Source organism: Pipistrellus hanaki, assembly GCF_964339955.1.
Source record: "Pipistrellus hanaki genome assembly, chromosome: 18".
In the NCBI taxonomy this organism is placed as follows: Eukaryota; Metazoa; Chordata; class Mammalia; order Chiroptera; family Vespertilionidae; genus Pipistrellus; species Pipistrellus hanaki.
This window is the reverse complement of record NC_140520.1, coordinates 39113056-39182473: the sequence shown is the minus strand read 5'-3', so window position 1 is coordinate 39182473 and position 69418 is coordinate 39113056. Positions and strand designations below refer to the sequence as shown.

The following is a 69418-nucleotide window of genomic DNA, read 5'->3' as shown; positions in this document are numbered from 1 at the left end:
TGCCAGGACTCCACCTCACAGCCCCGTCTCCCTCTGCTTAAGTCTGGGTCCCCAGGGATTGGCCTAGAACTGGGGTTCAGAGCAGTCCGCCGGAGGCTTTGTTTCTTCCCATCAGGGCAATCCGGCATCAGAGTCAACATTCCGTCCTCTGCGCGCAATGTGCGTGACTCCGGGGCCCTGCTTTTCGCAGCTCCCCTGGGATTCTGCCTCACAGCCCCGTCTCCCCCTGCCCGAGCCTGGGTCCCCAGGGTCTGGCCCATAACTGGGGCTCAGCACTGCCGGTTGGGGGGTTCAGCCCAGGTCGGGGGTTTTATTTCCTTCCTGCTAGGGAATGCCAGGCAGGCACCCAGCCTTCTCCTCCTCTCCAGCTTCATCCTCTCCCCGCACACGTGCGCGTGCGTGCGAGCAGCATGTCTCAGTACCTTAGGCTTTTTTCAGCTCCTCTGATTTTCCTTCTGGTTTTCTCTTTCCTTCTTGTTGTAGAATTTTCAGTCAGTTGACTACCTGTAGCTCTGGGCAATGTCCATTCTACATTTTAGTTGTATTTCATTGAAATTGTTGTGTGCTGCTGCGGCTAGGTGTCTACCTGAGCAGCCATCTTGGATCCTCTCTGAACACCATCTTGTCCGAGCCACTGCTACTTCATATGCAGCAGGAATAAATCCTAATGCACACAGAGCGCCATGATTATTTATTAAAAATATATTTTTTAATTGATTTTTTATAGAGAGGAAGGGAGAGGGATAGAGAATTAGAAATACCAATGAGAGAGAAACATCCATCAGCTGCCTCCTGCACACCCCCCACTGGGGATTTTCCCACAACCAAGGTACATGCTCTTGATGGGAATAGAACCTGGAACCCTTCAGTCTGCAGACCGACACTCTATCCACTGAGCCAAACCAGCTAGGGCAATGTCTTCAGATTTTAAACATGGTTCAGGGAGAACTGTAGCATTAACAGTGCCAGCCACCCTCAGTTCTCCCAGCGATGGGGCCCGTTTTCCTCTTATAGGTGAGGACACTCAGCTCAGGGACCAGCTGTCATGAGCAAGGACGGGTTCCAGCCGGCGGAAGCCAGAGGAGTCTGGCCCTAAGCCCTCCTCTCCTGAGGGCCAGGGCAGCAGGGACATGCCCACCTTCCTCCTCCTGGGACCAAACCATCAGCACCTGCCCCCTGGCCTCCCTCCCACGTGCCTGCCGGCCAGGGCCTCCGCGGCCTCTTCAGTGTCCCACTGAGCCTGCTGTGGAGGTTCCTGTGGAGGCTCGTGTCCCTGGGTCCCTGGCGGCCACAGGTGCGTGGCCTCAAGACCTTCTCATTGTCTTAAAAATTATCAGAAGCCTCAAAGGGCTGTTGTTTTGTGGAGATAATTTATATTTATCACTTTAGAAATTAAAACAAAAAAAACCTTTAAAAATATTTAAAATAACAGTTAAAAATCCATTACTATTCATATAAATAACATTTTCAATGAAAATACTATATTTTTCAAAACATAAAGTTAGGGCCTGGCTGTGTGGCTCAGTGGTTGAGGAGATCATGGTCCGGATTGTGAGCTTGACCGGGGCGGGGGCGGGGGGGAGGGTGTCTAGGAGGCAGCCAGTCACTGATTCTCTCTCATCATTGATGTTTCTGTCTCTCCCTCTCCCTTCCTCTCTGGAATCAATAGAAAATAATTTAGGAAGTAGGAAGAAGAACAGTGTTCTTCTTGCACGGTTCCCGGTTTTTCCGTCCTGTGCTGTTGGTTTAAAAGAAGACAGCTGGCTTCTCCCATCTGCTTACAGACTTGGCAGGGTGATTGCAGACCCACCAGAGAGGAGGTTCCCCACCCCCCACCCCCGCTGTAACAGTTAAAAGGCTCCAGACATTGCCCCACGTCCCGTGGAGGGAAAGCCACCCTGGTGGGGAGTCCCTGGTCTAGGTGGACAGACAGTGGTGACAGAGCCAGCAGGAGACAGGAGTGGGCAGGGCCACGCGCGCCCTCCGCCCTGAGCCCGGGCACCTTCCCCCTGTGTCTGCGCCTCCGCCCTGTGTGGGGCGCCCTCCTGGCTTTGGCAGCCTTGTGCTCGGAGAGAGCATGGGTCGGGCTCGGGCAGCTCAGCTTTGAAATGGCTCTGACTCAGATGTGTGGCAGCCTCCGGGGGTCTCCAGGTCTCATCTGGGTGGCTGAGGGTCGAACCAGAGCAAACATCCAGAGTTCCTGATGCCAGGCCTGGCGTGGGGTTCTCCGTGAGTGACTTCTCTCACCTTTCTGTTGTGCTGGGGGAGGAGGAAGCCGGACGTGGCCCTCCCTGGCAGCCGTCCCTGGGCGGACGGGATGGTGGGAGGGGCCCGGCATTGGGGACGGGAGGCAGAGAGGGCTGGCCCGCGTGGGAAGCCACAGCCTGAGTCAGAGATGAGCAAGAGGCGCTGAGGTGCATGTGATTTAACAGGAGGGAGAGCGAGGCGGGAGCCTGTGCTCAGGGCTCTGCCAATCCCGGCGAAGGCAGCACGCCTCGCAGCCTCGCTGCTTCCCCCGCCACTTGCACGCGGGAGCCTCCCAGATGGTGCCGTCTGCTAACGGAGCTTTGGGGGCAGGCGTGTGCTTCCATTGCACCCACATACCACATACACACGTACACACTCAGACATACATACGCACACACAAACACACTACACACACCACATATACACACCACAGACTCATGCACATGCATACACTTACAAACACATTGCATATGCCACACACATGCAGACATACACACCGCACATACTACACACATGTTCACACCACATGCACACTAACAGACACACATAGCACATTCACACACATGCACACACACCTATTGGCACACCACACACACACACACACCACGCACACTTTCCCCCGGGGAGAATTGCTATATTAGGCCTCGCCTGGGAGCCTGAGACACACAAAGCGGTAATCGCTGGAAATGACTTCGTGGAGCTCCACAGACTCGGTGCTCTACTTACCTAATTACCCTGCCCTTGAGATATTTTTGTTTAAAGCCAGCAGAAGAGTGTTGCCATAGCAACCTGCTGTGGGCTGCTGCTGGGAAGCTCTGAGTGGGTTGAAGCACCATCACCATCGCCGCCAGCCCCCGGCGTTTCCCACTGGCTTCCTGGGAGGGGACAGGCTGACAGCCACAGCCGGCCCGCCTGCTGCAGAGGCCGAGGCTCGGAGCAGTGTGGTTACTGCAGGACTGGACGTGGGGCCAGATGATCTGGACCCGGCGTTGCCAGTGATTCCTTATTGGCAATGGCCTCCAGCTGCCTGGGGCAGCGGTGGGAGCAGGTGCTGGCAGCGGGGGACACAGGGCCTGTTTGACCCAGCCCAGGCCCGTCCCCACGGCTCCAACCTCGCGGGGGCCCCACAGGAGCCTCACAGGAGCCACTCCTTCCTTCCCCGGTTAACCTGAGGGAATTCTGGTCAGGAAAGTAGAGTTCCGGTAGAATAAGATGGTCCAGCTTGGATGACTAACCCAACAGTAATGAACTTCCTTTTCAAAGATTTCTAAAAGCAAACTCATCCCGTTTTCTCCAAAGGGAAAAGTACATACATTTATTTCCCCGATCAAAACAAGAACTAATCTTGGAAGCTGAGAAAACACTGTGGGTGTCTAAGAGGCGGCCTCACAGGTTGGGGCGGGACCAGGAGCTTCTCGGTCAGGGCCTGTCTGGGGCGGAGAAGGAGATGGGATCCAGGGAGCCAAGAGGAAGGGAGGCCACAGGGAAAGCGGGAGCAGGGCCATTTCTCCCACGTCCACACTTTCTCCTGAAACCCCACCTCTCATCAGCTCGACATTCAGAAAGACAAGAAGCAAAAATGTCACACACAAACCTGGAACGCATGCTCCCGCCTCCCGGCTGTGCAGACAGGGACCTCAGGGGAGACCTGGCCTGAAACTCAGGGTGGCACCAGGTCTGAGGTGAGGCCCCCACCTGCCTTCCTGCCCTCTCGTCCCCCGTCTAACCTACCGCTGGGCCCATTGGGAAGCCAAGGGAAGCCAAGCCCTGCCCCGCTGCCCTCACACCTGACACACGCTCTGCCTGCACTTTTCACTCATCGGCGGAAGTGTGGTTCACATAAACGCGCCCCACTTCCCAGTGACCTGAAATGGCTTCAGGTCACTCCTCTCCCCTCTCCTCGGCTCCACAGTCACACGTCACACTCACTACCTCCGTGGGCTCCTGCCTCCTCTGGTCAGTAGACCTCAGCCTCAGGTAGCTGACTTAGGGCCTGGTGTCTCCTCGGTAAATGGGGTCAATGCGGGCCCTTCCTTCAGGATGCACTGTGAAGCTCCAGTGCGTTATTAACGCTGAGTGCGGAAACCAGGGGCCTGCCCGCTCAGTGCAGGGACCCCTCCACCCGCGTGCCCTGCAGGCTTCTCTCCTCTGAACACACACTCCCTCCCCGCTCCCGTCAGCAGGCCTCTGTGAGCACAGCCCGCATGCCACAGGCCGGCTTTTCCCTGTCCTCTGCCTTCCTCGAGGTCTGTGTGAACGAGCTTACAGTGACGTCAGCCAGCCTAGTTCCCCGTGCGTGTGAGCTCCTGGAGGCACAGGCCATTCTGACTCACGTTTGGTCACCAGCGCCTCCTAGAATGTAGAGTACACGGTGCCTAATCGTATTTACAGATAAACATCCATCAACACAGACGCTGGGCCAGCCGCTGGCTCTGCTGACGGGCCAGCCTGCTCCAAGGCCTTCACTCACCTCCCACCAGCCTCATAGCCAGAGCCCAGCTCATGCCCAGCACCTGCTCCATCTCTTTGGTGGGTTTCCACTCCACTGAGAAGGGCCAGCCCACGTACCATGGCCTCCAGGTCCTGCAGGTCCTTTGCAGGCTGTGCTGTCTCCCCGTGCTCAGGTCTCCAGCTGCCCCACCCCTCCTGCTCTGCCCCAATTGGATCAAGGCACTTTCACTGGCTCCTGCCAATATTTGCAATATTATTTCCTACCGGAGGCCCGTTGCACGAAGAGATTCATGCAATAGGCCTTCCTTCCCTTGGCTTCCAGTGGTTTTCCTCTGGCACCTGGGACCCAGGCCTTCACTCAGGCCAGAGTCTGCCAACTTCACCTGCAGTCTTGTCTTCACTGAGGCACTCTGCTCCTGTAGATCCCTTCACCCCCCACCCTCCTCTCAGGGCAGGTGTTCTGCCCCACCTGGCCACTCCACACCTAGAGCAGCTGAGCGGCCGCCATTGTTTGTCTTCTAATTTGCATACTCATTCTGATTGGCTGTGGGTGTAGCGGAGGTACAGCCAATTTGCATGTTTGTCTATTATTCCGTAAGATGCTCCTTCCACTGCTCCTTATTGCACATCCATCCAATCACAGGTCTGACACCACCTCCTCCTCTCTGTCCGCCTCTCCTGCCACCTCAGCTCCAGGAGCCCTTGTCACCCAGTTGCCTTGTCCTATCACTTGTGGATTTCCTTGAGGGCCTGGGCAGATCTGGAATTGCTTATCTGTTTCTGGGTGACTCCTGGGGTGACCCCACCAGGGTGGGCTCTATCTGCTTGCTCTCCATACTCCCAGCACCTGCCACAGTGTAAGTGCTCCAAAGACATGTCTGAAAGGAATAAATAATAATTAGATAATGCTCTGTGTGTCAGAGAGAGGATGGGGATATTGCGTATCATGCTGGACTAGTCCCTGCCTCCTCAGCAGCCGGGTCGCAGAGTGAAAGCTAAGCCAGCATGTGGAAAGCTCCCTGGATGCTCTGGAAAGTATGAGGCTAGGGTGCTCTGGCAGGGGAGCCTTCGGTTGGAGCATTATCCCATTCACCAAAGGTTGTGGGTTCGATTCTTGGTCAGGGCACATACCTAGGTTGCGGGTTTGAGTGCATATGGAAGCCAGCTGATTGACGTTTCTCGTAGCGATGTCTCTCTCCCTTCCTCTCTCTAAAAATAAATAAATAAACCAAAGCATATCCTCGGGGAGGATTAAAAAATGCCTAATTAAAGAAGCAATTAGAGAGACAAAGGTGACACGCGTGGACGGGTGAGCAGAGGGCTGGCTTCTGTGACCCGGCAGTGAATGTGGCAGCCACTGGGCTCTCAGGGAGGAAGAGTGAGTCCTCGGTGAAGGGAGCGCACACAACTAACACTGTGTGTCGTCATCCACCATGTTCACCCGCAGCCACTCCCTGCCGGGCCCTTCAGGAAGCGCCTCTGTCAGAAGCTGTGACTTTGGCAAGTCATGTCCCTGCCTATTCCTTTCTGCTGAAATAGGATGTTCGTCTGGATCGTTTAGACCCCATTCAGTCTGTCTGTCGGAGCTATTCCTAGCTGACGTAGGACAAACCAGGCTCTCCTTTGATCTCAGTGCAAGATGTCAGTTCTTACTGGGTCTTCATCCATGTGCCTCAAATCCAATGCCTTCAATGGTCACTCTCTTGGGTGACCTTCTCTCCTTTTAATTTTTTTATCCTCACCTGAGCATGTTTATCACTAGAGAGATGGGGAGGGAAAGAGAGAAACAAAACAAACATCGATGTAGGAGAGAAACACTGGTTGTCTCCCATATGCGCTCGACTCAGAATCGAACCCCAAACTTATGCACTCTGACCAGGCATCACATCTATGGCCATTCAGTATAAAGGACGGCATTCCAGTCAATGGAGCCACCAGCCAGGGCCCTTCTCTCCCTGTAATGTCTCTCCTCTTGGATATCATTTCTGAGCGGCTGCCCTGAGCTTGGTGCTCTCTGCCATTTGGCAAGGCACCGTCGCCCTTTTGGCAAGGCCCCCAGAGAAGCCATGTGTCCTATGTGATCCCTCAGAGACAGGTTGGCCCGTAACTAACCTAATAAATGTTTTCACCTTCATGGGAGGCTTTTCCGACATTGTGAATGCATCTCCTGGCGATTATGGCCCCTCCACCTGCCTACATTTCTCAGCCGATTCCTTGCTGTGCTTGCCGTGGCGGGGATGACTCACGTTACCTTCACATTTCAAGGGCGCCTTCTGCATCCACTTCCCCTAAAGCTCCGCTTTGTTTTGTTAATCCTCCCCTGAGGAAATTTTCCCACTGGTTTTAGGGAGAGAAGAGGAGAGAGGAAAGACAGAGAGAAACATCGATGTGAGAGAAACACATGGATTGGTTGCCTCTTGCACAAGCCCCGACTAGGACCCTTGACCGGAATCTAACCCGGGACCTTCTGGCCCGCAGGCCGATGCTCTGTCCCCTGTGCCAAACCGGCCAGGGCTGTCTCTACTTCTTACTGGCAAAGCAAGCACAGCTCATGTGTCCTGTGCCCAGGAGCCTGTCTGCTTTAGAAAGCTGCCGGGGCCGACACAGGAATGAACGTGTGTTCCCCTCACAGCTCTCGGCGTGGGGCAGACCTGGCACCGGGCTGCGACTGGGGACCAGCAGTCCATCCTGCTGTAGACTGCCCAGACCGCCAGGCGCTCAGAAGAACCTGGGTCAAGTCGCCTGTGCTCACTCTGAAGACTGTGCTGTGCGAGGAAACACACACTTTTCTCTCTTCGTCTTTCTCTCCCAATATTTTGAAATTCGGTTTGGAGACAGAATGCATATACATTAGGATCTAAGCTATTTATATTTGCTAATTCAGCACCACCCCCCCACCCCCCAACCCCCCACCCCCTCCCACACACACACACACCTGGCTGCTGTGTGGCAACTCTTTGCTGGAGGCAGACAGATTGTCACTACTGGGCTGAATTCTGTTCTGAGCGAGAGTTCTAAAAGAGTATCCACAGCCAGGCGAAACAGCTGGGGTGGCCTGTCCTCCGGGCCCGCCTGCAGCTGCCCTCCCAGTCCTGGCTGGCCAGGGCCACCCTCCAGCCACCTCTGCAGACCCCAGCCTGGAAACAGGAGGGTGAGGGTTGGGACCATGCGGTCTGTTACTTCTAATCCAAAAAAATGGAAGGTGAGTCAACCCCAGCTAAACCCCAGTCCTGCTGGGACTCTCCTTGTGGGGGGCAACTGCCCTTGGCATTGTTGGAACAGAAAACGAGGGCACCCCACGGTCTGCAGCAACACGAGGTGCCCTTTTCCCTTTTCTAGAAATTCAGAGCCTCTGGCGTGGGTAGAGGCATGGAGGAACTGTTTTCTGTGTATCTGCTGTGCAGGAGGCTTTCCAGTGGGTTCGCCCTGCACGGTGGAAGCTGTGTACCGCCTCCTAATCTCCTAATCTCCTCGGAAACTGCAGAGGCCCAAGTGGGGGTGTCACAGCAACGCTGATTGGCTGCAGCGGCTTTGTTACAGCGCTGATGATTGGCTGCCTGGCGGTGGCTGGGCTTTAAATGAGACCCGCAGGCTGCGGATCCTGAAAGCATCTTCAGGACCAACAAGGCAACAGTCAGCTCTCAGGCATCCAGCCCCTCCTGCCCTCCCGTCTCCTTCCTACCTGCGAACCCCAGCCCCGCAGCGAAGATGTGCAAAGGGCTGGCAGGGCTGCCCGCTTCCTGTTTGAGGAGGTAAGACGACCACCAGCCCACCCTGTCATACGTGCTGTTACCCAGCCTGCTGAGGACCATGCTCTGGGATTAGGATCCCTGTGGTCAGTGGGACATCGCGCCCCGCTTTCCTCCAAGACCAGCTAGAAACAGTGACTGAAGAAGTGTGTGCGCCCTGGTTTGGGCACCTCGGTGTTGCTGAGCTCAGCCTTGGTTCTGAGGACTGAACCTCCGGCCAGGTCAGCTGGCGGTCAGCAGGGAGGTGGGGTCCGCTTATCTCAATCGTGAGGGTGCTGAGGAGCGCCCTGGGGCTCGCAGACTCAGGGCCGGGGCTGGGGCTCGCAGAGGGCAGACACTCTGGGTCTCCTCTGGGGGAAGGTGGCCCCTCCTGAGATGCACTGTGCAGTGTGGGCTGAGGCTCCGCACCGCCGTGTCCCATAAGCTAATGACGGTGACCTGCCCGCTCCAGACGCCCGGGAGTGCGGTGGTCACACGCCTTGGTCATTGCAGGGCTCGGTGGAAGGTCTCACCCCACAAACATGGTCTTATCAGGTAGTGTGTCTTTAAGATGTAAGGAAATGTTTCCAGAGGATGCTTCTAGACTAGCCAGCTGAAGGACAGTGAACCCGTGTTACAGGAGCTAACTCACCGTGAAGGGCAGGAAGCCGTCTGCAGACAAAGCATCCTCTTCTCCTCTCCCTGCAAACGCCAACACCTTAAGTTCAAGTTGGAAATCTCCCAGAAGCACCGTGTCTGTGCATCCCAGGCGCGGCCTTCCGGGGCTCGGCCACCCAGGGGGAAGGAGTGCCTGCTCCTGCTCCTGCTCCTGGGGTTTGACAAGAGCAGGAGGCTCTGGCAGAGAGTGAGATAGTGACCCCCCCCCCCCCCCCATGTCTGACCCCAGGGGAGCAAGACTCCAGGCTTCACCAGTTCACGGAAAATTGTACAAAGCGCTGGGTGGGAGGCGGTATGCTCACCGAGGAAAGACTGCTGAGCTCTGCCCCCAGAGCAGTGGCGGGGGGGTGGGGTGGGGGTGGGCAGCGGTGGTGGTAAACCCCCATCAGAGGGTGAGCTGCTGGTCTGTCTTCTCCGGGAGCCACAGACCAGCTAGTTCAGCCCTTCATCCCAGCTCTGTGCCTGGGCTCAAGGTCACATTGATGTGTGTGTGTGTGTGTGTGTGTGTGTGGGCAGAACAAATGCAGGTGTCCTGGCTCCAGCGAGCCACGGAGTCCTCATGGCTTTTATCCTGGTGGTGGCATGTGTTGTAGGTAAGGCGCGGCCACTCCTGCCTGAGGGGGCTGTGTGGTGATCGGTGCCTGGCAGAGCTCAGCAGGCCGTTCTGGCGAATGCCGTCCACTTGTCCAGAGGGTCCCCTTAGCCTCAGTCCCACAGCCTCCTTGACGACCTCTTCTGTCATTGCGGAGGAGCCTGCGCCGCGACCGGGGGAGGCAGAGAGGGAGCAGTCCTGCAGGGAGAGAGGACACCGCTTAGGGCAGCCCCGGACCACCTGGGGAAACGCACCTGGACACCCACTGATGGCACGGCCGTGACATGCTGCTCCTCATCCCACGGCCGTGCTTTCCGCCCTCTGATAGGAACGTCCAGCCACGCACTTCTTTCCAAATGACACTTCTCTTATAGAGCGATTGCTGGGCTTTTATAAAAAGGAGACCAAGCGAAGGACTAATCATATAACAAAAGCCTAAGCCACCATTACAGCGGAATGACCAGAGCGACCAGTTGCTCTGATGTGCACTGACCATCAGGGGACAGATGCTCAACGCAGGAGCTGCCCCCTGGTGGTCAGTGCGCTCCCACAGGGGGAGCGCCGCTCAGTCAGAAGCCGGGCTCAGGGCTGGCGAGCACAGCAGCGGTGGCGGGAGCTCTCCCACCTCCATGGCAGCGCTGAGGAGAGAGAGCTGAGCAGTAGGGGCAGTGAGCAGGCAGGGGGGTAAGGAGCGAGGGGTCCTGGATCGTGAGAGTGATGCCTGCCTGTTGGCGTAGGCAGGCCTAAGGTGGCAGGTGGCCATCCCCCAAGGGGTTCCGGACTATGAGAGGGCACAGGCCAGTCTGAGGAACCCCCTCCTCCCCCAGTGCATGAGTTTCGTGCACCGAGCTTCTAGTTAAAGAGTAAGAAGGTTGAGCTGGAAGGTCTGTCTCTGAGTCCCGTTCCTGTTGCTTCTCCGGGTTCTTTTGAAGCCCCCAGTGCCCTTAGGGAGTGAAGTGCCTGCTGTGTAGAGAGTGCACAGGGAAGCAGTGCAGCTGAGGGGCTGGGGCTCCCTGTCCAGCCCTCTGCCAACCGCACACCTGGCACAGGCGCAGGCGCAGGCACAGGCGCAGGCGCAGGGTGCGGCCCACCTCCCTGGGCTGGAATCACAGGCCACCTTCCCCAGGTGCCTGAGTCCTGGGGCCAGCAGCCAGCGGTGGCAACAGCAACTGCTGTCCAGAAGGTGGCGCCACAGGAAGGGGCCCTAACAGCCCCTGCAGCTCCCCAGTTCCTGCATCTCCAAGATGAGCCCCTTCTCAATGGGCCTCTGTGGAAGCCACACCTTGTGCTGCTGGTGGAAAGGCTGCCGGTGGCGGAGGGGCGGCCTCCCAGAACCCAGAAAGGAAGGGCTGCTACTTGGGCTCTCACTGGGCCCCAGGCAGGTAGGGCTCCTTGTCCTGGGAATTCGCACACCTCCAGCTCCGCTTCCTAAGTGCAGCCAGGTGCCTTCTAAAGGAGCCCAGGCCCGCTAACACGCCCCGCTTCTGTGCAGCGCCAAAGGCATGAAGCACCGGCTGGGGGCGCTGCTGCAGAAGTCGGACTCCTGTGAGCACGGCTCCTCCCACAGCAGGAAGGACAAGCTGGTGGTCTGTCCCAGGTAAGAGAGGTGGGGAGGGCCGCTGGGGGCAGGAGGGCCGCGGTGGGTGGAGGGGGGGGGGGAGTTGCCTGCGGACAGGGTGTGGTAGAGCTTGGGAAGCCACGGCCCCAGTTAAGTAAGAATGTGTGTGTGTGTGTGTGTGGGGGGGGGGGTGCTCTCACCAACACCAGGCCGGCTTGGGCGAGAGGGAAATACCTGCGCTGTGTTTAGGCCTTCGTTTCCTCCGGGTTTGAATGGTGGCATTGAAACTCTTCTTCTCCAGGGTGAGCCAAGAGGAAGTCAAAAAGTGGGCTGAGTCGCTGGAAAACCTGATCAGCCATGAATGTGAGTCTGACTCCCTCTGGGTTGGGGTCACGGCGCCCTGCATACACGCATCTCACACAACACAGGACAGCCTCAGGCTTGTTAGGCATGTGACCCCGAGCTCGGTCACCTGCAGTGGGTGGTTCATGCAGAAACCATGGGGAAAGCGTAGAGGAAAAAACTCCAAATACTAAGATTTCTTGCAGAATCCACTTCAGTTTCTCTTTCCCAAACCCCCGAAGCAGGGTGTGCAGCTGGGACTCAATGGAAACAAGCAGATTAGGGTTACCTGGCCCCAAGTGACCCCACAAAGGCGGGGTAGGGGGGTGGCTCAGACCCTGCCCTGTTCCCTCCGGCGCCTGGGCTTCGTCACCCGCGGGTGACAGCTCGCTCTCTCGGTCGCAGGTGGGCTGGCGGCGTTCCGGGCGTTCCTGCAGTCGGAGCACAGCGAGGAGAACCTGGAGTTCTGGCTGCGCTGCGAGGAGTACAAGCTCACCCTCCCACCCTCGCAGCTGCGCCCCAAGGCCCTGGAGGTCTACGCGGAGTTCATCTCGGCCCAGGCGGCCCAGGAGGTGGGTGCGCAGCCGTCTGGTGGCGGCAGTTCCCTGGGGTGGCATTCAGCGTCGGCCCTGCAGGCCAGAGTCCCAAAAGGAGGAGCCATGTACCCACTTGCTATCAGCTTGGCATCCCTCTTGGGCCGGCTGAGCAAGGCCTTTGTCCCAAGGCAGCGCGTGTCCAGACAGACCTCCCAGCAGGCGGGAGAGAGCAGGCCCAGGTCTGCCCCGGCCTCCAGGCGCCGTGCTCACTGCCCGCCCCCCCTCAGGTCAACCTGGACTCGGGCACCAGGGAGCAGACCCGCCGGAACCTGCTGGCGCCCACCGCCAGCTGCTTTGACGACGCCCAGAGGAAGATCTTCCACCTGATGGAGAAGGACTCCTACCGCCGCTTCCTCAAGTCCCGCTTCTACCTGGAGCTGGCCGACTCTTCTGGCCGCGGGTCCGAGAAGCAGAAAGGGGCCAAGCGCCCGGCGGACTGCCCCACACTGGCCCCCCGCTGCGCCTAACCCTCGCCCGGGGGCTGCTGGCTGGACTGCTCGGGGCCCACCCCGGGCCGGGGCCCACACTGCCCCGTGCGCGCACTACATGTAGTCTGTCCCACACATCAGAAAGCCTCCCTCGCTGCCCGTGTTCCCCCGGGGTCGTTCTCCGCTCAGCGGTTTGGCCCCAGGGTGGCGGGCGGGTGGGCGGGTCCACGTCCTGTGACATCCATGGGCTCCTGGGACTCTGAGACGGGACCTCCTCCATAGCTAGGCATTTAGATGAGGTTCATCTATTGTGTGTATACGTGTGTGTGCATGTATGTACACACATGTGCACTTGTGTGCGCTTGCACAGATACACATGTCCCTGTAGGATGGACGGAGGGGCCAGGCGCTCAACACTAGTGTGAGGCGCTACACGCCTCAGCTCTAAGCCGCCTGGGACGGCCACATGCTAAAAGGGAACTCGTTTCCATAAACCGGGAAGCCCGGCAGCTCCAGAGCCGCACCTGCTCACGGCGCTGTGCGGGGCGGCGGTCCCAGGCGCCGGAGCGGGTGAGGACAGGACGGAGGGGTTGTCGTGACCGGAACTGCTGCTGACCCTCTCCGAGGCAGGAGCGATGTAAAGGCGCTGTTTATGAGGATGTTTTGTACGAGCTTTCGCTGCTCGGCGTCATTCACGGAGGGGGGCCCCTGAGAGGTCCTGAGCGGGAAGCCTGTCCTCATCCTCCCGGTGCCCCTCCCACCGTCACACGCGTGAGCACGTGGCTGTGAAGCCAGGGGCTCCACGTGGAGCGCCGGCTGGTGCCCACGACTCCGGTGTATTAAAGCCGGCTCTCCGAGGACCTCCTTTCTCTGCAGTTTCTCTTGTGTCCTGGGTCCCCATCACGTCCCCACATTGCTCACACATGAGGGCTCTCCAGGCCCCAGGGTGTGACGTGGACTGGGCAGCGGTCAGTGGTGCCTGATTCGCGGAAAGCTCCTCCCAGCAGGTGTGCGGCCTCAAGAGAGAAGGCGACATCGAAGTGTCATTTCCCAGCGTGCTTTGCACCTGGTGTGGTTTGACTGCTGGTTTAGGCCCGGATTGGAGAGGGTGCAGGCTGGGCTGAGGGCCCTCCCCTGCACAAATTTCGTGTACTGGGCCTCTAGTATTGTAATGAGTATGGATGGTGCCAGGTGGGCACTGGAAATATCCCCAGGGTGACCACTCTGTAAAGAATATGATTGTCTAACTACAGGGCTGTGCACCTGCAACTAATATGAAATAATAGCAATGTGAACTACCTCCACGGGAAAACCCTGCATACGTCAGCCACAGTCAGACTCAGGGGCCAAAATGTCATCAGAGCAACCCCCGTCAGATGAACGCTCGCATGCCCAGCCGAACTCACACAGTCTGAAGCGACACAACTCCATTTGCTTGATTCAGAGATGATTCACAGCGGGTGTGTGCTGAGGCCATTAGCCTAGTGAGGACCAACAACATTGCTGCTTATCATCAGCGCCTGTTGTGCCAATGCCCGATGTTCTGTTTCCCCGGCATCCAGCCGTCATTCAACATCCAGCCGTCATTCAACAATATGGCATGAAAGGAGGGCCCCGGCTGCTCTTCATGGGGCCGAGAACAGAGGACACGGGGAGGGGCTCAGTGGACACAGAGGCTAACTCTGTAGACGGGCCGTGCAAAGGGCAGCGCAGGAGCTGGGTGGTGACGGCTGCATCCCAGGCTCCTCGATGGAGGTGAAAAGCGTGAGGAGGAACTGGGTTTCCAAGGACACCAGAACTTAATGGCTGCATCTGACGTTCACGCACATTGATTGCCGAGCCTACGCTGAGCGCTCTACGTTATTTATTTAACTCTGAGAACGAAGTCTGAGACAAATGCCTCAGTATCTGTCATGGTGGGCGGGAAGGAATAGGAAAGCTCAGAAATGTACCCAAGGTCACAAGGGAAAGGCGCGCAGAGCAGTCAGACCGGAGGCGGCTCCACACACAGCGGGCTCCCCGAGGAGCAGGAGGAGGAGGACCAGGAGGGGATGGGCGGCCAGGGAGAGGGAAGGGAGAAACCACGGGGGGTGAAGAGGCAGCAGGAGCAGAGGAAAGGGAGGGTGAGGGAAGGGTGAAGGCAGGAACGTGGGCACAGAGGAAGGGGCAGAAAGATGCAGCTGTGAGTAAGGACGGACTCGTGACGGGGAGCTGGCGGCAAGGGCACAGGCTGGGCCAGGCTCCTTTTCAGAATCATTTCCGTCTCCTTTCTTTCTGGGTCTAATTTGCCATATCCCAACCGTTCTCCAGAGCAAGTCCTTTGTAAATTGTTTTCAATGGGAGGGACAGCGACAGAAATAGCTCCGCTCCTCCTCGGTCCCAGGCCCCCTGCGTGGGACAGGCAGCGGCCGCTGCAGTCACACGGGGACAGGACCCCGGCTGGGGACACAGGGTCCCGGGCACGCTGCTCCGCCCTCCTCCGGGAGGGCCTGGGCGGTGACCGCGGGGCCGGGGTGAAAGGACACTGTCCCTCAGGAGTCTGGTCAGGGCAGCAGCCTGTGCAGAGGAGCAGAGAGCTCTGCCGTGGGAAGGGGAGAGCGGTGACCTTCCGGGGTTGACTGGGGACACTGCTTCTGGAGAAAGTAAAACGAGAGCTTTGTTGATGTTTTTTATGCGTGTTATCTGCCGACCCGGCTTCCTCCTCACGATCTGGCCTCCGCTGTCTTCTCAGGACAATGCACCCGCACCCCCCCCCCCCCCCCCAACGCGACCGCGAAGGCAGCGGCGCAGGACAGAAAGCCATTCCCGTTGTGTCAGAGCAGAGACAGGGCCCGGCTGCCTGCCAGCTCCATGCCCAGAGCCGCATCCTCCACCGTAGGACTCGGTGTGCTTGCTGCTGCCTTGTCACTCATCTTTCGCATCCTTGCAGTTTCAGGCCACTTTGCAAATTCCAGGTCCAAGTGTCTTCGGTCCCATCTCGGGAGCCTGAGCCGACCTGACCCCTCCGACAGGAACTGCAGACGCAGGCAGGTTCTTCCTCAGCCTCTCCACAGGCCCAGTGGTGCCCGGACTCTGGGGGGCGCCCTGCAAGCCCCGCCCCCTCCTGCGGCCTGCACCCAGCGGGCCCTCCGGAGTGGCCTTGCTCACTTCCCCGGGCCCGACTTCTGGCCGCTCAGCCTCCAGACTTGACCCTCTAACTCCCTCCCAATGACAACCTTCACTTGAAGGCACACATTGGATCCCTCCCTCTGCTGCTGGCCTCAGGCCTGGGCCAGGCTTGGAGCCTGGGGTCTGGACTCTGGTGCTGAGCTCCCAGCAGCGTAGGCCTTACCCGCCAAGTCCTCCTTCCACATGGCTCTGGGGCAACTGCCTCTGTATCCCCAGCTCCGTCTCATCTGCTCCTTCACGATCCACTGGCACCAGACCTGCCCACGCGGGAGCCTCCGCCCCGGGGCATGGCTCAGATGCTGCCCGTGTCCTGGCTCCCTGCAGCTCTTCCCATCACAGCGCAGTCCACTGACCAGTGAATACCAGACCTGTGGTCTGTTTTTTTCTTTTCTTAAATTTGCTTTTCATTTACATTTGATACAATATTATATTAGTTTCAGGAGCACAACACCATAATCAGACATTTCTATACCTTACTGGTGATCAGCCAGGTACCTGTGTCGTTTCAATCCATGTGGGCATCCACAAAGACAGAGGGCTGACTGTACTGGCTTTCTTATGCTCTAATTGTCCCATTTTTTTCCTCCAAAATTCTATCTCCCTTCCTCCTTCCCTCCCTCCCTCCCTCCTTTCCTCCCTCCCTCCTTCCCTCCCTTTTTTTTTCCTCCTTAGTCTCTTTTTCTTTCTCCCTCTCTTGCTTTGTTTCCTTTATTTTTATTTTATTTTATTTTTTTGCATCCAATGTCCTTGGATTCAGAAAGCAAACATTTATTGACCCCTTGGTCTGATGCTGTATCACTTTCCCAGAAAAGACAATCACTGAGCAGCAGGGCACACGGAGTCCTGCAGCCGGTGCTCGTGGGAAAAACATCTTCGTTGATGTCGCATTCCAAGTTCTCTGCATGTGAGCAAACATTTGACTCGAAGCACTTGCTCAGGGCCCTCGTCCGTTGCTCAATCAGCTGTGTCAAGGTTGTGGGTTCAATCCCCGGACCAGGGCACACCTACAAGAGTTAACCAATGAATGCATAAATAAGTGAAACAATAAGCGGACCCCTCTCTCTCTCCATTCCTTTCTCTAAAACCAATAAATACAAAGCATTTGCTGAGCTCTCATCTTTATGCCTATCACCCCTCCTGAGCTCAAGGGGTTCACCACTCAGGCGCTCAATTCCAGTCGGAGGCATGGTTGCCTTAAGGCAGTTTTAAGTGAGGGAGCAAGTGACGGAGATGGGGATTCATACCCAAAGCTGTCTCCGGAAGGGGGCTTAGCCATGCATTGCTTCTATCTCCTCTTGTGCCTTGATCTCTTCTTTGTAGGCGGATATACTTACCTGGGGAAGCTCGTTCCTCATAGCTGTGTCTGCAAAATATTGAGCTACATTTTAACATTTGGCAAGAATAGCATTTAGTAAGAACTCAAGCCCTTTTTCTTATCTAAGACTATGGGGTACCTAGAAGAAACTTTCTTGAGACTGCCTCAAAAGAATTTTTTTTAATAGAGAAAGTAAACAAGAAATCAGGGACAGACCAAAGATTGACACAGCGGTGTGGAACTGACTCTTACTGAAGCTGAGCATGTTGGAGATAAAGTGAATGACCGAGAACAGGAGAGGCCATGAATATTTTCCTATAAAGGCTAGGCTTGTCTTGGATTAGCTCTGAATAGCTTTATTAATCTGCACATGAGTCCATATGTGCTATGTTTAATGTTATATTGGCGATGTTCCCCAGAAATTCCTGGACAGAGGGTCCTTCCCTCATCCACAAGTACTCGGAGCAGCCTGCTCACCTGCCCAGCTGTTCACCTGCCCACCTGTTCCCCTGCCCAGCTGTTCCCCTGCCCAGCTGTTCACCTGTCCAGCTGCTCCCCTGCTCACCTGCCCACCTGCTCACCTGTTCCCCTGCCCAGCTGCTCCCCTGCCCAGCTGCTCCCCTGCCCAGCTGTTCACCTGCCCAGCTGCTCCCCTGCCCAGCTGTTCACCTGCCCACCTGTTCCCCTGCCCAGCTGCTCCCCTGCCCACCTGTTCCCCTGCCCACCTGTTCCCCTGCCCAGCTGTTCACCTGCCCAGCTGTTCACCTGTCCAGCTGCCCACCTGCTCACCTGTTCCCCTGCCCAGCTGCTCCCCTGCCCAGCTGTTCCCCTGCCCAGCTGCTCCCCTGCCCACCTGTTCCCCTGCCCAGCTGCCCACCTGCCCACCTGTTCCTCTGCCCAGCTGTTCACCTGCCCACCTGTTCCCCTGCCCAGCTGCTCACCTGCCCACCTGTTTCCCTGCCCAGCTGCTCACCTGTTCACCTGCACACCTGCCCACCTGCTCCCCTGCCCAGCTGCTCACCTGCTCACCTGCCCACCTGCCCACCTGCCCACCTGTTCCCCTGCCCAGCTGTTCACCTGCTCACCTGCTCACCTGCTCAGCTGCTCCCCTGCTCACCTGCTCACATGCCCATGTTCTTTCATTTGTGACATTTTTCTTTGTCTCCACATTTTGGCTACTTCCTTGTGTCTGTTTCTATGTATTAGGTAGAGTTTCTAAGTCTCCTGAAGTTGATAGAGTGGCCTTGTGTTGTAGGTGTCCTATAGGGCCCAGTGGCTCAGCCTTCCCAGTCACCTGAGCTGGGCACTCTAGGTGTGCCCCTCTGTGGGCTGTATGCACAGTCTTGTTGTAGTTGAGCCTTCATTGCTGTCGGCATCACTGGGAGGAATTGATCCCCAAGCTAATTGGCTGTGAGGACCTGCTGTGACTACAGTGGGAAAATGCTATTGTGCAGGAGAGGCCCCTGTGGAGCAGGACTTGCTTCGCTGGGGTTTTGCTGCTCACTGAGTCTGCCTCTTGAGTGTGTCACTTGTGGATGTGTACAGTTCTAATCTGGCCTGGTTTGATGCTGTTCACCGGGTGCACTGGCTCTGGGGCCTCCTGGGAGGTGCAAAGTCAGCCACTGCCTTGGAGCCACTTTCAGGAGCTACAGAGCAATCTGAAGATGGCTGCTACTAGTGTTGGGCTTGTATGTGCCTAGGAGAGGCCAAGCTGTGAAGCAAGGCAGCTGCTCCAATGCCAGGTCTTGGACCTCTTATTGAAAGGTATGGCACACACTGATGCCAACTGCTGCTTGTTTGAGAGATTTTAGGAAAGTCTGAGGTAGGACAGGTCATTCATATGGAAAAGCCACTGCAAACAGCTTGGGTGGGGCTGCAAACTGGATGTGGCAGGATCTCAGGGAATCACCAGGGCAGAGTGAACAGTGTGGGCCATGCTGATAGAGGCTCATATATGGCTGCCAGTAAGCTCTGTGATGGAGGAGAGGTCCCAGCACATAAACAACGACCCCTGCAAACAGCGCCATCTGGAAGAACCCCCTAACTTCTTGCCCCAATGTCAGACAATCCAGTTCCTCCCCATATGTTCCTGGATCCCCCAAAGCTGCCACCCAATGTTGGATCTCAGAGGGAGAAAGTCCAAGTTTATGTCCTGACCCTTTAAGGGGAATTGCCTGGGGCTCCAGCAACCTCCATGTCACTCAGCCACAATCCCTGCTATTTTTTATAGCCCAACGTTATGGAAACTTCTCTTCCCACCTCTGAAACCCTGGCCTGGGACCTGGTGTGGGGTTGGGGTCCCTTGCTTCTCATGGGAGGCCTCCTCAGCCATGGAATCCCTCCTGATTGAAAAAAAACACATCACACACAGGTATTGGACCAGTCTGTTCCATGCCTCCACCTCTCCTACCAGTCTCTGTATGCTTTCCTCTTTGCTTCTTTAGTTGTAGGACTTCTATTCAGCCAGATTTCAGGCAGTTCTGGATGATGGTTGTTCTGAATTTTAGTTGTAATTTTGATGTGGTTGTGGGAGGAAGTAAGTACCAGTGTTCATCTACACCACCGTCTTCCATTTGCCATTCTTCACTTGAATGAACTCCCCAAAATGGGACCATTCCAAATAATTATCAGGCACATTGGGAAGTTACATCAAATTTTTTTCAGGTGACAGGTTTTCCCCTTAATCAGCTCCTTTTCTCCCTCAAGTCTGCTGACTCTAAAGTGGGGGCAACTCACCCAGGAACATCTTCCTCATCAGCAAAAAAATGACTGGTCTTTCAATCTCCTGTCAGCAGGTGACAATGATGACACCAGTCTCTCACCACAAAGACCTAGGTGTAGGGATCACTGGATAGCTCTATTTAAGACTTTGAGGCTTTAAAATATGCCTTCCCTCCATTATCATCAAGATGTATTGAGAGAGAAACAGAGAGGGGGTGGGGGAAAAGAAAGGAGCTCATTTCCCTTACAAGCTGCAATTGGAACTATGCTCCAATATGTCTCTTTTATTGCTTATAGTTAATCAGTTCTCAGTCAGACTGGGGTGGGGCCAGAGATGGAATGAATATAAGCAGACCTTGTTTAATCACCAGTGAGCTGTGTTTAGGAAAAATGCCTGCAACCTGGTCACTTAGCCATGAGCAAATTATCCTCATTCAGTTCCCTAAATAGGGACAGAAAGTTCTGGACATTTATATCCACAAAATTACAATTAAACTGGAGACAGTGTTCTACAGGCCCCAGATGGAATGTTGATATCCTCATTCCAAAATAGAAAGAGCCCCTTGCCTGCAGTTTTTGAAAAAATTAAAAATTAATAGATAACATGAGTCATGTTTTCCAGGGATTGGTCATAATTCATTAAGAAAAATATACAGAAATGGGCAGGGAATAGAGTTTTAAAGAATTTTTCAACAATAGCTCTTCATAGTGGAGTGGAAAAAAATCTATAATTGTTGAAACTATTATAGATTGCCCTTCCCACACTGATCCCTTCTAGGGAGAAGGGATCAGTGTGGGAAGGGCAATCTATAATAGTTTCAACAATAAAGATAAATTTTAAGAAAGCAAGCAAGCAAGAACTGAGAGGGGGCCCTGAGAATTAAGGTGTCTTTGGCTGTGAAGCCCTAGGAGAGCATCAGAGACACGTAAGGGGCTATTGATGGGCTGGTAAGTGGTGGGTGCAGAGCTGGTGACTCAAGTAAAGATTCTCTGGAGTCTAAGTACAAAGCCAGGGTGTTGCCCCTGGAGTGGAGGCTAACAGCATTCAGTGCCAAGTAGACTTGTGATGCCACAGGCCACCTTTCACTGCGATGAAGAATTAGTTCCTAAAAGAAAACCAGGCACCTCTTGATGGATGTGATTTTGATACAAGTTGGAACACAATGTCATTCACGTTTTACTACTGAGATCCTTGCTAACCTGTTGATGGAAAATATAGAGAATCCTGTATAATAAAAGCCTAATATGCTAAGTGTCCGGTTGACCAGTTGGCCATACAACTAACGAAAGCATAATATGCTAAAGCCACCCTACCACTGTCAATGATGTGCATGGACCACCAAGGGGCACATGCTCCAACCAGTAAGTTAGCTTGTCAATTGGGACTGAGCGAAATGGACTGGTCACACCCTGGAACCCTCCCATGGTCCCTCCCTGGCTGGCCAACTTTCCACGGATTTCCCCAGCCCTGATTGTGCTCTGGTGGGGTCCCTCAGCCTGGCCTGCACCCTCTCGCAATCCAGGACCCCTTGGGGAATATCGGAGAGCCAGTTTCTGCCTGATCCTGCAGGCCAGGCAGAGGGACACCACTGGTGCATGAATTTGTGCACTGGGCCTCTAGAAAGGGAATAAGAACTTATCCAGGCCTTTTGGATGTAAGCAGACTATCCATGATCCATTAACCTACCTTCATGCCATGTATTCCTAGTGGGACTGTCAGTCACGACAGTGCGGGCCCTCCCCCCTCCAAGCAATTTGACATAAGAAACAAGTAGTGCCAACCAGACTCTGGTCACCTGAATCCTAAGCCCAAACATGTTCGTGAGTTTCTGCTGCTGAGACCTCTGAGTTGTCCATGGTCTAGAACGTCTTTGTGGTTGATTATCTAGCTCTCATTTAAATTCTAAAACTGGAATTTTTGAAGCATTCTCTTTGAGTCTCATTGGCTTTGCCAATGTTGATTTCTATCGTTTAAAACTGGAGGCCAGGTCTGGAGGTCACATGGTCACTGGCAGGTGGAAATATCAGATCACTTTTTCAAACTCTTTATTTAAATTTCACGTATGTACTTCAGGCAACCTTCTGATTTTTAATCAAGTGTCCTTGTTTCTTGACCCATGGAGGCAGCTCTCCGGAGCATGGTTTCCACTTATTTCTGCATCAGTTAGCTTTTGCTGCAGGAAAAACCATGCCCAGGCTTCACTTATTCTCACCTGTGCACCTTTGCAGTGCTGAGCCATCTGCTCCCTGCCAGGCCCAGCGGGGCTAGTCCTCGGGCCACCTGTTGGGTCTAGGTCTCCACGTACCGACCTTTATCAGCTTGGCCAGTAGGCCATCCAGGCCATGTCCTCTCATGGAGATGGCAGAGTGCCAGCCAGCCAGCCTGATGGCACAAACACAGGTGAGAACTCGTGTACAAGCTCATTTCTCGTCATCCCTCACACGCCATCCACTACCATCCAACCGGCAAAGCCATCCTGGGAAGTATCCTTGGCCCAGCCCACATTCCATGGCTCTGCCACTGACCTCTGACATCCTGATGTCCGACCTCGGGGCCAGGAATCCAGACCAAGGTCCTGCAGTGCAGTGGCGCCAACAGAGCAGGCGGAGCTTGGGGCGGGCCAGCTGGGGCTCAGTGAGGGTGAAGGGGTGCCTCCTCCTGCACTGAGGGGCTGCAGTGCCGCTGGCTGAACTGTGCGGTGCTCACAGCCTTTGGCACACGCTGCCAGCACCACCTGCGCAGCGCCAGGCTCTCAGCGACAGCGGCGACCACACGCTCGATGACAACACCCCCCCAGGAGGCTGACAGGTGGGTGTGTTATGGCATCTTTTTGTTGTTCAGAGACTCGTTTGTCTGTCTCTGCAGCACAATTCTGCTAGAACAGTGCACTTTGGCATTCAGGGGACTTCATCTCACACCTGGAATGTCCCTTGGCTTGTGTGTGTCAGCTGCAGAGGGACCCCGGTCACTGTAAACCTGTGTTACTTTTAGAAGCACCTTGCCTGCTCCCAGGTGCCCGGCAGGCTGCAGCCGGAGCGGGGCTGGGCTCAGGGTCCGGCCTGAAGACAAAGGAGGGTCAGCGGGAGAGAAAGGGGGGTGTGAACGATGGCCACCACTGGCGATGAAGTGACTCAGGAGAGGCGGGAAGTTCTAACAATAGATGCTAATGAGGTGGATGTTTGATGACATAAGACACCAGACAACATCTCCTAAGAAAGAGGGACTACCTTCTAGAAGGTTCCCTGCAGGGGCGTTCTTCACAGCAAGTCCCACGAAGTTTAAGAAGCTGAAACCCTGCAGCATGGTGGGAAACCAAGGCGCTGCTGCTGTGGAACGGGGCCCCCCTCCTCCTCCTTGTGTGCGTTCGAAGGTGGGGAGTGGGGGGTTGTCCAGAGACGGGCAGTTGACCAGGGCCCTGGAGCTACCGTGAGAGCCTCAGTCTCCGCCAGAAACTGGGCGTTATTGGACACCCTTCCCCCATGTCAGGCCTGCATGGCACCAAGGAAGTGAGGAGGCCAGGGCGCGGGACCCTGTGGGCACAGGTCTCCCACTGGTGCTAGGTCCTCCTCAGCAGCATCGGTGGCCTGGCCCGGACCCAGGACCCGGTGAGTGTGGGGAGCCCCCGGAGGGTGGGGTGGGGGAAGGGCTGAGACCAGACAGGGCAAAGCATCACGTCACAAGCGGTGAGACAGGCCTGGGTGGGGCGCCCTCCCCTGTGGCCCCTCAGGCCTGGGAGGCTGGGTTTGCCATTGAAGCTTGGAGTGCCCGCTCCCGCAGAGGCTGGCCGCTGGCCATCCTGGCTCTAAGGCATGGCCATCGGGCTGGGCTGCAGCCTGGCTGAGGAAACCCATTCCCAAACCCCAGCCAGAGCCTCATCCGCGTGAGCTTCGGGGAAACGGAATAGCCTGGCAGCGGGCGGAGTGCCCTGGCTGCCCCGGGCACAGTGCCTAGGGCTTCCAGAGCCGCCCCGAGGCTGCGGGCCCCGACAGTCCGTGGGAGAAGACACAGAATGGGGAGGAGTCTGAGGGGCTTCTGCATAGATTTGGGACAAAACGAAAATGGGGGAGGGGCACTCTGCTTGCAGAATTACAGAAAAACTGGCGGGAAGGAGAGGAAAAGAGGAAGATAAGAAAAGGGCAGGGAGGAATTAATCCCTGGAATAACTGACACCATCTCACCCCAAATGGGGCGGTGCACCCCGAGATGGAGCCACCAGGACCCCCGTGGTTGAGAGGCCGAATGTGGGAGTGACTGCAGTCTCGTGGCGGGATTGGAGCTTGGCAGGTGCAGGGTGAGGGCTGGCAAACACAGCGCAGACCCCAGGGCAGAGCTGGGCTGGGGCATGAGGACTTGGAAGCACAGCCTGGATGTGAGTGAGTCTAGTTCCCAGGGAAACGTCACTGCTGGCCTCGCCCTGAGCTCACACAGCCTCTTTCAGAAGGTGAATTCGCTGGGCTGACTTTGGTTAACATTATCCGGGGCTCAGGTATCACCTGTACAACTGTGCTGTGTGCTCACCACCCCACGCCCAGCCCCTTCCCTCACCACTTATCTCCCGTTGTCTTGTCTATGAGTTCTTTTGGTTTTTGCTTAATCCCTTTACCCAGCCCACCGCCCTCCCCTCGGCCAGCTGTCAGTCAGTCTCTGTGGGTGAGTCTGCTTCTGCTCTGCCCGGCATCTTCTTAGAGGGAAGAATCAGACGGAGGCTTTGTGAACAGGTCTGACCACAGGCTGGCCCCTCTGCCTGTCCACACCCTGCACCTCCTCTCACCGCCAAACAACCCGGAGCCAGCCCATCAGCGTGGGCTTCCGGTGTGTGTGTGTGTGTGTGTGTGTGTGTGTGTGTGTGTGTGTGTATCAATAAAAGTTGTCTTTTCCTATACACGCCCCCCCCCCCCCCCCCCAATGCAATGTCGTCCATGAATCTTTACCGCTCCTCACCGCCCAGGAGAGGCTTTGCTGCTTAGTTCGTTCTAACACCCTGCGGAGTCCGGTCCAGATCGGAGAATCTGGGCTGGAGACCGCCCCTGCTCCTCCTGCGGCCCGCACCGCGCCACTCGCCGCCTGGCTGTGAGCCTGGGCTGGGTGCACATGAGTATCCTGCCCCCAGCGGAGGAGCGTGCGGGAGGGCGATGCAGGGGCGGGGGGCAGAGGCAGACAAGCAGCTGCTGGTATCAGCTCATGGGGCTGGAGGTCATTTGGTTTCTGGCTGACCAGGTAGCTGGCCAGGATTCGGTGTCAGCTGGTTAAATGCTGCTCTAGACTCAGGACACAAAGTTTCTGAGGAATAAGGCAGAGTGTCTGTCCGGCTCACAGAGAGGAACTGTGGGTGAAGGGGACAGCGGGATGGAAATAAAAATAGATTCCTGCTCACTCCCCGGTGACACCTGAGGACTGCCGACCTCCGCTGACCACACGCCTCTCAGCCAGACAGGCAGCAGGCACGGGGCCCGACGGGCTCTGAGACAAACGCCGTATTTTGTAGTCATGAAGTCCATCAATCATCATCGCTGCTGCATGTCGTAGAAACGCCGTGTGGCCCCGCTTTGGCAGGCGGGCAAACGGAGGCTCAGGTGGGCTCAGGGAGGGAGCCAACGTGAGGGGAATGATGGCTGCAAGCAGAAAAGCCATTTCTCAGCTCCGAAGCCCACTATTACCCACACGGACTCTCCGAAGTCCGCAACAGCTCTTCAAACAGACATTAATTTGGTTTTTATCACAAAATGCCCTCATGTCTTTGAAGTCTCCCTGGCTCCTCTTGTCTCTGTGAGGAGCTAAGATCTGAATAAACCCTTTCATCTGGATTTCAAAGGCCCTATCCTCATGGTGCAGGCGCTCCTCGGCAGCTGATAAACACACAGGAGCTCCTCGGAGCTAAAAGCACCCCCGCCCCGCTTCTCCCGCCTGCTCTCAATCATCCCCGGGGCGGCTGGGAGATCTGTCACGATCAGAGACCCCCAAGTGCCATTAGCCTTTTAGAGGACGAAAGTGCAGTTTCAAAGGGGGAGATGGGCCCCCCTGTCACCTCCTCCGGTGAAATACAGCGTGCTGTCATGAGGAGTCACAGCAGCGAGGCCTGAAACCATCAGGAGTTCGGTCTCTTCAGTGGTTAGCAAATTGTTGGGTGCGCGGGAATGAAGAGCCTGAGAGACGGCTGACCTACTTACAGGAAAGAGCAGAGGCTCAGCCAGGGCTGCGGGCAGAGCCGCCAGGGCCTGGCGCGGGCTGTGCCTGGCGGTGACCCTGGCCCACCGGCCGGCAGAGAGGGGCTGGGCGGGTCCTGGGCACCCGAGAGCAGGGTGCCGCCATGCATCCCAGCTCTGTTTCCTCCCGACCCTCTCTGCTCAGCGTCAGTACACTGTCAGCACGTAGGCTGTGGTTTGGGTTGCTACTTGAAAAGCAGGTGGAATCAATAAGGGGACACCAGTCTAGCCAGCCTTGCTTATTGAAGGCTCTGGGCACCCAGTCCTCTTCAAGTGTCTCTGATGTTTTCCGGGAATTCTGCTTGGAAGCCGGGAGGGTGAGGGCCTGCAAGGCAGTGCCCCATGTCACAGCCAGCAGCCGCCAGGCGCCCAGGGCCCTGGCCGGGCCTGGTGTGGAACGTAACTCATTAACACGCACACGCCTGCCTGCGGCCCGGGAGCCACGGCGGCTTCCTGATGACGCTCCGCCCCTGCTTTCGTGGCGGGAGCAGTTCAGTCCTGAGAAGGTCGGATCTGACCCAGAGGTAGGAAAGCCTGGGAAGTGGCCCAGGAACTGGCCCGATGGGACTGAGTCGGATGCAGCACGCATTGGAGGCCGGGGGAGGCATCCGGTGAAGGTATTTGGGAAGAGGTTTGTGGGTGCAGCAATTCCCGAGAGACTGCTCACTGTGAACAGCAGCGCGGGGAGCTGAGCGGCAGCTTGTGTGGCGCCGGCCTCGGGCCGCTGCATTGAGCCCGTGTGACCGGTCCAAGCCCCACATCCCCATCGGCTGCCTGGGGCCCGGAGCCCTTTGGGCTAGCGGACCGAGCCGCCTGGAGGGAACTGGTCTGACCTCTGTGCCTGTTGTGGGTTTGCACAGCGGCCTGAGGGCCTCGCTCCTCTGTGGGCGACACTTCCCACTGGAAACTTTCAGAAACTCACCCACGACCATAAAAATAAAGAGGAAAAGGGGAATAAAAATGACTCAATGACCCTGCATCATGGCAGCGGGATGAGAGACGCTCAGAGACCAGTCAGACCCTTGGTCTGCCCAGCTACCCGTGTCCACAGAGGCCTCGTGGTCCTTCCCCCGAGACCTGCTCCTGTCCCGGCTCCTTTCTGTGTAAACTTGCTCCCCCCATATGCTCTCAACCCATCCCCTAGTCCCATGGTCGGCAAACTGCGGCTCTAGAGCCACATGCGGTTCTTTGGCCTCTTGAGTGTGGCTCTTCCACAAAATACCACGGCCTGGGCGAGTCTATTTTGAGGAAGTGGCGTTAGAAGAAGTTTAAGTTTAAAAAATGTGTCTCTCAAAAGAAATGTCCGTCGTTGTCCTGTGGGTATTTGGCTCTGCTGACTAATGAGTTTGCTGACCACGGCCCTAACCAGGCACCGAGCCCAGGGCCACAGAACTGAGCCCGGCGCTGTGTTCAGTGTCAACACTGGAGCCATGTGACTGGGCTCCAGCCGCCCAGGCTGGGAACAGCAGGGTCCCCCAGAATCCGAGGGAAAGCAGCCCACGGTGTGGAGAGAAGGGGCACGTGGCGCGGCTGCTCCTGCTCCAGTCTGCCCGCTGGGCCGGAGGGTGCCAGGCGGAGCTGTCCCAATGGTGTGGGCTCACCTGGCGGTAGCAGTACGTGACGGACACGCCCTCCACCTGCAGGAATTCCCCGTGGAGAATGGTCCGGAGTCAGAAAGAACACGCACAAGGCTGTGGCCTGGATACATGTTTAATGGACATATGTGATTGCGGTTACAAAGTCATGCGGTGCCTTATTTACCAAAAAGCAGGAGTCACGCGGTACACAGTGTGTGAGACATAAAACCAGAAGACAAACACAGCTCTTCCCACATGGAATCTGACAAACGGGCATCCAAACCTCATTTCCAGGCCTCACTCCGCTGCGTCTCCTGACGGTGAGCCACCAAGTGCGGCGTCTGAAACATTTAGTCTCTGAATCCCCATCCTGTGACCTAAACACTCCAGGTTATTGTACTTTTGCCCGGTGACAGCCCTCAGCGCCCCCGGCCGCACGCGGCCCTGGGTGGGTTGGCACTTTCAGGGTCTTGTTACCTGTGGCTGTGCTCAGACCCAACTCTGTGGCCCGTCTCCCAGGGCGGGTGGGGGAGGAGGGGGCGCAGGAGAGAAAGCGCCAGGCTTATCACGCTGATATGATGCTAGGAGTTGACCTGTAGCTTCTCTCCTGGAAACGTGGCCAATATGAAACGGTGAGGTCAGGATCATGGTTCCAAGCAGATCTAGGGGTGGGACACGGGGACCCTGTGGACACAGGTGGCTGGGCAGACCGAAATAGAAAAATAATTGCCTCACTCTCCACCCAAGTTCCATTCACAGCCACGCAGCGTCCTCAGCCAGGAGAGGCTCCGGTCCGGACAGCCGAGCGGGAAGCCTCTCCTGGTGCCTGACGCCGGCTCGGCCGCAGGACCCACGGGTGCAGGCAGCTGTGACACAGGGCAGCTCCTAGCCGGCCTCCTGGGAGCCTCGCCGCAGGCACACGTCCCGCACCACCCGTGTGACGGGCGTGGAGGGCGACGGCGGGAGAAGGGTCAGCGACACCCGTCAGGACACACGGGCCTCACGCCGGGGCCTTGGGCGTGGACACCTGGGTGTCAGAGTCCGAGTCACCCTTTGCTGTCCGGACAGACAAGCAGACGGGGACAGTGGACTCCAGTCGCTTTTCTCTGAGCAGACGCCCCAGGATTTTGGATGAGGCTCCCCGGGCTGAGCTGTGAGTCTTGCAATGCCTTCCGGCTGACCTGCACCTGCCCCTGGACCTCGAGGAGGGAAGGCTGTCTTTCTGTCCCTGAGGTCAGCGACTCCTACTGTCCCCTCGCGATCGCCACCTCCATCGGCCCACACTCACTTCCTCACCACCTCCTCTCTCCTTCCTCCTCTTCCCGACCCTCTCTGGAACCTGCTCCACCCCAGAACCTGGGTCCAGGGCCTGTGGGAGGCAATGATTTCCCTGAAAAACGATGAGCCTTCTAAATGACTGACTCTGTGGCGGAGCTGGGGAGGGCGGGCAGCCTGGCGAAGCCGGCAGGTGCTTGCTAGTTACTGACTGGCTGGGCGGTCTTTCTGAAGCTCCTGGGCGGCTGCCCTGCGCTCTCTGGGAAGGGGCTGGTGGCTCCCATGCTGAGGGCCGCGTGTGCACACCGCCCGCCAGCGCCAGCACCGGCTCTGCAGAGGCTCAGAGGAGCGGTGCCCTCCGAGCTCTTCCCTTTGAACTGACACCTGGACCCGCCGTCAGCGCACACCATGCAGCGCACTGGGCACACACGTGTGTGTGTGTGTGTGTGTGTGTGTGTGCAGGGTGTTCGTATGAACCAGTACTGCTTTAGTAGAAAAACATGGAACACAGAATCCAGTCTGAGTCCTGCTTCTGGTCCAATTTAAAGCGACCCCACCCTGGCAGAAAGACTCCGGGCTGGCGTCCCTGGCCTAACCCTGTTCCCCCGAGAGAGGGCACAGATGCCCGCTCCCCTGACCGCTGTCCGCACCCAGGCCTCCACCTGCTCCTTCCCCCGGGGTGTCCTCGGGGAGGGGTGCGGAGGGCACAGCCACCGAGAAACAGGTGGTGCCCTGTCTTTCCTGGGAAGTCACCCCAGTTTTGCTAACTGCCCAGGATTAAAAGAATGCATTTTCTTTGTGTTACCCTGGAGACTCCTAGTAACAGTTTTTCTCTTTTCTAAATTTAAAAATACTTCCAAAAGATTTCAAAGACATTTTCTAGGGCAACTTTGATGTGTTTGCAATTTTTATTGGGGGTGTGATATCTCATTGTATTCACTCAGTGAAGAGCTTTGTGTATGTGTCTACGGCTTGAAATTTTAAGTTGTGTGTAATATATGTACGCATGTCACTGTATGCCTGGGAAAACGAGGGCCTGGCCCCTGGTTGCTGCTTCAGCTGGTTAGAAGGTGGAGGGCTGGCGGTCTAACGGCCCGGTGGACGCGGGGGAGGAGGTGCCATGTCCCCGAGCGGCCACCCTGCTGAGCCGTCACCTTCATGACCCAGGCGTGGCCTGCCCCAGTGGTCCGGGCTGGTGACAACGTGTCCTTGAAGGGGCTTTCTTGACAAATGTGGCCGCTAACCCCACAGGAAGTGCTGGCAGGGGTCCGAGTCCCGCCCGTGCAGCCGGGCAGCGGTCAGAAGGCTCTGGCCGTGAGGCAGCCTTCGGAGTGACAGGGACAGAGAAACTCACAGCACCTCCCGCCGGCGGACTCGGAGATAAATCTGCTTCCCTCTCTGTTCTGAGGGACACCTGCTACACGGGCTGCCAACGTGGGGACCAGGAGCGTGGGAACAACGCGGGGAGGGGAGGAGGGGCCCAGCACTAAGCAAGGGGCCTCCTTGGGGCATTCCAGGACTCTATTAGCCTTTTCAGCACCTTCTTGTTTAACGCACTCACCAGCCTCGCTGGGCCCCCCTCTGACGGGTTTGCTGGGATTCTCCTGGCCACGCCGCCAGGTAAGTAGTGACTTCACCTATCACCCCCACTACAGCAAAGACAGCCACGCGAGGCTCACACAGCAAGATACAAAGTGACGCGTGTCCTCAGCAAGCGCACAGGCATGGGGAGGGGGGGATGGAATGGGGGGGGGGCGCTGCTCGCACTGTGGTGGCAATACACTAAAACGGAAGAATAGGGAGGGAATGGGGCGGCTAAAGGTTATTACTTTGCAAAGCGCAGGGCACTTTAAAGCTCTCCCACTTACAAACCCCACGTCAGACCAGCCCACCTTCCAAAGGTAATGGGTGTTGTCATCTCATCTACCGAACAGACAGCGACCAGGACGTCCCTCTCTCTGGGGGAGGGCAGTTCCGGGTTTGGCACCCAGCCCTCCGGACCGAGGTGAGAAACAGCAGCTGCTTTAGTCTGCATTCCGGGGTTAACATGTCAGATTTGGACACGTGCACGACTGGAAGCAATGCGGAGTGGGATGTTTGGGCCCACAGGCTGGGACAGAGCTGCGGCTATGGCAGAGCCCACTGCCGACCTCTGCCATCGCTCTCAGACAGAATGTGGTGACTTTATGGGGCCTCTGAGCGGCAGAGAAAGAATCGGTATGGCTGTGCGCACCCAGATGATGTACAAACACAACCTGCTCCTGATCATCTCTCTTGGGTATAATCTCCAGCTACCCGAAGATGCTCTAAGGGCGAGATCAACCTTTTAAGTAACTCGCTAAGCAATTGGATAGTGACCTTTTACTAACCAAGGTCAGAAATAATTTGGAGGGTGAAGCCCTGGACCAGGATTCAAACAACAAACCAGACCGTGCCTCTCCCTGCAGCCAGCTGCCCACACCGGTGCTTGCCAGGCCGCGGCGGGTGGCCCCTGACCTTCAGCGCAGGCACCACGCTCAGCGCTGCCCACGCCTGTCGGCATCCCTGGCCTGGGGCAGAGCCGGTCCGGGGTGGCAGCAGACGCTCTCAGGCTTATGATCTGAGGGGAGCTCAGTGCAGGGCGGGCGGGACGAGGAGACGGGAAAGAAGCCTTTCAGACAACGATGGCAGAGCAAGGTGAGCCGCATGAGTCAGCGCCTGGGGTCCCCCGTGGGTGTCGGGGAGGAGCCTGGAGGGAGGAGAGTCGTCTGCTGGGAACGCGGGGGGTCAGGGAAGAGCAACTCACGGACGACTCTCAGGCCGCTGCCCGGCTACTTCATGAGCTCCTGGTAGAACTCGGAGCGCACGAAGCGGGGCAGCGAGTCGTTCTCCATGAGGGCGTGCACCCGTTTCTGGGCCACGTCGAAGCTGCTGGGCGAGGGCTCCAGCAGGTTCCTCAGGGTGATGTCCTTGGTGAGGTGGTCGATGTTCACCTGCGGGAGCACACAGGCCGTCAGGGAGCTGAGGGGGATGGCCCCAAAGAGTGAGGACGTGGGAAAGGCCACTCGGGTGAGGACGCGGCCGTGAGACACGCCCTGGGCGTCCGCCCCACTGCTGTGCGCCTGAAGCCAGGGCCCAGCACCAGCCTGTCCTGTCGGGAGGGGAAGGGTGTGTGTGTCTGTGTGAAGGGGAAGTGGCTTCTCTACGGTCACGGAGCTCAGGAGTGTGTTTGGATCCAGGTGTGCACCCGTCTCGTCTGGAGGCAGGCTGTTTAATGAGCCCTGGGTCCCTAGACGGGGCCACCCTGTGCTTGTGCTGGTAACTCAGCCAGAGGCCTATCCCTGCCGGAACGCCACTCCCAGGGCCTCCGTTTCCCTGACAACACCCCTGTTTGAGTAAGGGACGTGAGAAGGTTTTCCTGGGGCTCCAGGCATGAGCCCTGGCCTGGGTTCCATGAAGAGGAATGGAGAGGTGGGAAGGCAGGCTAGAATTGGGGAATCCTGGGAAGTAGGGATCTCATGTCCGTGATGACATCATGAAGAGAGACTCTTGCTGGCAGGGAGAGTGTGGCCAGCACCCTGGCCTCCTTGTCACAGGGCGGGAGGCTGAGGGGCAGGAGGGGCGTCTGCAGAGAAGCCCGAGCTAATTTCCACCGCAGCATGGAACCCCATAATCTCCAGGACTCTCCCTTCTTCCCCTTGACCCACAGGCCCCTACACACCATGGTCTTTCATCCCTGCAGCTCCGGAGGGGCTCACTGTGTGTAGAGAGGTCTATGCTTGGTCCAGACATTCAAACAAGCACCTCTGGAAAGGATTAGCGATGACTGATTCATAACCAGAGTCTGGAGAACGTACGGAGGGAAGGGGTGTCAGGGGAGAGCCCTCACTTCACCCAGAGAGATGGCTGCCCATGAGGGGCTCCTCGGACCACGTGGGGCTGGCTGCCCTTCCTGGGAGATTAAATCCCCGAATGGACGCAGGGGTGCAGGGTGGTACTAGAGAGCTCTGACCCGCACCACGCACAGCTCTCACCACGGAGAACAGACACAGGACCCAGAGGCTCTCTGCAATCAGCACACACCTGGTCGCCGGTGGTGACTGATGGAAGCTGCTCTTCCCACTGTCTCATCTGGCCACAACCTGACCTCCTGGAGCGGGCACCCCACTGCCACCCCCACCCCCGGCCCGAGCACAAATGCATAAACTGCCGATGGGGTGTGGACAAAGTGGTGGCGAAGGGAGGGGAAAGGAGTTCACACAGGAAGAAAGCAGGGGAGGAGAAGAGAGAGATGACAGAGGTAGGGACACTCGCTAGCTGTTAATAGCTGGGATACTGATGTGTGTTTTCACATCCACTGCTTAATGCCTTCCTTACGGCCCTGCCCGTTGTCCTCCTCACCCTTTTCACGAAGAAGGACAGGAGGATGCTAGGCTCAGGGGGACTCGCTGATTCATTCAGTATCGCAGTCGGTGTCACTGCTGCTGAGTGAGACCACGCTGCTCGGCGCGGCCCAGCATGACAAGTTCCTGGCTGCTTGGCCACACGGCCGCCTCTGCACCCAGGAGGCGCTCAGGAACGGTGGCCACTCCCGGTCAGAGGGCCCTCCGGGAGCCGCAGAGGGAGCCTCCGGACCACACTCACCCCCTCGGGACCCACCTCCTTTGGGGCCTCGGCCCGGATAAACTCCTCATAAATCTTCTTGGCCTTCTCAGCCATCTTGGCCGCGGACGTGGTCTTCTTGAAGTCCTCGCAGGCCATCCAGAACTCCAGGTTCTCCTCGCTGAACTCAGACTTCAGGAAGCTTTTGAAGCTGGCGAGTCCATCTGGCAGGGAAGAAGGTCACCAAGGAAACAGATAAATTTATCTATCGTCTGCCTGTCATCTGTCTCACCCATCACCACCTACCTGTCCGTCACTGTGTCCCGTGATCTCGCCTAGGCTACCCATCTCTGTCACTGAGGAGGAGCCTTACAAAGGTGAACACCTGTACTTCCCCTATGACCCCTGAGACAGAGGTGATTAATATCCTATTTCCCAGGTGAGGCCAGAGCCGCGCAGCAGTGCCCTGAGTAACCGGCTGGCAGGGGACGGAGCTGGGTTGGGGCCAGGCGCCCGTGTTCCGGAGAGGCTGGCCAGCGTCCAGCACCCAGGATGCTGTCACAGAGGTAGGGACGCTGTGACCTGGTGCACGGCCCTCGCCCACTAGGATTCCGTTGGAAACTGCTCTGGGAACTGGGCTCGCAGCGGCAGTGCCAGAATGCTGACCTAACCCTTTCCTCTCTCTCAGATGACGTCTGGGCGGGCCAGGCCTATGCTGAGCCATTGGGTGGGTGAACAGATGTTCTGTCTGAGGGAGCAGTGGGGTCTGGGGAAGCAGGAGAAGATGAAGAAACACAAAGAACATGTGACAATGAAGGGGACAGTGATGGAGGGGCCTCCTGCCTCCGAAGGAGGGGCCTGTGGTCCATCCCTGATCAGGGCGCATGTGGGAGGCCACCAACCCTGTGTCTGAAGGTGGGGGTGTGTGTACCACTGAGCAGCGACTGGCCAGCAGTCACACATCGGGCTTTGAAACAAGGTGTTAAAGGTACATCCACACGCAGACACGGGCTGGGCATGCGGCGCCCGATGCTCTCATTGGCTGGCATGTTGCTTGTGTCCTGCCCTCCAGCTGTCACTGCCTGCAGCGGGGCGGCAGCCCTGGGAGGGGGAGGCGCCAGCACGGAAGAAGGGAACTCGGTCTTCACCATCTCCCTCCTCTCTGAAGCTGCTTGCCGCTCTCTCACAGACAGAGACCTAAAGCAGACATCCTGACAGATCTGCAGAGCCCACATCCGCTTTTATTTAAGGAAGGCCCCGAAGCGGGGGAGGTGTGCATTTGCACCAGCCGCTCCCATGGCACTCAGTGGATGCGGGCCCCGAAGCCGGGAAGGTGCACGAGGCCCCGAAAGAGATGGGTCCTGAGGGGGTGAGTGTGGTCCGGGAGGCTCCCTTGGCGGCTCCCCGGAAGGGCCACGCCTGGGAAACGGTGTGCAGCCCCAGGCCCCCACTCCCAGGCGCAGTGGGAGTGACTGTCCCAGGACCTCCGCTCCGTCTGCCCCTCACTGTCCCCACCAGCTTCTGGAGCTCTTAGCTCTCGCTGGGAGCTTTTCCTACTGAATTCATTTCCTCTGACCTAATTTCATCTATTTCCCGTTCCCTCGAGTTGGTCTCCTCCTTTTCGTAGACGCTAACTGCATTAGTCACCGTGATGGTTAAACCAGGAGAGTGGGGTCCTTTGGTCAATGCATCGTCTGGGTATGTCCCTGGCCTCCGTGCCTGCGAAGTCCCTGCAACCAGTCCACCTCTGACGAGGCAGGATGGCTCCGTGACAGCGAGCTGGGCCAGGTACCGGTGACCCGGATTCCAGCAGGGCAATGGCATGCCACCCCTCCCTGTGCGACCTTAAAAACGGCTCCTACTGAGCACCGGGCGCGGGCAGCTGCTGAGCAATTTCCTCTGGAAGCCTCGCTGGAAAGGCCACTTAGAATCCACCTCACACTGTGCCCCAGGCAATCAGACGGCTCCCTCCTTCCTGCCCGTGTGGCCTTCGTGCTGGCTGCAGCGCAGGGACAGGCTGTCACGTCTGTGCTGAGAGGAGCGAGGCCCGCTATTCTCGCCGTCCCCGTTCTCACTGTTCCTTTTGTTTGTTTGTTTCTGTTAACCCTCACCTGAGGATACTTTTCTCAGTGATTTTAGAGAGTAGAAAGGAGACCGAGAGAGGGGGAGAAAGATGCGAGAGACACATGATTGGCTGCCTCCCTCATGCACCCTGATCAGGGATGGAACCTGCAACTCAGGACCATGCCCTTGACTGAGAATTGAAACCTCAACCCTTCCTTGTGGGACTGACTCTCTAACCACTGAGCTTACCATCCAGGGCTCTTGTTTCTTAAACAAAGGTGTCTGGTACCCCTGTCAGAATGGGAATCTTTGCAGGCACTTTCAAGCTGCCAGGAAAGGCAGGTGGGACAGTCTGCTGAGTCCTCACCCAACCAGCTCTGAGGCCGGAGGACACAGCCTCAGGGAGTCTGAGGCCCATTTCCTGCCTCCACGTCTCCATCGGCGCTCCGAGTTATTCTGCCTCTTTGTAAAGGGAGAGAGGATTCGGGCTCCCACACACTGTTCCTCCCGAGGACGGCACCAGGACTCCCGACGGTGCCTAAGGAAGGAGCTGGAATGCCTGGGCAGGCCCGGCGCTGAAGTGGCAGCACACTGAGCCCCACAATACTGCCTCAAGGAGTTCGATAGACGCACTTCAAGCCCAGACTCAGGAAACGGCTTTGAGCTCTGTTGGTCTGGGCTGTTCTTTGCTCATCTGGCTTCTGAGGATTCACAGGGGGGCCCCTTACAAGGACCCTCTGACCCCCCCCCACCCCCTCCTAGCCCCTTCGTACCTTCCCCTCTAACCTCTGGCTCATTCCTCTTAGATGCTCTGTTAGTCCTGGCAGGTCCTGGTGGGTCTGACTTTAACGGACTCCAGAGCACAAGTCTCTATTCTGCAAGCAACACACGTGTCCTCTTTGTCCCTCCCAGCCCTGCCCAGCAGAGTCCCCTTCCCACATTCCTGCCGATTGGCAGGCTGTTCTCTGGGGAGCCTGCACAGCCTCCGGACACCTCCGCACACCTGCTCAGGGATCACTGCCTTGGAAGCCCGAGACCCCGCTGGTCCCCCGTGAGCCCTGGGCTGGGACGTCCGGGATCACCCCAGAGCCACCCTAATGAGTGGGCAGCTTTTGACATCCGTGTAAGTGCAGCCCTAACACAGAACACACACATGCATATCTATCTACCCCTCGAGAAATAGGAAACATTACTGCGGAATTTCCGGCCTCAAGCTCACTCTGGTTTGCAAACTGAAAGACTTCAGTCCCTCAGCGGATGCTGAGGTGTTAACACGAATTGCCTCACTCACCATCCCCCTCTTTCTCACCCGGCAGCTTCTGTCCCCCAAAGCCTGAAACACGAACTGCCGCTCTCAGCGTCTGCATGGCTGGAAGGGACTGTGCATATAATCTACAACCTTCTCCTCGGTGGTTTTGAAACCATGGGAATCATTGTGCTAATTCTCAGGTTTCTGCAAGGAGCAATACACGCTCAGCCCCAGGGCACTGAGCTCCCAATGCATCCCTCTGCACCTGCCAGCTGGCCACTGGCCCCAGCCCCCGCCAAAGACAAGGAGGAAGTCAACTGGTCAACATCAGTGTTTTCCTCTTAGTTGACCTCGTGGAATTTGGGTTCCAGAAGCAGCAGAATCCATTTGTCACGCCTTATGTCACTAGCACTTACTGGACACTGCACGGGTCAGGGCAGGGTGCTCTGTTCAGCACAGAATGTGAAAAGAATCAACAAGGATTGAGGATGTTCTGGATGGGAGAGCTGGTGTTTTGCCTTGAGATCCTGAGCCGGAAAGCAAAACTTTCCCACCCAAATGAGACAAAATGTCCGGGTCCAGTGAGCACACACTGTTTGTTATGTTCTCTGTGCCCATTAATCATGAAGAGCCTGTGAGAAACGGTTTTTTAATCCTTATTTTCACAAGGCATCAAACTAAATGTCACGTTCCATTCTTGCAGTGAAGATGGAGAAATATGGGATTGGTATCGTAGGCAGAATAATTATTAGAGTGGGCTATTCAACAAATATTTATTTTCCACGTATTGTGCACTTCCTGTTGCAAAATAATGGGGGGTCAAAGGCCAAGTCCTGGCTGCCAATGAGTCTGTAATCTGTAGGAGGAGGGGAAGGACTCTAAAGGAATAAAGTAGAAGCTGTGGAGCAGGGTCGCCAGCATGAAGGGGCACAGGAAAGTAGACAAGTGTCTCTGGAAACGCAGAGGGGGCGGAAGGGCAGGCCCTCGATGAGCTCTGAAGGGGAGGGAGGTGAGCACAGTGGTGCCCGCAGAGGGCTCACGTGGTAAGCCGGCAGGCGGGGCAGTGGTGTGACGGCAGACCAGCCGCAGAGCACCATGGGGCCTCCTGGACATTGGAAATGGCACTCGATACCGTCAGCCTTGGGAATGCTCAGGATGTGGGTCAGGGCAGTGTGCCACATGGACTGGCATGGCCTGCGCAGGAGTTCTCGCTGACACCTTAGTCCTGCCTCGAATGAAGCTCTGAAAGGCATGCTGCCAGCGGAAGTCAGCTGGGCCCTCACACCCAGGACAGAGGGTCACAGAAGCATGGGAGCCCCACAGCCCAGCGGCGCTTACACGGCTCTCAGTCCTCATCAGCCCACCGCGAGGCTCAGCTGGCAAGGGTGGGCTTCCACTCCTGATGACGTACTCAGGGGCACACGGCGAGGACACATGCACACAGGACAGTGGACATGCCATCAGCCGTAAGCTGCTCTCAGGACGCTCACCCTCCGTTCTCACCACACCCCCGTGGCACCTTCCCTTGTGGAGGGCGCTTTGGAAATGTAAGAAATGACCCGGCCATGGACGGCGTCCCTCCTCTCCCTCCGCTGCTCTTGTCAAACTGAGGGGCACTTACAGCTGCTCTGCAGGAGCTTGTCCAGGGAGCCGCGCCACTGCAGGGCCTCTTCTGGTGACGGCCTGGGGCAGGGAGGAGACAGAACGAGGGGACAGCGTTAGTGGTTATACCACACCAGCAGCCACGGCCCATCCTCAGCACAAGAGGCCAGCCACTGTGGATGTCAGTCTGGCCGGCAGTGTGCGGACGGACACACTCCAGACCTGTCCACAAGCTGGGCGCCCTCTGCGTGGGCTCCGTCTGGAGCAGCGGTTCTCCACCTTCCTCATGCCGTGACCCTTTAATACAGCTCCTCATGTCGTGGTGACTCCCAACCATAATATTATTTTCATTGCTACTTCACAACTGTAACTCTGCTACTGTTATGAATCATAATGTAAACATGCATGTTTTCCAATGGTCTTAAGTGACCCTGCTAGCGGTTCTCAACCTGTGGGTCGCAAAAAGTAGTTGTGAAGTAGCAACGAAAGTAATGTTATGGTTGGGGGTCACCACTACATGAAGAGCTGTACTGAAGGGTCGCGGCATGAGGAAGGTGGAGGACCACTGGTCTAGAGTTCCTAAGCAGAAAAACAACCAGAGAAAGGGAGTTAACAGCTAGTGAGCCCGCAGGGAGGAAAGGAGCCTGGAGAGTGTAAGCTGAACGGTAAGAAGGTGACACCCTCTGAGCAGGCCCGGTGGATGCTGTGAGCCACGCCGCCGAGGGCAGCTCCCTGAGACAGCGGGTGGGAGGGGGGCCTCGGAGGAAGAGAAGTGGGTCCCGGGAGCCAGTGAAGGGTGGTGCTAAGGCGGCCAACAGGGGGCAGAGTCAAATGCTGGGGGCGAGGGGAGCAGAGGGGGCATCTTCAAGCCGCCAGTCTCAGTGGGTGACTTTACACGTGACAAGAAGGAGCTAGAGGAGAGGCTAGAACAGTGACTTCCCAGGCCCAGAGGTGCTCAAGAGAAGAGAGAACGGGCCGGTGCAGAGGGCAGAGCAGCAGGGCAGAGCAGGGAGAGGGCAGAGGGGGGAGGGCATTGTTCAGAGTGGATGGGCACCTGCCCCCGAGGGAGGTCTAGGGGGACAGAGCAATTGGCCCTTCTGAACCAGGCAGGGGAGCCAACTGGAGGGTTGGGACAAGGGCAACTTTTTTCTATCTTATTCCATGATTCAATATATTTTTTTTCATAATGAGAATAAAGATATATCCAAAAAATAGGAAATGCTTATTTACAAAAGGATTATTATTTTTTTTTAATAGATGATGGGGCTAAAAATAGCATCAGGTTTATTTTAGCTTCTAAGGTTTTTTTCTTCTCTGGGAGAAGAACATGAGTGAAAACAATACAGAAAAATGTTAAAGTGGGGGCCAAGGTCGCGGGAGGACACAGAGCAGTCCAGTCCCATTAGCTGGGAACACGCCCCCTATGCGATGGGGGTGGGGATGGGGCGGGAGATCAGGGGAACGGTCTCCGGGGACATGACAAATTTCCAAAGCAATTCCCACTCCTGCACAAAGGGTGGGAAGACAGGAAGACAACAGGAGCAGCCTCAGGTTTACCCCACGCTGCTCTGCCTGAGCCCTGTGCACCGAGCGAGTCAGTGTCTGTGGACATTAAAGCAGAACATGGAGGTGGGATGTGGTCCTGGGCTTACTTTAACACTAGAGGCCTGGTGCATAAACACTCATGCACTGGATGGGGGTCCCTCAGCCCGGCCTGCCCCCCTCACAGTCTGGGAGCCTTCAGGGGTGAGAGGTAACCCAGAAATCAGGGGAAGGCTTTGCCCCATCACACCTCTGCTGCTGCCACTGCCGGCAGCGCAAGCCTTGGCTGGCCCTGTTTGCCTGAGCCTCCGGCAGCCCTGGGTAGCTGGGGGACTGGGGGAATGGGCACTGCCATCTTTTCGATGGTGTGAGGGTCAATTAGCATATTCCCTCTTTATTATATAGGATGAATTCCAGAGATCAGTGAGCACCACGTCACTACCTTCTAAACAGACTCTCTGGCCCCAGCCACTGTGGCTCAGTGGATAGAGCATTGGGCTTTGGACCAAAGGGTCCGGGTTCCATTCTGGTCAAGGGCAGGTGCCTCAGTTGCAGGCTCCTCCCTGGCCCAGGATCTGGTTGGGGCATGTGCAGGAGGCAGCCAGTCGATGTGTCTCTCTTGCATCAATGTTTCTCTCTCTTTCCCTCTCTCTAAAAATCCATGGAAAATATCCTTGGGTGAGGATTAGCAACAACAACAAACAAACCAGACTCCTGACCAGTAGCTGCTGTGGAACATGGGGCCCGCGCTGCACACGGGACCAGCCCCCTTCCTGAGAGCAGGAAACAGACCCCCGTCCCCCTCCATTCCCCCTGCAGCTGGGAGCAGGGTAATGAGCGCAGGAGAAGGGAGACGCCACGCAGGTGAGGGAGGAGGAAGGAAGGACCTGTCTGCCTCCCGCCAGGCAGCTGTGCGCAGTCCCAGGTCATGTGAACCTAGAAAAGCCGGGACAAAGATGGAGATGGAAAGAAGGGCAGTAAAAGGAGCCCTTCACTTTACACGCGTGTGCCACGCCTCCAGTGTCCGGGGAGAGAAGCGAGGGCTCTGAGTCCATCTGGCCCACCTCCCCGGGATCCCCTCCTGCACCTCCACCTGGGCACTCAGAGGGAGGCACTGGGTGTTCCCGCAGGATGGGCTGCGGCCGCGTGAGGCCAGTGCTTGAATGCTGCCCGCTGAGCTACTGAGGAGCTGGTGCCGGGAGACGGCACCCTGCCAAGATGCCTGTGTCTGCAGACCTGTGTCCCCGAACCAAGGCGGGTGTGAGTGTGGGAGGTGGGAGGTGGGAGGTGGGAGGTGGGGGCAGAAGGCCCCCAGATGGGGACACTGGGTTTGGGCGGGAGAGACTGTGCGCTGTGTGTTACGTGGAGAGCTGGCCCAGTGTGCACGCCTCCAACAGGGAGCATTCTCTATGCACCCCCCCTCCCGCCGCCCCCGCTGGGCCTGGCACTGTCTTGGAGAAGTTGTCTGCCTGGTGGGAGCCTCTTCCTCAGGGGGATCCCTGGCATCTCCCTGGGGGGCAGCACCAGGTGGGCGCCAGGGCCAGCACCAATGGGTCAGAGGGCCACCTGCCTCTGGTGGCAGAGAGCCGGTGATGAGGCAGCACCTTCTCTATGCAGGGCATGGGGTCCGAGGTGGCCCGCAGTTGTGTGTAACCGTCCTGCCACACAGACGCACCCCGCTCAGGAGGCCCAGCGAGGCACCTCCGCCCCCAAGTGCCAGGCCTGCGGTGAGGCGGGAGCACTCAGCCGCCCTCGGGACGCGGCGGGGACCCCCTCCCCCCCCCCCGACCACCACCACTCACTTCTGGGTCTTGGCCGGCTTCTCCGGCTTCGCTGGCTTCTCGGGCTTCTCCGGCTTCTCGTTGTAGGGGATGACCAGGTCAGCAGCCGGGTCTGGCTTCTGCAGGAGTGTCCCCAACTTGATCTTAATCTCCTTGGCCCTGAGGAGAGACGGAGGTGAGAACAGCATGGACCGGCAAGGACGCCGCTTTCTGTGTCCAAATCACAGTGAACACCCCCCCCCCCCCCACTGCTGTGTGGGAGGGACGCTGCAGACCCTGGCCCAGCGCTCTGGCTGGCGTTCGAGCGTACACCACCCTGCTGTGCCCTCTCACCCTGACCCTGTTTGTGTGTGTGTCCTTCAGGCCGCACACGGCGTGTCCTGTGGCATCGCTCCCGTCTGCAGGTGAAGGAGCGAAGGGGACTCTAAAGGCTCACTCCACGGCCGGCCAGCGAGGATGGAGGAGGCGCGCAGTCGGCCTCGGCGTACAGACTCCCAGCCCTGGAGGTCCTCCTGGCGCTGAGGGTCTGCCCGGCCCTGCCAGTAATTAGAAGCGGAACTTTTGAAAAGATAATCACGTTTCTCGGCCTGAGCTCCGTGCCTTCCTCTGTAAGATGGTCAGCACAGACGTGTTCTCCAGCCATTGCAGCCTCAGACACACATACGACCCACCAGGCAGGGTGCTTGTCGGCCACGGGGACTGCTCACCTGGTTTCCCAGCCCCTCGCCGTGCTCCCCAAGGGCTGTCGCCGTGTCCTCCGCAGAGTGAGGCCCACCGGCGGCCCGCAGCCTCTGGGAGGCCCTCCCCGCATCGGCCCCTGCCCTGCCCACACGCGGGTGAGTCTGTGGGGGGTTCTGGGCTCAGCTCCAGCCATGTACATGCCCGGGCTCCAAACTGCCCCAAGGTGTCCGTTGTTTCACCAGAGTCTGAGCTCAAGAAGACCCCCGGCAAGTCTTGGGCATTGACCCGCGAGGCCGGCATGTGCACTGGCAGAGCCATCTGTGTTTTGGCGTGTGCACCGGCAGAGCCACCTGTGTCCTGGCATGTGCACTGGCAGCGCCATGTGTGTCCTGGCATGTGCACTGGCAGAGCCACCTGTGTCCTGGCGTGTGCACTGGCAGAGCCATGTGTGTCCTGGCGTGTGCACCGGCAGAGCCATGCTGCCTGTCCCTCCGCCGGCGTCAGCGGCCTATGATGGGGTTTGTCATAGCGCAGGGCGGACTGATTAATGTGTCTGTTTTCCAAGCTAATGGGGGAAACCGAGTCTTAAGCGCCTTTTACTTCCTCGGCCAGAGCAGTGCTTGGTAACATAATCAACAGACAAAAATATTTGCCAAAGGGAACTAAAAATACCTCCTGCTGCTGCTCACAGCCCACTCCCATTTGTCTCCCGGTTCAGGCCGTCACAACCAAAGTCTAAAGGGCGGACGGCCGCGCCGTGGCCAAGCTGAGTCATACACACTCCCTCGCCCGCGGGTGAGCACAGTGCACACGGTTGGCAGCTGTGGATGATCAGGAGGGGAAGATACATGTAATTTACAAGGAAATCCCGTGTAATTTACAGACTCCATGACACGGAATCCTCCGTTGCCTCTGCACCGTCTTTCCCTTTCGGTTCTCCCTGCTCTGTGCTGCCGGACCTTCCCGGGGCGAAGCCGAGGGGCCCACCACAGCGGCCAGGCCTCAGGGCCGGAGACAGACCACGGCCGCTTTGACCCCAGCCTCTGTGTGCGGCTTACACTAGCCGGTCCACATTTTCCTCTGCCTGGCCATCAGACTGAAACATAGCCTGTCCTACAGAAGTCCCCGCGCAAGGGAGGTCCCGACCTCAGAGCCCACCCCACACAGCAGCTTCCTCTGTCGCTCCAGCTGCAGCCGGGCTCCCAACCAAACTCAGCCATGTGCACGTCAACACCAGGTTAAAGCGACCGGAAAAGCCCCATCACTGAGGACACCACCACTCCCATGGACCTCTGGAGGGGAGACTCGGCCTTTTGTGCTTATCTAAGACAGGCGACCCTGTGCCACGCCCGGGCTGCATGCAGGCCAGCCTGCCCGGTGCCCACCCCGGGAGAACTCCCCCGCCCCTCCCCAGGCCACCCCAGCACAATGCACTGGTCTTCACTTTAGCCCCGACAGGAGTTCCCCTAGGCTGGGCCTCGGGGGCTGGTCCTTCGGGTTTTCATTTTGCTTTTCCCCTCTGTTCTGTTTCTCCTCTCTCTCTCTCTCTCTCTCTCTCTCTCTCTCTCTCTCTCTCTCTCTCTCTCTCTTAGAACTGATGGCGTTTGTAAGGGGCAGAGGGATATGTGCCTCCTGCCGCGAAGGCAGCTGCTGAGACTGAAGCAGGGCTTGCTCGCTCGCTGCGCAGTCCCCGAGGACAGCCCGGGCTTGTGCCTCCAGGAGCTCAGCGTCCATGAAGCCTGCAGCCCGCACCGGCTCGTGCTTCCCCGGGAGTGTCTGCGGGGCGTGGAGCACCAGGGTCCTCAGGGTCCCCACCGCGTCAGGGGCCTCTCAGAGGAGCAGAGCCGGAGCAGGTGGCTCTCGGACAGCAGAGGGCCATGCCCGGGGTTGGGAAGGATGCAGGAGTGACCCTGTGTTGTCCTCTGCTGCCCAAGGGCGGGATGGGGTCCCGTGAGGACCAGGCTCGGAGTGCTGGTTGGAAACAGAGACCAGGAAGATCTGCCAACGCTGCCTTCACTGTTTGCGTCCGCCCAGGCACCACTCCCCTGCTCCAGGTTTTCCGGGGTCACTTTCGGGACGCCATGTCCCTCAGAACAGTGTCTGTGCGTGGCGGTGACATGACAAGATGGCCCCAAACCTTTCCAAGTGGAAATGAGCCACGTCTAGAGCAATTTCTCCTGCCACTGCTCCAGTGGGTTTTGGGGTGACCCGTACCCCCACTGGTGCTTGGAGCATCGCTGACAGAAGCCAGAGCCCAGCCCCCCAGCACAGACCTGGAGCCCCGGCCTGTCCTCAGGCCTGCCTGGGGCTGGGCACTGAGGAAGGCGGTTCTGGGGAGACCTCTCTCAGGGTCACCTCGGGCCCAGCCAGGTTCAAAGTCGGCGGTAAGGGCGAGCATGTGGTGAGACGGTTGTTAGGAGTTTGTTAGAATACAGAGTGAGTGTTATTATTGTATCACACACACAGGAACATGCAAAGGCTGAGGAACTGACAGACACTGAAGCATGTAAAATATTTTGCTTTTTTTTTTTTTTAAACTAGGATTAAGTGTCACTGTTTTTGCTTTGCTGTTCTAGAGTTTCTGGAATGAATTTAATCCCCCTCTCCCTCCAAGACAACGTGGGGAAGGAGTGCACCAAGGAAGTCAGCCCAACAGACGTTCACACCGAGCACTGTGTTTCCCCTTGAACGTGACCTTGTGAGGGTCTGACAGAGTGAACATTCGAACAGCTCCATCCGGGCAGTTTACAGGTTCGCTGATGGGCAGGTCGGAAGCCGCCTGGCGCTTCCCAATGGGCGCTCGTCCCCTCGTCTCAGCCCGTTCCCTCTGCTCACAGGGAAGCTGGTTTTGAAGTAAAAACACCTGCAAACGCCTGGAAGGGGTTTTCATAGAAGGCCAGAGGATGCTGCTGCTTTCCCAGACGGCTCACCGGGGGTTTCACACTGAACGGGACAGTGATTGCGAGCCTGCGGTGCCCTGGCTGGGAATCAGGTTTCAGGAAGCTCTGGACTGCCTCACTCCTTCCTGCTAATGGCAGACCCAGTGCCCGAGGAAAAGTCCAGATCGCCAAAAGCAGAAACGCGGCTGAGGTGTTAGAATGCTGTTATAGTCACGCAGCACTGCTCAGCACCCAGCTATTCACAAAGGCCTGTGCGGGCGGGTCCCAGGTCTAGACACCCCTCGCCTTGGAGACTGGGAGCTGGCTGTTCCCTGTCGTTGGTGCAAGAGGATGATGGGAGCTCCAGGGTCTCGGACACACACTCTGGGATGACCCTGCAGCGGGACAGCCCCCCACCCCACTGTCCCAGCCCTCCCTCCTCCGCCCTCCCGCCGGGCACTCCCGGAGCATTGCCATCTCTCCCAGGAGAAGGCCCGTCCTGAGAGCACAGTCCATGTGGGTTCTGTGCGCCGATCCAGACGCAGCCCTGAGTCTGGCATGCACAGGTGCCATAAAGTCTGGCTCTGAAAACCGATGAACCAATAAATGAAGGGATCGAACAGCCAGATTACAGAAAAGCTGCTTCCTGGGTGGGGCATGAGACATTGGGGAGGGGCGGGGGGTGCCATCAAGGACGAGGTGTCTAATGGGACAGGCGGGGGCAGTTTCACACAGACAGGTGGGCTCCACCTGGGCGTCTGCCTCAGGGCCCCCCCAGCGGGACGGCTCTGCTGGGAAGAGGCCGAGGGTCCACACAGGCTCTGCCCGAGACCCGGTCCACCAGGACCTAAGCAAATGGCTCCGAGGCGCCAGGTGTCCCCTGACAGCCTCCTGCGCAGGCTCTCCTGACCCCAGCTGCGTGGGGACAGGAAGGAGGAGGACAAGGAGGGGGCTGGGAGCTCAGGACGTAGAACCCATTCCCAGAGGAGGTTCCTTCAGGGCCCTCAGGGACCACCCAGTTCAGTCCCATCCAGCCCGCCCGGGCTGCCGGCCCTCTGGCTGCGGGAGGTTGACTGGACTGAATCAGATGAGGGATGGAATCAGGGAGGAGGGAGCTGCCCAGGCGCTGTCTGCCTTGAAGGAAACCCCACAAAGCTGTCCCCACAGGAGTATAGGACCATTCGAGGCTCCCACAAACCTAATAAATACCCAGGAAAGAGAAATGAGATGAAGAAAATGCAAAAAAAAAAAAATGTGTATGGTATTATTACTACTAATGTACTATGAAGTAACTCTAGGAGTGAGAGCGGTGAGTGCAAACCATTAAATCACAGCCTGGTGGGGTTTGGGCTTTGCTCACAGTGGTGGTTAGTCACCTAACGGACCACGCCGAGCTGTCAGAGGGCCGGGAAGCATGTCCTCAATGGCGGGTGCAGCCAGTTTGTCCCCGCAAGGCAGGTGCTCTGCTATAACCTCCAACTCTTGGTGTCTCCTGCCCTCTCCCTTCAGCCTCAGCAGATTCTCCTTTTGCTCCTTTTTACTAAACAAATAAAACACGTTCATGAACTACTTGTCAAGTGCCACTCACTGTTACGGGTTTGAAACCCCCTGTGAAGCAAAAGACAGGGTCCTCCAGTGGAGTGCATATTGTAGTTGGCAAGACAAACACCAAACAAAGAAGGAGGGAAGGAGGGAAGAAAGGAAGGAGGGAAGGAAGGAGAAAGGGGAAGGGAGGAGAAGGGAGAAGGAGGAGGGAGGAGGGAGGAGGGAGGAAGGAGGAGGGAGGTTAGCACAGGAGTCCACACACTCAGGTTTATATCTTAGGTCTTATGACCAGTTGAGTGACTTCAGTGACTGACTTTAATTCTAAGCTTCCATTTTTTATGCAAAATGGTGACATATGGTTTTCCTCTAACGTGTGTGTGGTATGCGTGTGGTGTGTGTGTGTGTGTGTGTGTGTGTGTGTGTGTGTGTAGTATGTGTGTGTGGTATATGTGTGTGGTGTGTGTGATATGCATGTATGTGGTGTGTGTGGTATATGTATGTGGTATATATGTGTGTGCGGTATTTGTGTGTGTGTGGTATGTGTGTGTAGTATGTGTGGTATATGTGCATGGTGTATGTGTGTGTGCGTGCGGTATATGTGTGTGTGTGTGTGTGTGTGTGTGTGTGTAGGCTAAATGAGACCATGACTGGAGTGTAGAATACCCTTGGCCGACGACAGTCTATGGATGCTCCCTATGCATGATCTCATGTGCATTGGTCCGGCTATCCCCACCCCAGAGTCTGGCACATGGGTGGTGGTGAATACATGCTTGTTGGACACATGGGTCAGTGTGTAGAACAGAAAAGGACACAGTCTGTGTGAGGACACCGTCAGTGACTGAGGCAGAGGACACGCCCGGCGCTGAGAGCCTGCGGGAGCTCCATGTCCTGAGCTCGGTGGGCTGCCAGGAACTGAGGAACCACGCATGATTCCCATGGAAACGTGCTGCTTCCCAGGGTGCTCTGTCCTGTCCCGCACCCATCAGTGGGGTGGGGTGATGGGGTGACGAAGGGAGAGCCGGGAGCCAGCAGATGGGGCAGAGGCCTTAGTCCACATGTGTCAAACACAAGGCCCGCGGGCCAAATCCAGCCCGCCAGGCCTTGCAATGTGGCCCGCACCGCGCTGTCATCACTGCACTCCGCTGTCAGTTTATGACATTGTCAGTTTATGACTGTTCAGTAAACCATTCGGCCCACGATTTAGGCTGGATTTTAGATTTTGGCCCCTTCTCTGATTGAGTTCGACACCCCTACTAGTCCTTCGACAGTCAACACCCTGTCTCAGTCCAGACACCACTGGCAGCGTTTCTGGTTTTGGAAATTCAGTTTGGAAGCTGGACAATGGCTGGTGGGAAACGGTCCTTGTGCTGAGGAGGACAGAACCTTCTGGTTTGTTTTGAATTCCCAAGGCAGAGGGGTCAGGAGGGTTCCCACGGGAGCCCGGCTAAGCCCAAGCGCTCAGTCCCGGAGGGCTCTGCCGCCCGCAGCCCCTGGTGTACCTCCCACTGGGGATCGAACCTGCAACCCAGGCATGTGCCCTGACCGGGAATCAAATGTGACCTCCTGTCCATAGGTCAGTGCTCAACCACTGTCACAAGGGTTTTAAAGAAATACAGGTTCCTGGTTCAGTGCATTGAGATCCAAAGAGCCAGAAAGAAAAGCACACGTTCTGACTGAAGGGCTTTCAGCCCGCATGTCGAAGTCAGCCCCCTGCCTCCCTGCAGGCGGGGTGAGTGCGGATCGGAGGAGAAATGCAGCCTTCCCCCAGGTGCTGGTCCCTGGGCTCCAAACTAGAAACAGCAGAGCAGGCAAGCGGCTGGCTCTGGAGACTCTCTCTGCCAGGTCGGTAATGAGCCGGGGCCTGCCGACCAGCACGCCCCTGCAGTGAGCGGAGGCCGGTTCCCCCTGGGCCCCCCGGGCTCCCCAGGACCTGGCCTGTTTATGGAGCCAGTCATGCTGAGAGGTCTGCTCTACAGATAAAGACAGAGCCTTTGGTTGGGGGATTAAGAGACTCTCAACCCATCTCAGGGTGAGCCCTGGGTTTGTGTGAGCCTGTGTCTGAGGGGGCACCCAGGACGCTCTTCCAGGCTTGGGATGGGGGGGTGCCAGCTCGGCAGGCCCTGGGGCAGAGGGAGTTCAGTACACAGACTCCTGTAGGGAAGCCTGGCAGGGGGGCCGGGGGGAGGGGGTCTGTGCAGTCTGTAAGGGGACAAACCCCCTCAGACACACTCCCACACCCACTCTGTCAAGTAGGACTCGGCCGTCCCGAGCGGGAAGCACGGTCTGGTCTGTGGCTCTTGGGTCTTGAGCGTGTCTGCATTTGCATGACTGCAGCCGAGCTAACTGCAGGAAGAACTCTGGGCAGGGGCTGGTCCATGGGCCTGATGGTAACAAATCCCATAACAGCAAAAGCACGGGTCCCGCTCGAATCCTGGGTCCAACTCTCCGAATGCCAAGACCCCCGAGGGGTTTGGCTGCTGACGGGATGGTTATGACATTAAAGAATCGTTCATGTTTAAGTATGAGCATGGCTCTTAACGACTCCTCAAATTTCACAAAGAGCTGGTATGGTTTTTAAGAACAGGTGCCTGCCAAGGGAATTCTGGGTGAAATGGTAAACATGCTGGACCTCTTACAAATTCACCTGTTATTTAAAAAATTAGGTTATGAGGAAGGAGCATAAAAAAAGTTTCATCATTTCATTTATTTCTTACGGCAGCTCCCCCAGCAAGACGCATCCCCAAACGTGCAGCCGGAAACCAAGCTGAGAGGTGGGTGACCTCAGGCTCTCCCCGCGAGGAAGGAGCAGGGCAGCACCCTCCCCACCCCATGTCCCTCCTCTGCCCATGCTGCTCCGGGTGGCACTGAGGCAGCGATGGGCTGGAGCCACACCCCTCCTCGCTCTGGGCTTCTTCCGCATCCCTAACGCTGCCCTCACAGAAAGAAAACTGGATGCCTGCCGGTCCTGCTGGACGAGGCTCTGGGGTCAGGGTTCTGAGTGGGTGTCTGAAGGTTCAGCCCCCCCGGACCCAGGCCCTGCCCGGACCACAGGCCTACAGAAAGGTGAGGACACAGCGGCCGCGTGATAGGGGCTGTGTGTCTGGAGCCATGTGGCAGGAGCCACGTGATCTGGGCTACGTGACAGGGGCCACAGGATAGGGGCCGTGTGCCAGGGCTGCGTGATAGGGGCTGCGTGTCCCGGGTTGCGTGTCAGGGGCCATGTGTCCGGGCTGGTGAGAAACAGCAGCTCAGCTTGCTGACGTCCGCCAGCAGCTGCAGGCCTGCCACTCTGGGTTGTGCAGTGCCTGCTGCATGCCAGACACGGGCCGGCTTCTGGGTAATTTAATTCTTAGGCAATAAAACTTTCCCCAGAGCGCCTCTCTTGACTCTTGGCCTGGACCTGCGGTGGGGCCGACGGGCTCCCAGGAGGGACCGGCGATGGGGAAGCCAGCGACCCCGGCCTGCTGGGGAGAGAGTGTGGATTGTGCAAAGATGCTGAGCCACGGCCCATGCTGGGCACCCCCCCCCTCCCCCCCCCCCCCCCCCCGGCCCGAACCCCGGCTGCACACTCTGCCTTGCCGGATTCCTCCCTCTTTCGGGCTGGACCTGGCCGACGGCCTGGCCTTTTCAGGGCCGTCCTGAGCCTCAGGTGGGCACCCCCCCCCCCCCCCCCGTAACTTGGGCAGAGTTCTCCCTGAACCGAAAGCTCCCTGAGCCCCATGTGTCCCCCCGCCCCCCGCACCGCTTTCTCAGCACTGGGCGCCTTCACTCCTCACGGCGATCCCCGCACAGAGCGCCAATTTCTCCTTTTCCCCCAAACGGGCCGGCATTTCCTCACAGCGGCTTTGCCCTCAAGCTAGGACAAGTACGAAGGTTTGAAAGGCAAGACAGGAAACCATCCACATTGTTTCATCAATAAGGATCGAGACAAAGGGTTTCTCAGTGACTGTTCCCCGCCCCCCACTTCACCACGCAGCCCATCGCGCCTGCTCATGACGAGCGTCACTGAGACATTCGCAGCCGTCCTCCCGGCGAGGCTCCCGCTGCTGCCGGCTCCGACCCACCGCACCCAGAAAGTGTGACGCAAACCCGGCTCCCCTGGGCCGCTCCTCGGGCCTGTGCTTCAGGGGGCCAGGGTCTGTCCTCCTGAGCGTCCACGAGCCCAAGTTCACGGCCACGGCCTTTAACTCCGCTCCCCTCCCTGCAGGACGTGCTCGCCTGGAAACAAAGCCTCACAGACCTGGGAGCCGTGGTGCCCGCTGCGGCTTCGCAGCCTTAAAAGAAGCTGCCTTAGGAGCGGCCCTGCTTGCCAGCTCCTTTCTGCGCCAGGCTGTCCACGCTGGACCCCCTACGTCTGAGAAGGGACGGAACGTTTAGTGAAACGCGAGAACCAACGCCCCCGGCCTCTTTACCGTGTGCAGCTCCGGGCACTGCCCGCATCACCGCACGGCACAGCCAGAGGCCATGGGCACCAAGGACCGAACACGTCCCACGCGGCAGCCTGTCTGTGCCACTTGCACAGGGCGGGGTGGCCCTCTCAGCACCCCGGGACGCCTCTGTCCGAAGCCGCGTCTGCGTTAACGTGTAAGTGTGAGCGTGGCTTACACCCACCTCGCTGGCTGAGGCTGTGGACTTGGCCCAGGACCTGTCCACATGCGTAGGCACAGCAGACATAAGCACCCGGCCCTGTATGCTATGGGGACATTTTGGGGGACACTCTCACCTTTTCCCCAAGAGCCATGCTCACTTTAAAAATTAGACTTATTCAGAGAAATTCAGAGACTCTGGAAAAAAATGAATTTTTAAAGGACGGCTAAACCCAAAGGTGAAGGTCACCGGGAGTGAGGCTTCGGTCCCCCCTCCGTCCTCCCTGCACAGCCCCGACGCGCCACCGGGAGCAGCTGGCGGGCAGTGGCTGCTCACATGCCTGGACTCTAAATATTTACAAATATGTGAGCTCAACTTTGACTTTAAATAGGCAGCAGCCTCAAAACTCGAAAGGCTCATTTCCATAAACACTCAGGGCTGACGCGGTCGGCGCTTCTCCATGGGCCGGGTGGAAAGTCCCGCCGGCCACAGCTCTCCGCGCACGGAGCCGCCCTGTCCATCGGCATCGGGCTTCCCGCCGCCACAGCCACGACGGCAGCTCCTGGTGGTTCTTGGCCATTTTTCCTTTACCGACTCTTCTCTGCTCCAAAACTTTGAGAGAGAACTTTAGGAAAACTTCCCTTTAATCACATCTCTCGCCAGTCAGTCACTGGGTGTTTCTCACTTTATTTAAATGAAGTTAGAATTGCCTGACTGGCGAGGCTCAGTGGTTGTCAGCCTATGAACCAGGAGGTCACCGCCGATTCCCCATTGGGACACACGCCTGGGTCTCGGGGTTGATCCCCAGTCCGTGATTCTCTCTCATCTTTAATGTTTCTGTCTCTCCCTCTCCCTTCCTCTCTGAAACCAATACACATATTTAAGAAAGTAAGCGAAGTGAGCATTGGAAAGGACATTAGTGAACAAGTAACCGAACTTCCCTTGTCCCATCAGGAACCGGAAACCTGGGAGAGAACTAACCAGCCCGTGGGAGCCCATTCAGATAGAGCCGAGCCCAGCTCGTCCACTGCCCACCAGCGCACCCTGCCCGGCGGTGAGTGACGTGAGCTCCCTGGGTTTGGCAAGCGGGTTCTGTCTCCAGGCGATGGAGAACTCGCCAGGGACTGCTCAGTGGAGCTGGCCATCGGAAACAGGCTGGTTCATCTCATGTGGATTTTAAAAATCTGGAAGCACGGAGCCTCATCGAGTTCCCTTAGTGCTTGGGGAGAAGGAATGGCGGTGGGAGCAGTGGGTGTGGAGGGGAGGGGAGAGTGGAGGGGAGAGGCAGGTTTGGTTGGGAAGCATGAATTCAGGTGTCGCTTTCCCGTTAGGACACACGGTGGCGATTCTCTCCAGGAGGACCGTGTGCTAGCGGCTCACCGCTCCGTGTTCCCAGCCCCTCAGGCACATTGCTACATGAGGTGGCTGCTGTCAGGGGATCTTTTTAAAGACACTCTGTGCTTCCGATAACAGGGAGCCGAGCAGGTTTCAGGTTCGCCCCAGTGTCGTGGGGGACAAGCCCCTTTGCTACCACCATCTTCTCTCTACTCAGCAGTGGGAGGTTATTTTTAGGGTAAAAGGCACCAGAAAGAAGACCTGAGCTGAGAGACAAGAAGTCCCGCTGCTCCAGACGGCAGGCCCTTCCTAGCCAGCACCCAGAGCGGCTCAGGCCTCCCGGGACCTCCTGGTCCCCGCTCCTGGAGAAAGTCCTCCTCGAGATTGTGGGCTATGTTTTCCAACAAGTCACACAGGTTTTCCAGCTGCTGAGCCCAGACTGTAGGGTCCCCCAGAATACTCTCCAGCTTCAGGGGGACCGGGGCTCACAGGTGTCTCCATCTACCTAAGAGGAACGGCAGCCAATGAACGACCTCGGTGGCCCAGCGCTTTCTGCCCACAATCCCTCTGCTTCCTTCCATGGAGCAGTGAAGCCGGTGTGCCAGCCCCTGCCCCCGGCCCCTCACCAGGCGAACGCAGACAGGACTGTCCGGGCGCAGTCAACCACCCTCACACCCAGACACAGGCTGCAGCCTGGCTCCCTTTCACCAGGAGGGGAATGAGGCGCAGAGAGACCAAGGGAGCTGCAGGCTCACTCGGAGGGGAGGGGAGCCAGGCTCGGAGCCGGCAGTGCAGTGGGAGTCGAACTCACAGCCTCGCAGGCACAGGAGGGGCTTCAGGGCAGATGCCACAGGGCACAGGCTCCCCCAGGCGTCCTGTCCTGGCTCCTGTCTCACCTGCTCCGACCTCCGGCCCCTGGGTGCCTTCCCTGTCCCCCGCTAACGCGCCGCGGCGCTCACCTTTCCAGGCAGGAGTGGGGCAGGGCGGCCAGTCCTTTGCACATGTTTGCGGCTGGCGCTTCCGCTGTGACACAGGCTTAGCAGAGGCTTCTGCGAACCAACTTCCCAACTTCGGGAGTCTCTGTCTCCACCGGCTCCCCCTGGACTATAAGGGCCCCCGCAGTCTGGCCAGGCGGCCAATCCAGAGCCGCAGGGGTGGGGCGGGGCTGCGGGGGCTGCGGGGCGGGTAGGGGCTGGGCGGCTGCAGACAGGGCTGCTGATCCCAGCAGGGTCCCCTGTTCCCACGGGTCCGGAGGCCCCCCTCCCCCGCAGCGGGCTCTGCCTGAAGCTGAGGGAGCGCCTCAGGTCGTCCAGGCCCCGCCCTGAGGGGACTTCAAGGGCCCCGCGGACACAGATCCCAAGATTCCGGGATGAGTGATAAAAACTTAGACTAATGGAGCAGCACTTGGGTACTGCCTTGCTATTTCCTCACAGTGTCTTTCTAACCCAGGATTGCTGAGATCAGGGTCTTGTCTTTAGTTTTCTTTGGAGAAGTATAATTTCTAAAGTAAGACTTTCCACTGTGAACCTGTACTTAACTGCATCACAGTTGAGATAACGCAGTCTGGAAATGTGAAACTCGGCTGGAATGTGTTGTTTTTGGTAAATGTCCCTCCTGAGCGTGAAAATGCATGTTCTCTGTTGGGGCAGGCACGGCCCTGCACGTGTGCAGCCACCGTGACCATTTCATTCGTCTCCACAGTTTCTGTGTCAGTTACTGATGGAGATTCTTTAATATTCCCAATGTGAGACAGTTTTCCAGCATCTTCTAGTAACAGAGACAGTATTTGCTGCGTGCATTCTGAAGCTTTATTTAGGTCCCTTCAAGGTAATGATCTTTGTACCTTTTAATGGAGCAGGCTTTCTAAGAATCTGGATCTAATACTGATTGTCTCTCTCAATGAATTTTGCTCTCAAATCTATCTTGTCTGATATGAATACTTCTTCCTCACTAGTTTTGATTAGTAGTGGCCCACATTAGTCATTTCTGGGTATTTTTAAAAATTAAAAACGTATCTCCATGTTTCAAATCCAATAGTCTATGTCCCTCCATGGTTGATAAGTGTGATTCTGTTTCTGTTTGTTGATCAGGCATGTGGGTATAGTCTGTGTGGACACTTTTATCCTTTTCTAAACTTGGAGCTTATTTAATCCTTTCTGTTAGGCTTGACTCCTTGATGGTTACACATCCTATTATTTTAATGGCTACCCATCCATTTTTAATATGCTTATTACATCCATTTTAAAGCTAAACGTCACTTAGTACCTCTCTCCTCTCCTGATAAAACAAAGGCCTGAGCTCCAAGCACTGCCTCCCCTCCTCCCGCTGAGGAGAACACCGCACACAGTGACTGCTGCTTCCTTCCTTATGACCGGGCTGGCCCCCGCCTGAGCTACCCTCCGTGCTCTGTCTCCCACATCACTGTGTCCGCTCACTTTCCCTCTTGTTTAGTGTTCCAGTCTAGTCAGTAAGGACCTGTGGGTGTGGACTTCACAAATCCTTGTATTTCTAAAAAAAATAAAATAAAAATAGGCTGGTCGCATTGTCTTAGTTGTAGAATGCAGTGCTGTTCGCTGAACAGTGATTTACAGCTCTGTGACTGGCTAACTGTCCCGTGGCCGTGGCTGCGGGGTGCTGTCTCTCTAGGCCCCTGGGGGTCCCTCCATTGCAGTAGAAAGGGCCTGGTGTGTCTCAGTTTCTGGGCTGCCCGGCCTTCCCTCAGCTGTAGAGATGCCAGGCGAGGTCTGTGTACGAGGCTTCCTTCTCAGGGTCTCTTCTCTCTCGGAGCTTCCCGGGGCGAGGCTGAGGCGCCGTTTCCCGCCTCACTGGATGTTTTCATGCCGTTACATCTCTGAGTGGCATTTGGAAGGGTTTTCTCCATGTTGTCTGCCAGGCCACTGATTCTGAATTCAGCTGTGACAATTCTACCCTTTGCCCTTCAAGGGAGGTGTTTACCTTCTTAATTTTAGAGAGCTGTGAATGTAACTCCTTAGATTTCTGCTGGACCCATTTGAATAACTATCCTTGTCCCAGTTTTATGAATATAACGTGCTGCTTCAATGCCTTAACATTTTTTTTTTTGCATTTGATACGTTATCTTCCCCATTTACATTTGACATTCACTATTATTTTGTGTTAGTTTCAGGCGCACAGCACCCTGTTAGACAATCGTACACCTTACACAGCGCCCCCTGGTGTTCCCACACCCCCTGCACCGCGCACAGAGCTGCTATGGTGCTTTTACTGTCTTCCCTGTGGGTGCTGGACGGCTTGGGACTGCTCTGTGACCGCCAGTCTGTGCTTCTCACTCCCTTAACCCCTTCACCCAGTTCCCTCCACTGCCCTCCCCCACCGCCGATCCCCCTATAGCAATTGTATTTATGTGTTCTTCTCTTTTGTTTGTTCAATTATTTTGCTTTTTAGATTCCACATACAAGTGAAATTGTAGGGCATTTGTCTCGACCTGTTGACTTACTTAGCAGAATACCCTCTAGGGCCACCCGCATGTAAGGTTTTATTCCTTCCATGCCGAGGCGCGTCCCTTTGCAGATCTGCTGCTGGGCCCTTGAGTTGCTTCCACAGCTTGGCTCATGATGCTGCAGTGAACATAGGGGTGCGTGTGCCTCTCTGAGTTTGTGTTTTGGTTATTTGCATACATACCTCCGGAGTAGGATTGCTGTGCTGTCACGTATTTACAACACGCACCTGTATTTAAGGGCTCTCGCTGGCCGTCCAGGGGGCCGTGTGACCGTGGTTGTGAGCAGAGACCGGAGACGGAAGGACCTCGGAGCAATAGGGCTGCTGCTGCCTCTAAGCAGAGTCCTCCAAACCTCGCAGCCCGTGCCTTTTGCGAAGCGGAGCTCAGGAGATGATGACTATTATGAGTTTTCGCAGGGCAGGAGCTCCCTGCAGCCTCACCAGCAGAATTACCCCCTTTGTCTTTTTAAATGGGTCTCCCAGGACCCGGAAGTGCTCCTGGGCTTTCATTCCTGTCTGCGATGCTACCTTTTGTGGAGTTGCCTCCTGTGGCAGTGTTTTCTCCCAAGGATGTCCTGCCCGGGTTTCTGGCTCTCCCCAGGTCTGTGTGGGGCTGGAACCTGGAGGGCAGGAGGGCCAGCTAAAGCACCGGGCTCCGAGCCCAGGCAGGGGCCGTGGAGGAAGAGGAGTGGATGTTAGAGAGAATGACTGAAGACAACAGTTCTGCGACGTGTGGGTGAGAAGTTGTCAGGCGTTTGCTGGCGAGTGGAAGTGGAGGACTGTGAAGCAATATGTGGGGACCAGTCTTCCTGGAAGTTCGTGGCGAATGGGGGAGAGCAGCCATATGCTGACTTGAGCAGCGGTGCCTGCCGCTGAGGGTCCTTTTATTTATTTTATTTATTTATTTTAATTTTTATTGATTTTGTACAGAGAGGAAGGGAGAGAGATAGAGAGTTAGAAACATCGATGAGAGAGTCATTGATCAGCTGCCTCTTGCACACCCCCTATTGGGGATGTGCCCGCAACTAAGGTACATGCCCTTGACCGGAATCGAACCCGGGGCTCTTCAGTCCCCAAGCCGACGCTCTATCCATTGAGCCAAACCGGTTTCAGCTGCTGAGGGTCCTTTTAACACAGAATGAACGGGAGGTGAGTGTCTGCGCGTGGAGGGGGCAGGCTGACGCTGGAAAGGAGGCAGCACACCGGAGGCTGTGGAAGGTCAAGGCCAGGCTAGTGATTCTGAGGGGAGCTGGGGGGATGGGAACTGGGGGGTGGGAGGTGGGAGCTGAGGGGTGGGAGGTGGGGGTGGGTGTGGGCGGATGGGAGCTGGGGGGATGGGAGCTGAGGGGTGGGAGGTGGGGGATGGGTGTGGGGGGATGGGAGCTGGGGGTGGGGGGACAGTGTTCTTAGCTGAGGGGATGCAGCATGGGCGCTGTGGAAACTCGCACATGCTCTTCCCATCTGTCAGGAAGAACTGGAGCTGGAGACCGTGTTTTGTTAAATTGTTCGGTGTTTTGACAGAGGGGTGGCCTCCTGTATCCAGGCGCCACCGGGGGCAGGACAAGGTGACAGGCCGTTCCCAGAGCCCCTCGCCGCGTGTGAGAGGCGTCGGGCGGAGCTGGTGCACACTCCACGCTTGTTGCTTCTACCAGGAGCTGCTTCTCTGACAGAACAGTCAGCAGAGCCGGAGGTCCGGTGCGACTCCTCCGGCGGCCATGCTTGGGAAGGCCCGCCCCGGAGAACTGCCGGAGGACCCTCCTGAGAGTCCCTGTCCTCACTGCGCACCATCCACCTGGCATGGGAGGGATTTTAAAAACATCCTTCTGAGCCCAAATGCTTAGACCTCATTCCCTCCCGCAGAGTGAGCAGGCCTTGGGGACGGAGGCTGGTCTCCGACCCCAGCCCCGTCTCCTGGGTTTGGCTCCCACCTGACGGGGCAGGAGGGGGAGGGACCTCTAACCCGCCGGGTCCCCCAGTGGGCTCTTTGACTTGGGGGGGTCACAGCCTCTGGGTCGTACACCCACACGTGGAAGGTCAAGGACAGCTTAGCCTAAGCTTCCTGAGGCTCCAGAGGAACCACGTTCTGCCTTTGGGTCCCCAAGGCGTGCAGGACGGAGGGCAGGGCCAGGAACTCTGCTGTTGACCTCATCAGGGAGACCATTCAGTAACGTCCACCGGAGGACCACCTCCCAGAGAGTCCGCGGCATGCCAACCGCTCACAAGGGGAGCCCTGGCTGGGCGCGTGCTCCTGTGTAGGGTACAACGTCCCATGAAATGTGGGGATCAGGCCCCAGAGCCCCCGTAGGTGCCTGGGCCTCGAGGGAACACTGTCCTGGGAACCACGACCCTCCCCTGCCTCTGAGAGAACTCACTTCTCCACTCCCAGATCTTTGAGTCAGACAGAATCTGGTTCCCTCAGTTTCCTGAGAAGATCTCCAAGAGATTTATTGCTAGGCCCTGAACATTTAGGAAACAACAACGTCATAAGCCCTGTCCGAGTGGAGGAGTGCCAGGACCGCCTGGGGCGGTGGAAAGAGCCTCCCCTCAGGAGAGGAGCCCTTGAGGTCAGTGCTCTTCCCGGCTCAGTCCCAGGAACCTGACTGAGTCCCCCTGCAGGCCTGCCCCCCCCCCCAAGTGCTCCTGAGTCCCCCTGCAGGCCTGCCCCCCCCCACGCTGAGTCCCCCTGCCCTCCCCCCCCAAGTGCTCCTGCAGGCCTGCCCCTCCCCCCCACGCTGAGTCCCCCTACAGGCCTGCCCCTCCCCCCCCATGCTGAGTCCCCATGCAGGGCTGCCCCCCCAAGTCCCTTTGCAGGCCTGCTCCTCCCAAATCCCCCTGCAGGCCTGCTCCTCCCACGCTGAGTCCCCTTGCAGGCCTGCCCCCCCCCCACGCTGCGTCCCCCTGCAGGCCTGCACCCCACCTGCTTTGCACAGAATCTAATGTCTACTCGAAAATTTCTGTCCCTGAAACGTGTTTGTCTTTTCAAAAAATATTTCTCATCAGCCCTGTTCACTCACAAAGAAACACCTTGCAGGTCATGTGACCCTCCTTAGAGACTCCGTGGGCAACTGTGACACCCATCCCTGCGGGGTTCCCTGAGAGGGGCCACGCCAGACTTCAACTAAAGTAAGTCTAGCCCCTACCCCTGGGGAGCAGCTCCCTGAAATCGCCCTTTAAAAAGGTCCCTGGCCCTTTAAGTCTTAAATACAAAGAACACCTTGCCCTGTTGAACAGTCTCTTGTCACTTCCATTGACCTCAAGGATGACCCGGGCACAGGTGACCTCAGGGGTGACCGGGCACAGGTGACCTCAGGGATGACTGGGCACAGGTGGCCTCAGGGATTGTTGTGGCCGGCAAGACCCAGTCAAGGCAGGATTCCAGATGGCCAGCAAGGCCCTATCGAGGCAGGACTCCAGGCCAGGGAAGGAACGAGCAACCAGACACACAACAAAGAATGTAGCATAACTTTTAGTCATAACATAGTTCTGTTGCAACACTCAACCCCCAGGCAGGCACGTCCTGTTTCCAGTAGCCGCAAGGCAGGACAAACAGACCAAACCAGGTGAAACAGAGACTGCTTAAGCTGAAAACTTCTAGCCAATCATAATCTGCCAGGCATCCCTAAGACGGGGATAAAAGCAGCATGCTTAGAGTGGGTCGGGGCTCTCGTTGCTCACTGCTGTGTCAGTTGAGACAGGAGCCCGGACTCGAGTTCTTAATAAAGGCTTCCTAAATTCCAATTTTGCTGACTGGTGGTCGTCATTCGCGGGTCGCCCATAGCAGGAATATCCCGGGTACAGGTGACTTGGCACAGGTAACCTCTGGAGTGACCTGGCACAGGTAACCTCAGGGTTGACCTGGGCACAGGTGACCTCATGGATGACCCGGGCACAGATGACACAGGTGACCTCAGGGAAGATCCGGGCACAGGTGACCTCAGGGATGACCCGGGCACAGGTGACCTCAGGGATGACCCGGGCACAGGTGACCTCATGGATGACCGGGCACAGGTGACCTCAGCAGTGACCGGGCACAGGTGACCTCAGGGATGACCGGGCACAGGTGACCTCTGGAGTGACTCGGGTACAGGTGACCTCAGGGGTGACCCAGGCACAGGTGACCTCTGGAGTGACCCGGGCACAGGTGACCTCACGGATGACTTGGAAACAGGTGACCTCAGTGGTGACCGGGCACAGGTGAGGCTGGGACCGCGGTGCCCCAGCTTGGAGGCAAGTGGGCAGTTAACCAGGCCTGCTTACCTGTGTTTACACTGATTTCCAGATGTTCCTTCCACACAGTGACTCAACAGGTCATGGACTCAGTTATGTTTCTAAAAGAACCATTGGCTTTTCAACAATATTTACAGCGTCATTTCCTCCAAACCATTTCATGAGTCACAGATTTTAGCCTTTTGGTTACATTTTCTGTCATGCTGTAATGCTCTCTTTCTTTTAGCTCCTTATATGGTTCACTCCTTCAGACTTGTATCTCAGCTCCTCTGGTACTTTTGCAGTATTTTTCCAATTATCTTCACAAAGTAAAAAGTAAATAATCAGATAAAGCAGAATCCACATTTTAGATTAACATTTGGACACACCTATAGCTGCTCTTAGCATCATGAGGGTGTGAGATGAGAATGTTCTGTGTGTCCTGAGTGATGTGACCCTGGGGTTTTCTCCCGTAGTTTTGCCCGACGCCTCCATGCTGGGACCCGCGCCTGCCGAGCTCACTTGGGGAAGTGGCAGTGGGAGCAGACAGCCTGGGGCTGTCCGCGGTGCTGGCTCTGTGCAGTACTAGTCATCCCGCTGCACTAGCCATCCCACTGTACTAGCCATCCCGCTGTACTAGCCATCCCTGCTGTACTAGACATCCCTGCTATAGTAGCCATCCCACTGTACTGGCCATCCCACTGTACTAGCCAACCCGCTGTACTAGCCATCCCGCTGTACTAGCCATCCCTGCTGTACGAGACATCCCTGCTGTACTGGCCATCCCACTGTACTAGCCAACCCGCTGCACTGGCCATCCTGCTGTACTAGCCATCCCGCTGTACTGGCCATCCCGCTGTTCTAGCCATCCCGCTGTACTAGCCATCCGCTGTACTAGCCATCCCTCTTTACTAGCCATCCCTGCTATAGTAGTCATCCCGCTGCACTAGCCATCCCGCTGTACTAGCCATCCCACTGCACTGGCCATCCTGCTGTACTAGCCATCTCGCTGTACTAGCCATCCCTGCTATACTAGCCATCCCTGCTATACTAGCCATCCCGCTGTACTAGCCATCCCGCTGTACTAGCCATCCCTGCTGTACTGGCCATCCCGCTGTACTAGCCATCCCGCTGTACTAGTCATCCCGCTATACTAGCCATCCCTGCTGTACTGGCCATCCCTCTGTACTAGCCATCCTGCTATACTAGCCATCCCGCTGTACTAGCCATCCCGCTGTACTGGCCATCCCGCTGTACTAGCCATCCCTCTGTACTAGCCATCTCGCTGTACTAGCCATCCCCGCTATACTAGCCATCCCACTGTACTAGCGATCCCGCTGTACTAGCCATCCCTGCTGTACTAGCCATTCCGCTGTACTGGCCATCCCGCTGTTCTAGCCATCCCGCTGTACTAGCCATCCGCTGTACTAGCCATCCCTCTTTACTAGCCATCCCTGCTATAGTAGTCATCCCGCTGCACTAGCCATCCCGCTGTACTAGCCATCCCACTGCACTGGCCATCCCGCTGTACTAGCCATCCCTCTGTACTAGCCATCTCGCTGTACTAGCCATCCTGCTGTACTAGCCATCCTGCTGTACTGGCCATCCCGCTGTACTGGCCATCCCGCTGTACTAGCCATCCCGCTGTACTAGTCATCCCGTTGTACTAGTCATCCCGCTGTAGTGGCCATCCCTCTGTACTAGCCATCCCGCTGTACTGGCCATCCCGCTGTACTGGCCATCCCTCTGTACTTGCCATCTCGCTGTACTAGCCATCCCTGCTATACTAGCCATCCCGCTGTACTAGCCATCCCTGCTGTACTAGTCATCCCACTGTACTGACCATCGCGCTGTACTAGCCATCCCGCTGTACTAGTCATCCCTGCTGCACTAGCCATCCCTGCTGTACTAGCCATCCCTGCTGTACTAGTCATCCCGCTGTACTAGCCATCCCGTTGTACTGGCCATCCCGCTGTACTGGCCATCACTCTGTACTGGCCATCCCGCTGTACTAGCCATCCCTCTGTACTAGCCATCTCGCTGTACTAGCCATACCACTGTACTGACCATCCTGCTGTACTAGCCATCCTGCTGTACTAGCCATCCCGCTGTACTAGCCATACCACTGTACTGACCATCCCGCTGTACTGGCCATCCCTCTGTACTAGCCATCTCCCTGTACTAGCCATCCCTGCTATACTAGCCATCCCTGCTGTACTAGCCATCCCACTGTACTAGCCATCCCGCTGTACTAGCCATCCCTGCTGTACTGGCCATCCCGCTGTACTAGCCATCCCGCTGTACTAGTCATCCCTGCTTTACTAGCCATCCCTGCTATACTAGCCATCCCGCTGTACTAGCCATCCCTGCTGTACTGGCCATCGCTCTGTACTAGCCATCCTGCTATACTAGCCATCCCGCTGTACTAGCCATCCCGCTGTACTAGCCATCCTGCTATACTAGCCATCCCGCTGTACTAGCCATCCCGCTGTACTAGCCATCTCGCTGTACTAGCCATCCCCGCTATACTAGCCATCCCACTGTACTAGCGATCCCGCTGTACTAGCCATCCTGCTATACTAGCCATCCCGCTGTACTAGCCATCCCGCTGTACTAGCCATCTCGCTGTACTAGCCATCCCCGCTATACTAGCCATCCCACTGTACTAGCGATCCCGCTGTACTAGCCATCCCTGCTGTACTAGCCATTCCGCTGTACTGGCCATCCCGCTGTTCTAGCCATCCCGCTGTACTAGCCATCCGCTGTACTAGCCATCCCTCTTTACTAGCCATCCCTGCTATAGTAGTCATCCCGCTGCACTAGCCATCCCGCTGTACTAGCCATCCCACTGCACTGGCCATCCCGCTGTACTAGCCATCCCTCTGTACTAGCCATCTCGCTGTACTAGCCATCCTGCTGTACTAGCCATCCTGCTGTACTGGCCATCCCGCTGTACTGGCCATCCCGCTGTACTAGCCATCCCGCTGTACTAGTCATCCTGTTGTACTAGTCATCCCGCTGTACTGGCCATCCCTCTGTACTAGCCATCCCGCTGTACTGGCCATCCTGCTGTACTGGCCATCCCTCTGTACTTGCCATCTCGCTGTACTAGCCATCCCTGCTATACTAGCCATCCCGCTGTACTAGCCATCCCTGCTGTACTAGTCATCCCACTGTACTGACCATCGCGCTGTACTAGCCATCCCGCTGTACTAGTCATCCCTGCTGCACTAGCCATCCCTGCTGTACTAGCCATCCCTGCTGTACTAGTCATCCCGCTGTACTAGCCATCCCACTGTACAGGCCATCCCGCTGTACTGGCCATCACTCTGTACTGGCCATCCCGCTGTACTAGCCATCCCTCTGTACTAGCCATCTCGCTGTACTAGCCATACCACTGTACTGACCATCCTGCTGTACTAGCCATCCTGCTGTACTAGCCATCCCGCTGTACTAGCCATACCACTGTACTGACCATCCCGCTGTACTGGCCATCCCTCTGTACTAGCCATCTCCCTGTACTAGCCATCCCTGCTATACTAGCCATCCCTGCTATACTAGCCATCCCGCTGTACTAGCCATCCCGCTGTACTAGCCATCCCTGCTGTACTGGCCATCCCGCTGTACTAGCCATCCCGCTGTACTAGTCATCCCTGCTTTACTAGCCATCCCTGCTATACTAGCCATCCCGCTGTACTAGCCATCCCTGCTGTACTAGCCATCCCTGCTGTACTGGCCATCGCTCTGTACTAGCCATCCTGCTATACTAGCCATCCCGCTGTACTAGCCATCCCGCTGTACTAGCCATCCTGCTATACTAGCCATCCCTGCTGTACTGGCCATCCCTCTGTACTAGCCATCCTGCTATACTAGCCATCCCGCTGTACTAGCCATCCCGCTGTACTAGCCATCCCGCTGTACTGGCCATCCCGCTGTACTAGCCATCCCTCTGTACTAGCCATCTCGCTGTACTAGCCATCCCTGCTGTACTAGCCATCCCGCTGTACTAGTCATCCCGTTGTACTAGTCATCCCACTGTACTGGCCATCCCTCTGTACTAGCCATCCCTCTGTACTGGCCATCCCGCTGTACTGGCCATCCCTCTGTACTTGCCATCTCGCTGTACTAGCCATCCCTGCTGTACTAGTCATCCCACTGTACTGACCATCGCGCTGTACTAGCCATCCCGCTGTACTAGCCATCCCTGCAGTACTAGTCATCCCTGCTGCACTAGCCATCCCTGCTGTACTAGCCATCCCTGCTGTACTAGTCATCCCGCTGTACTAGCCATCCCTGCTGTACTAGCCCTCCCGCTGTACTGGCCATCCCACTGTACTGGCCATCTCACTGTACTAGTCATCCCGCTGTACTAGCCATCCCGCTGCCCAGGACTGCCTGCATGTGATTGACTGACTCCTCCTGTTCAACACTGTTGTAACCAGGCTCTGCTACCCGTGACGTGAACCGTGAGACACCAAGATCGGTGGTGCCCTGGTGCCAGAGCCTGCCAGCGGAGTCGTTGTGAAAGGCTGACTTGTGGGGTGTTGGCCCATTAGTTGTGACCTCACACAGAGCCCGCACACGCTAAGGGGGGCATATCTCACAGGAGAGGGGTGAGCCGGGAGGTGAGCCGCTGTAGCCACTGGCCATGTGGACGGAGAGTTGTGGTGTGGAGCCGTGCAGAGTAACAGGAGGAACCCGGCCTGCGGGGTCTGTTCATTCTCCACGCACTCGGTGGCTTCACACAGGCTCACCATCTTCACACCCGCCTCCACCTGGCCTTCCTGTGACCTTGTGAGCCTGATGCACCAGAATGGTTGTTCTGTGTCTGAGTGTCACATGGTCCTATGGGCGCTGAGCACAGCTCCCTGGGCACCGAGGGTAGGTGAGTGAGGGGTGGGCGTGAAGCAATGGACGGAATTGTTTTCTTGGGATCCAGTTGTTCAGCAGCCGGGCTCACAGGCGAGCTGTGCTGGCTGTGAGTGTCCACACATGCAGCCCGAGACCCAGGCCCAGCTGTGTGCCCCACGCCCATCACCTGCTGCTCCCTCTCATCTGTTCTGTGCAAGTGATGGCATGGTCCTGACCAGGCTCTGGGGGCCGCTCAGAGCTTCCATGTTCCTTTTAAGACAGAAACATCAACACAGACAATCATGTGCCAACATAGGTTTAAAATATTTGAAGGAAAGAGGACCGGATCCTGCACTGGAGGTGAAGAGCTGCCGCGGCTGCGTGGACGGAGAGCTTTGGTGATGCCCCGGGGAGCCATGTGTTGTCATCAGGAAACAGGCGGAGAACAGCCTGTCTGTAGCCCTCACTCCAGACGGAACGGAGGAATGGCCCGCAGGGTGCATCGGAGGGCTCCCGGCTCTGGGACCACTGAGCAGATGTGGGCATGTGCCTCTTCCTTGGGTGGGAAGTCCTCCTTGAAATAACAACCTGTCCCTGGCATGGCTCCTCCTGCCGCACAGGTGGTCCTGCAAAAGCGAGCATCTATTCGTGGCTCTAGGAGGCCAGACTGATAATGGACCGATGGGGCACCGTGCTGGACGAGACCAGAAAAACACTTACTTCCTGGTCACTTCATGGCACCAGTCCATTCCGCGCCATTGAAGGGAAGAGATGTACGCAGTGGTCACGTGAGTGAACATGCCACTCACTGGCCCCACGCTCTCTGAGCATGTGCTGCATGTCAGGCAAGGCATGGGAGATGCCAGGGCTGTCCCATGTCTGCGGACACGGTGGAGCGGCGCTGCCCATGGAGGGGGCACACCACGGGACAGGCACACACACAGGAGCATCGCACTTGAAATCAGACTTTCAACCCAATGTCTGCGGGGCCCACGCCGTCTGTCTCAGTGATTTCACCTGCGCCCAGATGGTGAGGACACAGACAGGAAGGAGGTTGTCCTGGAGCAGAGCTGCGCAGGCAGGAAATGCATATGCAGGGCAGCGGGTGCAGTGGGATGAGAGCTTGGAGTTGGAGGGAATTGTAACGTGACAGAAGGCTGGACAGTAGAGTGGAGGGAACGCCGATGGAGGCTGAGGACCTCAGAGCCCTGCGTCCTCATAGGAACCAGGATGTTGTCCAAGGGCAGAGGTGACACAGTCAGACCCATGTGGTAAAAGCCACCTCCGTGACCGTGTCCGTGACCGTGACCGTGACCGTGACCGTGCTGGGTGGCTGTGGGGACAACCAACTAGGGCAGCCTCCCCATCAGCTGCAGACCACTGTGAAGCAAACAGTCTGCTCTGCGTCACCAAATGTCTTTACTCAAAAGAACAGATGCACTCATATGGGTGTGTTAACATAAAAAACCACTGACACCTGCAGATAATTTTTGTGAGTTTATTTGAGCCAAACTGTTGTCAATTGCCGGGAAGCAGAACCTCAGTGGATTGAGATAGTGCTCCAGAGTATGGCTGGTTACATCTGTATTTATACATTGCAATCCAGCCAGGGACATAGGTAGGTCACAGGAAATCTATTGGTGATAGACTAGAGAGGCGGGAGAAAGCAAAGCTATGGGGAGGGGGGGAGGGGAGGGGTCCCTGGGATTGGATAAAAAGTAAAGTGATAGACACACACTTAGGTGGGTTTGGGAACAATAACAATGAAGGAATCTGTGGTCTCCATCCTGGCGCCCAGCACATTAGGTTGTGCCCCCAGGGGTCCAGGAAAAGGGAAGTTATAAGTGACCCAGACATTTCAAGGATGTTACCATAGATACAGAAAGACACATAGGCTCGGTTAAGGTAAAGGTTGACCTTGTCAGTGGAGATACCGGCCTAGGAGTAACTGCCCACCATCACTGCTTTAGTTAGAGGCTGATTTCAGATCCTTTGTGGTGACTTTAGGTCTGAGTTTGCAAGACCGCCACACAGGCCTCCCCTGGGCTGTCAGGCCAGCATGTGGCCCCTTCTGTCCACAGTGTCTTTTCCACAGGAGGGACACACACACACACACACACACACACATGCACGAGCACGCAGCTTTGGCCTATGTTAAGTACAGTTGGGAGCTAACGTCACCACAGTTGCCATTCTCAGTTTTTGCTGGTCTGAGCCCACCCCCTGGGGTGCGTCCCTGGTGAGAGCGTTCACCAGAAGTGGCCGGAGTCTGCAGAAGCAGCAGCTGAAGCCCACACTAAAACAAGGGTTTCACAGTTTCCGCACAAGAAGGAGATGCAGAGAGCAGACTTCTCCAGCGCCTGCTCCAGGTCCGCTCCCAGACTCTGCCCGGGGAGCAGTCTCTCTCCTGGCCGCTGTGAGCAAGGCCACCCCCAGGCACTGAGGGGCAGCTCCCGCCCCAGGGCGCCACTGGCCGTGAGGATGGAGTCCTGGGCGAGGCCTCTGCGATCGGAAAGCCTCCCCAGGGTCATGAGCCAGCACCGGGCCATTAGGAACATGTTCGATGGGAAAGGCGAGTGCTACACGTCTAGTGACCCGGCGAGCTGCAGGGCGCTGGGTGGCACCTCTGAGACATGGGGACTCGGACTTCAGGTGGGTCTGGAGCGCAGTCAGTCACGATGGGTCTTAACTCTACCTGCCGTTTCAACCTTCTGTGACTTCTTTGTTATGGAAACAACATTGTAATTGGACGGAAGTTGATCATCTTATATCCAGGTGCTCCCCCAAAATGTCTGCACACTTTAACAGCTACCAGCTCAACTGATGTTTCTTTCGGAGTTAACTTTTGGAATGGATAATTATTGGGGTGTGCCCACATTTGGGGTGCCTGTATACAGTATTATGTATCCACATCTGTCCACATCTCCCCTCCAGGACGCCGCCCTCCCGAGGCCCTCCTGCCTGTTCTACAGTCCTTCACGGCCCGGCCGACACACTGCCCGGGAGGCAGACACCACGGGTCACCTGTTAATTCTGCTCTGGCCGCTGGCACGGGGCTGGCCGGGGAGGTGACTGGTCATCCTGGTTCTGCCCACCAGTCACTGCATTCCCTCAGCGTCTCCTGCTCGGCCACCGATCCGCCCTACGACCGATGGATCTTCACTGTCTCCGGCTCCACCCCGCTTCCTCCGTGGCCAAGAGAAGATTGGCGCCTCTGAAACTCTGTGATTTTATGAAAACAAAGATTCGGGGTGAGAAGTGACAGGACACACGGTGGTTGGCCCGATGGGGCAGTGTGAAGAAGAGCAGAGATAAAAGCACCTCTTTCCTGGACCCGGCGCGGCCCCAGGCCCTCAACATGCGGAGTCGGCTCTGCAGCTTTGATGTGGTGAGAGGTCCCTGGACAGCGGCCTCTGCTTTGAAACGGTCTGTGGCCAGGCCCGGATCTGGGCTCCTGCTGTTCATCTCCACCCCGTCCTCTAATGGCTTCCGACTCCCCGAGGGCCCTGGAGCCCCACTGAGATCTGATCGCCCTAACAGGTGGTGTGACAGAAAACACACCAGACTACAATGTCCTGCTAGACCTGACCGGGGTGGGGGGGTGGGGGGGTAGGGAGCAGCATCGCCCGTTTGACATGAGCCAGCCCTGCTCCTTATTCCAGGTGAGGAGTGAAGACACAAACAGACCTTGTCCCCACACCTCCCCGCAGGGAGGCAGGGGCCGAATATCACAGGAAGCACTGCCATGGTGCGGTGCTGGGCTCCCGCCCTCAGTGCCCCTCTGGGAATCGCAGGGAGAAAGGGGAAGAGCGCCCCCTCTGCCGAGGTTTGGTCGGTGAGCTCACAGCGCAGAGCAAGTGAAGCTGGGATTGAGAGCGGCTGGGTCCCGGGCCCTGGGACCCTCTGAGCAGGTCCCAGTGGCGATGGCTCAGGCGGGGTGGGAGCCCGTGCACTCACTGGAAATGCAAGGCAGGAGCTGGGCCCTCCGCCTGCTGGGTGCTCAGTGAGCAGAGGAGGGTGGGAAGCCCTGCCCCTCAGACCCAACCGGGCAGGAAGTACAGGAGGCCAGGAGAGCGTGGGAGAGGGCACCATGCCGCCTCCTCTTCACCAAACCCTCAGCAGGTCCTCCGGGAGCCACGCTCCGCCCGCCTCTCTCCC

The 69418-nt window shown here is 57.1% G+C and overlaps 2 protein-coding genes across 2 annotated transcripts; one reads left to right on the top strand and one right to left on the bottom strand.

The window, feature by feature from the left end:
- Positions 1-8307: 8307 nt before the first annotated feature.
- On the top strand, positions 8308-13480 carry RGS4 (regulator of G protein signaling 4). The gene is made up of 5 exons (XM_084865780.1): positions 8308-8450; positions 11189-11293; positions 11556-11617; positions 12002-12168; positions 12420-13480. The coding sequence occupies exons 1-5, from the start codon at positions 8407-8409 to the stop codon at positions 12657-12659; spliced, it is 618 nt and encodes a 205-aa protein (XP_084721906.1). The 5' UTR covers positions 8308-8406; the 3' UTR covers positions 12660-13480.
- Positions 13481-29310: 15830 nt separating this feature from the next.
- On the bottom strand, positions 29311-53828 carry RGS5 (regulator of G protein signaling 5). The gene is made up of 5 exons (XM_084866621.1): positions 53686-53828; positions 41721-41858; positions 38396-38457; positions 33519-33685; positions 29311-31852 (listed from the first exon to the last, which is right to left on the bottom strand). Exons 1-5 carry the CDS (start codon positions 53727-53729, stop codon positions 31691-31693), a joined length of 573 nt encoding a protein of 190 aa, XP_084722747.1. The 5' UTR covers positions 53730-53828; the 3' UTR covers positions 29311-31690.
- Between the last annotated feature and the right edge of the window lie 15590 nt (positions 53829-69418).

Bases quoted from the DNA above. Each gene is read 5' to 3' on its own strand.
- RGS5 (XM_084866621.1), bottom strand. From the start codon at position 53,729: ATGTGCAAAGGACTGGCCGCCCTGCCCCACTCCTGCCTGGAAAG. The intron at 41,859-53,685 runs GTGAGCGCCGCG...GTCTCTCCTCAG, and splicing joins CCCCACTCCTGCCTGGAAAG to GGCCAAGGAGATTAAGATCA. The intron at 31,853-33,518 runs GTGGGTCCCGAG...GTGCTCCCGCAG, and splicing joins GGGCCGAGGCCCCAAAGGAG to GTGAACATCGACCACCTCAC.
- RGS4 (XM_084865780.1), top strand. From the start codon at position 8,407: ATGTGCAAAGGGCTGGCAGGGCTGCCCGCTTCCTGTTTGAGGAG. The intron at 8,451-11,188 runs GTAAGACGACCA...GCTTCTGTGCAG, and splicing joins CCCGCTTCCTGTTTGAGGAG to CGCCAAAGGCATGAAGCACC. The intron at 12,169-12,419 runs GTGGGTGCGCAG...GCCCCCCCTCAG, and splicing joins CGGCCCAGGCGGCCCAGGAG to GTCAACCTGGACTCGGGCAC.